Genomic DNA, 72,089 nt, shown 5'->3' with positions numbered 1-72,089 from the left:
ATCTTTTCGGACTTGACTGTCCCTTGAACTATAGCTATGGTGTATATCTTTAACATTTAAAAGATACACATGAGAAATACATATGCCATTGATGTTTTAAGATATGTTTGGATTGTTGTTGAATAACAATAGTTATACATGGATTGATTAAACGTGTCATTTATTCAAGTTTAATTATTGTCAGCCTACCTATAGCCATAAATGGGAGGAGATGTATTTAGTTAACATATTAGTTAACTAATATTCATCATCCACATTATTTGCATTACACACAGAGATTTATTTGGTTACACTTTGACAATAATATAGATTTGAAAATGAAATACAGGTTCTGTCAACATTACAATAAGATTGTTTATTAATAAAATTATATGTCCTTGTTCTTGTAAAAAGGACAAAAACGCTTTACAAATGGAAATACATTCATTAACAATTGTGATCAACATCACTTAAAGGGACATAATTTTGTTTTTAAAAAGAGCATACACATAGTCAATACTATTTAAATAAAATGAACACTTTACAGGGATTATATCATTGTATCAATACTCAGATCATTTGGTAAAGGTGCATCAATTCATGCAGAGTTTATAAATACACACATGGATCAGAACATTTCAATATACATATATACACAAATACAAATATATATACATATATAAAGAAATTACTCTGCTAATCATAATCAGGCAATGATAGAGCTAAGAGAAAATAATATTAACACAAATAATAAGATTACATTGGAGATGTTAATCTTAAAGTCATTTACTATTGTCTTACATATATGATTTCATTATAACAAATATATTTGGTAGGTCCCTTTAAGGATCAACAGCATAAACTAGAGCTTTCAAAAAATAACAGGAAGAATGAGGACAAAGATTTGTGAAATAAAATGTATTTTATTAGTATGTAAGAAAACATACAAAACGTTTATAAATAATCTTGTAAAAATAAGGAATATATGAGCCATATGACAAGGTAACACAGTGCATCACAGTCCATGAAGAGAGTTTCCAAGGGCCATCATAGCCCCATTGGAGACACATGGCAAGGTAACACAGTGCATCACAGTCCATGAAGAGAGTTGCCAAGGGCCAGCATAGCCCCATTGGAGACACATGACAAGGTAACACAGTGCATCACAGTCCATGAAGAGAGTTGCCAAGGGCCAGCATAGCCCCATTGGAGACACATGACAAGGTAACACAGTGCATCACAGTCCATGAAGAGAGTTGCCAAGGGCCAGCATAGCCCCATTGGAGACACATGACAAGGTAACACAGTGCATCACAGTCCATGAAGAGAGTTGCCAAGGGCCAGCATAGCCTCATTGGAGACACATGACAAGGTAACACAGTGCATCACAGTCCATGAAGAGAGTTGCCAAGGGCCAGCATAGCCCCATTGGAGACACATGGCAAGGTAACACAGTGCATCACAGTCCATGAAGAGAGTTGCCAAGGGCCAGCATAGCCCCATTGGAGACACATGACAAGGTAACACAGTGCATCACAGTCCATGAAGAGAGTTGCCAAGGGCCAGCATAGCCCCATTGGAGACACATGACAAGGTAACACAGTGCATCACAGTCCATGAAGAGAGTTGCCAAGGGCCAGCATAGCCCCATTGGAGACACATGACAAGGTAACACAGTGCATCACAGTCCATGAAGAGAGTTGCCAAGGGCCAGCATAGCCCCATTGGAGACACATGGCAAGGTAACACAGTGCATCACAGTCCATGAAGAGAGTTGCCAAGGGCCAGCATAGCCCCATTGGAGACACATGACAAGGTAACACAGTGCATCACAGTCCATGAAGAGAGTTGCCAAGGGCCAGCATAGCCCCATTGGAGACACATGGCAAGGTAACACAGTGCATCACAGTCCATGAAGAGAGTTGCCAAGGGCCAGCATAGCCCCATTGGAGACACATGACAAGGTAACACAGTGCATCACAGTCCATGAAGAGAGTTGCCAAGGGCCAGCATAGCCCCATTGGAGACACATGGCAAGGTAACACAGTGCATCACAGTCCATGAAGAGAGTTGCCAAGGGCCAGCATAGCCCCATTGGAGACACATGACAAGGTAAAAGAGTGCAACAGGCACAACAATAAACTGATAAAAAGGCCAAATGGCAACAATATAAATACAAATTCAACATGTGGACGGAGGATTATTATCTGCCACCATGGAGCATATCCAGATCCTCCACTTACTGGTCATCCTCTTCATTGTCCTGTGCATGTCCAGCTCCAGATTCAGGCCTTGAACGTAATTGCATAATTTCACGCAGAGTCAAGTCCTGAACCCGGAGCTGGGCCTGCATGGTGTCGTTCATCCCTCTCAGGACAGCTGCGTTCCTCAACACGGCCTGCTCTACTCTTGCTATCCCTTCTAGCATGAGCCATGCTGAGTCACAGCCTAAAATAAAATAAAATTAAATATTAAGGATAATTACACAACAGAATAAAAAATATTTATACATACATTGTCATCATAAAGACAAATAATTATTTACCAAAATTAATTTTCATATATTCTTTACACATGAATTAGGTTATTCAGACAGACAGAAATCATTAAAGGCTCATGTTACTCAAACATGTTGTCCCCTTTAATTGGTTTTAGATGATCCACTTATACAGCTTGAGTGTATCAAATGTTGTTAAAGGATTTACATTGTACTTACATCAGCAATTTAAAAAATCAATTTAGACTGTGGTAGGCACACCTATCCTTAAACATTTTGGCATTGAGGACAAGCTGTGTAAACATAGCAACCAGAAGAAATTACATTCCCACTGGGTTAGACAAGAGATAATGTATCCACATTTGTACATAAAATTTTGGATCCAAGTAGTGGTGTTTGGTATATGTAGTGATATCCAATTAAAGGGACACTGAACCTAAATATTTAATGGACTGATTCAGATAGAGCATGACATGACAAATCTTTAGAAATTACACATATTCATTATATGTTTTAATTCTCAAGCTAGATTTTGAATGCAAGAATGTTGCTTTTTATGGAAGCCAATATTTGTTGATGAACTTTGTTTGTGCATGCTGGTTGATGGATACATTCATCCAACAATAAAGAAATGATAGACACATTTATTTTATTGTTTAAACTAATTATAGGAATAAGTTGTTTTCCAAAAAGATATCAAGAGAATGACGAATAATTCATAAGAGTATTCTATTATACATTGGCTTAACATTGCATGCTGGATTTGAATCACAATTTAACCAATTTAACTTCACTGTACCTTTAAGTATCTTATAAAGTGTATTTAGAATGATACTTACAGCTGTGCCTGGGAAGGACAATCTGACACCCAGGACAATGAAGGTTGAAACAGGGGGGAGGGATGGGACTGGCTTGGGGAGGGATGGGAATGGCTTGGGGAGTGGTGAGCTGCCGCTCCAGGGTAGGCCGTACAGCTGGGGAGTGGGGAGTTTGGGTCTGGGCAGCTGTACGGGCCAGAATACGGGGAGAGCGGCGAAGGGGGGTGTATGGGCGTTTTTTTGGAGGGACAGGATATGAAATATGGGAAGGGCTGGCAGTGGTCGGGGCATGGTCATGAGTTTGGTGATGGGAAGGGCTCTGGGTGTGTGCAGGGGTGTGGCCATGGTCAGGGGTGTGTGCATGGGGAGGGGTCTGTGACTGGGCAGGGGCGGAATCCAGATGACCAGAAGTGGTGGATCCATCTGAAAATGTAAAGAAAATATATTAACATCTCATACATCCTGACATCAAATCAACGCATTTCAAATTGATTATGTTTTCAATATACTTCGAAGTGTGTTTGAATCTGTAAACTATTCTGAAATGAGGATATGGTATCTATATAGGCACTCAGATGAATCTCAATGACTGTCTGTACTATTTGAAACTTATTATTGTGTTTTGGCATGGAATATGCATGTGACATAATGATGGCATGAATTATATATTCTTAAAAAAAAATATACAAGCAGATTTTCATGCTGCCTGATATAGAAAGGGGGCAGTAGTGTATTTGAACAGACAAATAATATTCCTTTTTAAAGGGAAAAAGCTGTAGACTTTGAATGTCTTCAATAAAATGATTTCCAAAAAAGAAACATGTTGGAAACATGATAGATATATTTCACATACCATCAGACTCCAAGGCAGCCTCTTCCTCCTCCATCCCACATGTGACATCAATCTCTGTAAAACATAACATGTTGTGTACACCTTAAGATCAGATATTATAACATATGTTACTGTTGCTCAAATACGCACATCAATGTTGCATTAAAGATATACACACACAAAGTTATGATTTACATCATTTTGATGGAGCATACAAATGACAATAGATTTGTTATTGTCAATAAATCAGAATTTTAATGTATTGTTTGTCTTAATGTTAAATTCATAAAAGCATAGTACATAGAACATTTAAGATTTATCATGTGTGTATCACTTGATGACTGTTGTCAAAAAATCAAATTGAAAAAAACATATGTTATACATCTTATGAATAACAAATGTGTAGACTAATAAAGTTGAAATTATTAATCGCTCAATAGAAAAAAAAAATAATATAATCAGAAGATAAATTTTTTGATTTTTTATAATGTTATGCTTCATCGGAATCATGATCATAATATTGATTAGCAATACACCTTCAATTACATATAAATGAGTCAATGGACTTACCAGGAGACCGCAAAGGCGGCTCTATGTCACTGCTGGATTCCTGTGGGCTCCCCACACCAACTCTCTCTATGAATGATATAGATATATATTATTAAACACATTTTGGATATCACTAAATCACATCTGTCTAGAATTTTAACATTAATCAACTTTAAAATGTGAAGAATAGAGCAGTCATTACACCAGAAAATGCTTGATTGAATCAAGGGGATTCTGTAAACATATCTGTATTGAACATATGTTTAATGTCAGACTACATTAGACATCAAATTAATCTCAGATGCTGCTATTGCATATCTAAATATACCCAATGATCAATGTTCTTAACCCTTTAAGGACACAGCTTTCACTTAGCTCAATTGTTTTATGACGGAATAATTCCGTCATATGTCCTTAAGAAGTTACAAGAATACACACAAACCACATATTGCGGAACATCTGTTGACAAATCTAAACAAACATGTGTCACATCGACCCATTTTTTCAATGTACAGTAATCTTGTTTAGGACACAACACATATTTATCACAATACATAACAAAATTGATTATTACAAATATGTAATCATGGTGCTGTTAGAGTATGCAGATATCTATAAAGTAACTCCAACAGATAATTAGATTTATATATCAATAGTTTTTAATAAAAAGAATGTAAAGATGAATGAATCTATTTTGTCTTAAAGGGACACTGACATGATTAATTTAAATAATTGATTTCTATGTTCAAACTGTAAAAAATGATTTAACATTGACTCCTATTATAATTAGAATGTTGCTCGTTATTAATCATAAAGGCAGATAAGGAATATTGGATTCAATAAATATTGTTTGTTGAAGGTATCCACCAATCATCAATAAAAACCCAGGTTGGTCAACAAAAATATAGATGCACATAAACGTACTTTCTTTATTTTAAAATACATTTAGCAATAGAATATGTCACATATGATGATAGTATTATATTTTATGTTTATTAATATTGCATACTGTATGTGAAAGACAATATTAATAATTGTAGCTCAGTATCCCTTTAATCTAAAATTAAATAGATTCCACAATGTTGTTGTTTGTTAATGAATTATCTACTCCATATGTTGATGTCATGAATGGTATTGAGCATGCAATTAAAATATAATATGTTATTTAAGGATATCCGAATAATTATTTAATTTTCATCTATTAAATAGACATTACATATAAATATTGAACAATGTGTATTTAGTATGTAATGTTCAGTCCATGTTTCGAAGACAAATGTCAATTAAAAAGAGACATACCATACTGTGACAAGCCCTGGCTTGAGGATCCAGCAGCCACATCCATATCTGTAATATATTAAATGAGGATTGCATATCATTAATACTAATCATGCCATGTTTAAAATATTTACATTAATAACAAATCAATACAAAGATATTAATCCTTTGGTAGTCCCATGAGTTAATATTTTCCGCAATTAAATTAATGATAAATATATCCTGGACTCTTATTTTCAATCAGTTGTGTTGTTTACTGTATCTTTAAGAATATCTGCTTGTTATTACATAATCATCAATTGATGGCCATATGTTATAATGTATTTGTATTATTCGTTTTTTATTAGCTATAATATTTAAAATAAGAATACTGTATTCTTCACTAATCTAGGAATTTCCATTTAATTTATAACAACATGTATAAAGCAATGCCACTTTCCGCAAACCCATGTTAACGTGGATGAGAAATGCCATTTTCGCGATCATTGCGCAATGATTCCAAGCGGAATTACGCATCCGTCATTTGAACAACATGTATAAAGCAATGCCACTTTCCGCAAACCCATGTTAACGTGGATGCGAAATTACATTTCCGCTCTGTGACGCATATTCTGTAGAGCGCAAGAAACATCATTCCTATTTCATGTGTCAATAATCTAAAATCAGATATCTAAACATCATATGTAGTGTATGTTGTGAGATCTGTATAGGTTTAGTATCTGACTAAATACACATATTTGATTTTTAAAATAAAAAATATTATATGAAGTTGGATAATTACCTGGTTCAGATTCTCTATCGGCTCCTCCCAGGCCACCGGACGGAGAAGCATCTGCCCTGTCCCCCGCGTCAGGACTTTCAGATCCCGCAGCTGGGAGGGAAGAAGAGGAGGCCGAGGATGGCGAGGATCTAAATCTTTTGGGGACCCGGAGATTGAGGAGCTCGCATAAAGTCACCTCATAAGGGAGTAGGTACAGTTTCCGCGGGGCCTTTCTTTGGCCCCCTCTCTTACGGGCTTGTACCCAGTCCCTTATGAGGTTGACTTTTTTCGATAAACGCAACCTCATATCTCCGAATCTCCTCATGATCTGATCCTGGGTCCTCTGGACGTCACACACCAATCTAACCGCATTGGTGATAGACTCCCAGAGGGCCTTCTTAACAGGCGCATCTGTCGAGCTCCTCTTGTTCCCAAACAGCTGGGGATAAAAGTCCTTGACGGCGTGGACCAGTGCAGCGCTCTCCTCCTTGGTGAACCTGGGAACTGACATGCCTGCTGGGTTTTGCAAAAAATATATTATAATATATACTGCCTGCAGGCATTAGAGAACTGACAAAGATGGCAACGTGTAATGGACTTTTATATGGTGAAGTAAACATGAGATGCACCATGGGACAATTTATCTGTACATCTGATTGGATAAAAGTTTGAAATATTGTTATAATGTCTGTGAGACCATCCTGACTCAAGTTGTGTTTGTGTGATGAACTCTGATTGGCCGTTCCTTAATGTTTCATATCTTAGTAACATCCTTACACATACCGCTTGGTGGTGCTGTAACTTCATTTTTCATGTAGACTTATTTGTAACTCATGGGCCTGTCATGCGGATATGTGTGACGCAGATTTAATATCCGTGATCCGTGAAATATTAATGATTAAATACTCTTTAAAATCTAATACTGTCACATTATTAATGTTGTAGACATTTCTCGGTTTAATAACGGTCTGTTTCTTTAATACAAATACACATTTCATATTGTATGTCTTTATTGTTCTTTAAATAAATTTATTGTGAAGTATTGACATTGCTCTATTAAATGTATTTATAATGCACATTGATTAGAGTCTAATGTCACGCAATAGCACACAATGTTTAAATATGCTAATCTGGTGTTTGAAGATGCGTTTCCCACGCAATATTTATTAATGTTAAAATTCCGGTTAGAATGTCAGTAACTTGGATAATCTGTTTATAAATGTTAAACTACAGATTTGTTATTCTCAAATAAACCTCTAGCTTGTATTTGTCTGAAGTGCTCATATATGTTATTGTGCAATGGCGTCTTTAGTTTTAAAGAGACATTACAAACAATTGTATCAAATGATCTGTAGAGATAGAAGATTGTTTAGACTTTAAAATGTAAATCATTTTCTCTTAGTATTTATATATCCTCAACAGAAGAAATTTAAATGCACATGGTTGAGACAATCACATAAGGCATCTCTGTGCATCCACCAATCTTCATCTACTGAGCCTATCTCGATATGCTTTTCAAGCAAAGTATGTCAAGATAGGAAGAGAAGTAAATACACTATTTAAATCTCTTAAAGGGACACTGTCCAAACAAATTTACCATTGGTGATTGAGCATGAAATGTTAATCAACTTTATTATTTAATCCGATTATCAAATGTTAACAGTTATCTTGTTATGTTTCTTTGCAAATCAATAATGAGATTTTATATTACGGACAATTGTTTAATAAAAACCTGGGTTGTCCTTGACGATTGTTGCATCAATTATTCCAAACAATCAAGTTCTGTCCAGAGTACTGAAGCAAATAAATTAGCTATTTACTGCTGTTACAGAAGCATTAGTTATTTTGTTGTGAAGAGCTTATTTCCCAGCAGCAATGCCTGAACCAGCAAGCCAGCGCCTAAGAAGGGCTCCAAGAAAACCGTAACAAGTATCATTTCATAAAGAGTTAACTCTTTTTTTTCAGCTTTTAGAAACTATTGCCTAAATACACATTTTTGCTAGCCTCAGCTCTAAGTTTAGGGATAACCAATCCCATTGTCTAATCACCTCTGGAGCCAGACTGCTAATTGATAAGATGAACTTGTAAACTTGTTATCTTAAGTACTGTAATCCTATTGTGGCCTGTCAAAGGACAGTGCTCTCTATCTAAATGTGTGATGGGGGATTTTGTGCTTCCCCCCCCTCTCCCCCTGGGAGTGCCCTGTGTGCATGTAACCTTAATAAAAAGCAGGCTGGGCATCCCAGTCCTGAGTTCTTGTTTGACCCTCAATCGCAGCGTTGACTCGTTTTTGTGGGCAGAAGGGTATCCTAGCTGTACTACAGCTAAGGGAGATTATTCTATATTTGCGAGACTCATATAGAATACTATGGAAAGCAGCTTCTCCCCTCTTTAGCAATAGGGATCCAGGCTACTAAGCGGTCCATCTCTCAGCGAGACTAAGGGTAACCGTAACATTTGGCGGCAGCGGCGGGATTTTCCTGGATTTCCTAGGAGAGGTACAGAACGGATGGAGAGCGCTTACGAAAAATTGAAGCGTACAACCCTAAAGGATTTACTTGAAAGCAGAGGGGGGTACGCCAGCAACCGGCCGAGGAGAGAGCTGATCGCAGAATTGAACGAACTGGATCAGAGCTTCACAATGGCGGAAACACCGACCACGATTAGTGATGAAAAAACCAGGATTGTTCGGGAAAGGCTCTCATTATACGGGCCGAACCCCTCCATGGAATTGGTACAGCAGTTGATGGCGGAGGCGGACGAGGATATACGAGAGACTCGAGCCCACGAACTCAACCTAGCGAACGCACACCGCAATGCTGTAGCCCCGCAGGTAATCATCCCTGTCGAAAATGCTGGGAGGCCCAAGATACCCTATACGGCATTTCGACCCTTTCTAGAGAGCGAGACAGGGATTGATGAATATTTGGCGGACTTCGAAAGGCAATGTGCCCTGCACCAGATTCCCAACAGAGAGTGGCCCACGATATTGTCTGGGAAACTATCCGGGCGAGCCCTGGAAGCCTTTCGTACTCTGGGTGCTAAGGAAGTGACACAGTATGAGCTAGTTAAGGAGACACTGTTGCGACGGTACGCTGTAACTCCGGACACGTATCGCCGACAGTTTCGGGGCACGGAAAAGAAGCCTAACGATACCCATATGGAATGGGCGCACCGAATGCGGAGAGCGGCAAATCACTGGCTGAGCGGAAGTAAAGCGGTGACTGGGGAGGAAATTTTACAATTGTTTCTCTTAGAACATTTTTATAATGGCATGGAACAGCAAGGGAAGGAATGGCTGCGAGACAGGCGGCCTTCTACCTTAGAAGAAGCAGCCAAATTGGCCGATGAACATTATGACTCCCGTCTTCACAAACCCATGAACTACCGAGCTCCAGCACGGGTCGAACTCAGAGAGGTTTACCGTGCACCCCCTCGTGCTGAATTCCGAGCCCCGGTGCCCACAGGGCCCGTCCGACACTCAGGACCACCCAATAACAGCTCTGAGCGTCACAGACCGACTTGCCACCGATGCAAGCAACCAGGGCATTTCATGGCTAGCTGCCCCCTTAATACGCACCAGACACCCAGGAATTACAATTACCCCTCTGGGTCCTATCGTCCGGCCCGGGCCCTCTGTGTTAACCAAGAGGCCCCTATGGAGGGATATGTGGGGCCGCTTCACGAGGCAGACCCTGTATATGCTGCCTCAGATAACCGCCAGCACCATCGGCAGAGGGTATGGCTCGAGGGGCGATCTACCGAGGGATTGCGAGACACAGGGGCTACTATCACGCTGGTACAGAGTCATTTGGTGCCAGAGCACAAGCGATCCGGACAGACTGTGGCCGTTAGAGTGGCGGGGGGGGATGTGTACAAAATTCCAACAGCTAAAGTGCATCTTGATTGGGGAGCGGGAAAGGGGGCTGTGAACGTGGGCCTAATGGATAATTTACCTGCCGAAGTACTACTGGGCAACGATTTGGGCCCCATGACTTCTGCCTATGCTCCAGTATGCAACAACGAGGCGGACCCAGTGACTACACGGGCCCAAGCCCGGACAGAGCGAGAGCTCTCACCAGTGCGGGAGACACAGGTAAGACCTACCCCGACCTTGCCTGACAGGTTAGGCCCCATACCCTGGGACACCCCAGATGCTTTCGAGGCAGAGTCTAAGACTGACCCGACCTTACAAAAGTACCGGGAACGAGCAGAGACCGGAGGGGGCGGGGCAGATAACGAAACATTCTTATGGGAAAAAGGGAAACTATACCGCTGGACAGAGAAAAGGGGACAGCGTAGGCGACAGCTGGTAGTGCCCCACAAATACCGTCAAGAAATCCTCAAAATAGGCCACGACATCCCCTTAGCAGGCCACCTAGCCGTAACCCGTACCCTACACCGCATTACTCACACGTTCTTTTGGCCAGGGGTGCACGCTGACGTTAGAACTTACTGTAACACCTGCGATGTGTGTCAACGAGTAGGAAGGCGAGGCGATCACCCTAAAGCCCAGCTAGTAAATATGCCCATTGTAGAGGAACCCTTCAGCCGGGTTGCTATTGACCTAGTGGGACCACTGGCTACCCCTAGTCCCTCCGGTAAGCGCTACATTCTTACCGTAGTGGACTACGCTACCAGGTACCCAGAGGCTGTCGCCCTATCCAACATACAAGCGGATACGGTAGCGAATGCACTAGTACAGGTGTTCTCCCGGGTAGGATTTCCAAAAGAAATCCTATCCGACCGAGGCACCCAATTTACGGCTGAATTAACCCAACAACTCTGGCAGGTTTGCAAAATTAAGTCCCTCCTGAGCTCCCCATACCACCCCCAGACGAACGGGCTGTGTGAGAGGTTCAATGGGACCCTCAAGCAAATGCTCAAGACGTTCACTCAGGAATACTGAGACTGGGAACGCTTCCTGCCGCACCTCCTATTTGCTTATCGGGAGGTGCCCCAGGAAACGACAGGGTTCTCTCCCTTCGAGTTGCTCTACGGAAGAAAGGTACGGGGACCCCTAAACCTGATCCGGGAGCACTGGGAGGGAGAGATGGAGGCTGACGGTGTCCCCATTGTGCCATACGTGCTGGAACTCAGGGACCGAATGGAGCAATTAGCCAAATCCGTGCGGGCTAATCTCCAGTTGGCCCAGAGAAGACAGAAAGTATGGTACGATCGGGGGGCCCGAAAGAGAATCTTCACCATAGGACAAAAGGTGTTAGTACTTAAGCCGGTGAAGACAGACAAATTGCAGGCGTCCTGGCAGGGTCCCTACCAGATCGTAGAGAAAAGGGGAGACACCACTTATGTGATAGCTAGCTGCCATGACAACAATCTTAGAAAGACATTCCATGTAAACATGCTCAAGGAATATTTTGAGCGACCAGAGAACGTGACGGCCGTATGTTGTTCCCCTCAGGAAGACCCAGACAGTTTACCCATTCCAGACCTATTAGAAAAGAGTCTCCCCACAGGTATAGTGGCGCAGGTTCAGATAGGGGACCGACTTAGCCCCACTGAAAGGGAGCAGCTCAACCAACTCCTCCAGTCCAAACACCTCACCTTCTCCCCGAAGCCAGGGTACACTACTTTAACCACCCACCAGGTAGATACTCCGGGACAAGCTCCCTTGCGCCAGGCTCCGTACCGAATCCCCGAAGCAGTTAGGACAGGAATGAAGAAGGAGATCGATGAGATGCTCCAGCTCAGGGTAATTGAGCCCTCCGATAGTCCATGGGCCTCCCCAGTTGTCTTGGTGCCCAAGAAAGATGGGACCACCCGGTTCTGTGTAGACTATCGGAGGCTCAATGAAAATACCGTGACGGACGCTTACCCTATGCCCAGGGTAGATGAGCTACTCGATCGTATAGCCAGGGGAAATTACCTGACCACTATTGACCTCTGCAAAGGTTACTGGCAGATTCCCCTGGCCCCGGAGGCTATCCCCAAGTCGGCATTCGTCACCCCATTCGGCTTATATCAGTTTAGGGTAATGCCGTTTGGGATGAAGAATGCCCCAGCTACATTCCAGCGCTTGGTGGATAGGCTCCTGGATGGCTTCCAGAGTTTTGCTTGCGCCTACCTGGACGACATAGCGATCCACAGTGAGTCCTGGGAGGACCACTTAGCTCATGTGGGAATGGTTCTGGATCAGATCCGGGCTGCTGGCCTGACTCTGAAGCCAGAAAAATGCCACTTTGGGATGGCCGAGGTACAGTACCTGGGTCACCGGGTGGGGTGTGGAAAGCAGCGACCAGAGCCGGCCAAAATAGAAGCTGTCACCAATTGGCCCACCCCCATCACTAAGACTCAGGTCCTAGCCTTCCTGGGCACGGCAGGGTACTATAGACGGTTCGTACCAGACTACAGCACACTTGCCAAACCCCTGACTGACTTGACCAAGAAGAACTTACCTCGACAGGTCCTGTGGTCTCCCCACTGTGAAACGGCTTTCCAGGCTCTCAAAAATGCTCTAATTAACGCTCCTGTCTTGGCGGCCCCAGCCCTTAACAAACGTTTTATCGTCCATACAGACGCTTCCATGTTCGGGCTGGGAGCTGTCCTCAGCCAAGTAGGCGAAGATGGAGGGGAGCATCCAGTTGCCTACATCAGCCGGAAGCTCCTGCCCCGCGAAGTCAGCTATGCAGCGGTCGAAAAGGAGTGTTTGGCTTTGGTGTGGGCATTAAAGAAATTGACTCCCTATTTATATGGTCAGGAGTTCACTCTGGTCACCGACCATAACCCGTTGGTGTGGCTGAACCGGGTCTCTGGAGATAACGGCAGGCTATTACGTTGGAGCTTATCGTTGCAACCCTTCAATTTCACCATTACTTACAGACCTGGGAAACAGAATGGCAACGCCGACGGGTTGTCCAGACAAACAGACCTCAGCCCCGCATAACCAGCGGTCTGGACAGCCTTAGTCTGCCCCGAAAAGGGGTCAGACCGTGTCTGCCAGAGTGTTCCACAGAAAGGGAGCACTGTTACAGAAGCATTAGTTATTTTGTTGTGAAGAGCTTATTTCCCAGCAGCAATGCCTGAACCAGCAAGCCAGCGCCTAAGAAGGGCTCCAAGAAAACCGTAACAAGTATCATTTCATAAAGAGTTAACTCTTTTTTTTCAGCTTTTAGAAACTATTGCCTAAATACACATTTTTGCTAGCCTCAGCTCTAAGTTTAGGGATAACCAATCCCATTGTCTAATCACCTCTGGAGCCAGACTGCTAATTGATAAGATGAACTTGTAAACTTGTTATCTTAAGTACTGTAATCCTATTGTGGCCTGTCAAAGGACAGTGCTCTCTATCTAAATGTGTGATGGGGGATTTTGTGCTTCCCCCCCCTCTCCCCCTGGGAGTGCCCTGTGTGCATGTAACCTTAATAAAAAGCAGGCTGGGCATCCCAGTCCTGAGTTCTTGTTTGACCCTCAATCGCAGCGTTGACTCGTTTTTGTGGGCAGAAGGGTATCCTAGCTGTACTACAGCTAAGGGAGATTATTCTATATTTGCGAGACTCATATAGAATACTATGGAAAGCAGCTTCTCCCCTCTTTAGCAATAGGGATCCAGGCTACTAAGCGGTCCATCTCTCAGCGAGACTAAGGGTAACCGTAACAACTGCCTTATTTTTAAAGTAATGATAGCAACATCACAATGAGCATTCATAATATGAGACAAGTTTTAAAGTTGATTAAAATAGAATACTCATTCAGAATGTATAAATCATTCATTTTTTAACTGTCTACCTTTAAGTATATTTTGAGTTCATGTCCCTTTAAATAAACATTTCACAATAATGCTTAATATATCATAAACCTAGGCACCTTCCTTTTGCTAAATGAGTCTAACATATGAGTAAAGCAAATTTAGATTAACTTCTAGATTGTTTTACACACTGACTGAAATATATTTATTAAATGAGGTCTTTTTTAGCCTTCAGCGTAGAGGGACATTAAGCTATATGTTATGTATGCATTTTGTATAATAATCTTATATTTGACCAACTTAATATGTTTTGTTATTCAATCATTATATTGTAATTATATATATTCGTGGATTAAATACATCTCTACATAGGCTATTTTGATGCTGATTGTTGTTTGCATATAGATGCCTTATATCATTGACTAAGATATGTGCATTTATTTTTATTTTAACAAGTATATTTAAAGACTGAATGTAATTCTATAGTACATTCTAAATATGTTTAAATTCTTGTATGATATTTGTAACAATCTATACAAAATATACATTTTGAATGACCCCTTTAAGGACCCAAACATATTGTATTTTGATTTAACATTGACAAAATAAACTAAAGGGGAAATTACATTCTATATAGATATTTGATGTCTAACCCAAGAGGTAAGATTGTAATAAATAAATAATATTACTAAGTATAGTTAAATGACTCCACTAGAAAATTACATAGATTAACCTGGCATCCAATAACTAATTTGTTAAAAATATCAAGTTAAATGACCTACCATTTATAAATGTAATAATTGTAAAATATTTTCTAATAATGTTTTGAGATACCTAAGGAAGATACATGATCTTATACAATTCTTTTTACATTCAACAACACTGTCACTTTCATGTAATTGAACCACTTCACCTTATTAAATGTTAAAACAATCATAATATTACTACATATCCTAAATATTTTTAATATATACTTTTTCTATATAAAAGCATTGAAGAATCTGACTCCCCAATTAATGTTAAAAGATATATTTTAATATTCTCGTAAGATTTTTATTTTCTACTATTAATGCATTATTTTCTCTTATGCATGTGCTTGTCAAATAGCCAACTACCAGTCAAGGGAGTCCAAGTTTTATTTACAGATTATATTGATATATATTAGAATCTGTTAAAAATAAACATATATTTAATAGAAAATAATTAAATATTCCAGGAAGTCATCAGATGCCAATCTGAAATGACAAATAATAAAAATGGAACAAAGTTAATACACACGTTGTAAAATATTCATAAAATACATTTAAAATCATATGGTGTCTATGCTCTAACTTTGATCAACATTTTTTAAAGATAATCATTACATTGATTTTAAATTAATTAAATACATACACCATTATATTGTTGATTAAAAATTATATTTAAATATCAAAAATTAAAATTATACATAATAATGTATATCACATGTAAACAATATATGTATGATGAACCTAAATGTAATATTTCATGTCCATTCAAATACCTCTATATCAACTATAATATGTATTCCTTTTTCTGATTGTGATCCCTAAATATCTCATTAAGAACTAAATATGACTAATGTATGTAAGCTACTAATATTCTACAGTCTTCACTAGCATGCATTGGTACACCAACCTGGACAATGCATGGTCTTTGAAAGTCAATTCAGGGGTAAACAGTTGATCTTCAATAGGTGTCTTATTCATCAGTTCATTAAATAGAGGACTGGGAAATCCCATCTAAAAAAGTACAATCATCTAAGTGTCTGATTGTGATCCCTAAATATCTCATTAAGAACTAAATATGACTAATGTATGTAAGCTACTAATATTCTACAGTCTTCACTAGCATGCATTGGTACACCAACCTGGACAATGCATGGTCTTTGAAAGTCAATTCAGGGGTAAACAGTTGATCTTCAATAGGTGTCTTATTCATCAGTTCATTAAATAGAGGACTGGGAAATCCCATCTAAAAAAGTACAATCATCTAAGTGTCTGATTGTGATCCCTAAATATCTCATTAAGAACTAAATATGACTAATGTATGTAAGCTACTAATATTCTACAGTCTTCACTAGCATGCATTGGTACACCAACCTGGACAATGCATGGTCTTTGAAAGTCAATTCAGGGGTAAACAGTTGATCTTCAATAGGTGTATTATTCATCAGTTCATTAAATAGAGGACTGGGAAATACCATCTACAAAATAGAAAATCATCTAAGTGTCTCCAATAGGATGTCTCCACAGCCTTATTCTATCAAATAGTTTGCACTTACCATGTGAACATGTATTTGTATGGTTTTCAAGGTCAGCAGAATTGAAATATAATGCCAGACATGATCCCATTGGTATACTTCAATTTCAATCTTGGCTTTTTCCCCACTGTCAGTCTTGGAAATCTTCACTGTCAGGCTTCAAATTGTTCCCTTTCAGTCTTTAGATTAAGTCATCTCCCTAATGTAAGAAATTATATATAAAGATTTCATACAAGTGTGTGAATCAGTTCTGTACCCCTCTCCCACCCCCCATTTCATAATAAATATCTATCACTAGCTTACTAAGCCTGTGTATGAACCTGTGTTATTTTCTATCAAGTGTGAAGATGAGTCATATTGAGCAGAACAAACCTCTGTGTGACATTGAACCATAGTCATTCTAGAGTATCCCTTTCTGATTATGTACATTTTAAGTAATGTGTAAACAAAATTATATTTTTTAAAATGTATGCCATATGATGTATTTGTGTACAAATCATGCCAGCAACAGTCCATACATTTCTACTTACCATCTGATGTCCTCTTTAAAAACCAGGTGGCAAAGACTCGCTATAGGACCCAATGCCCAGAGCATCACCTATATTATGAAAAATAAAGATTATTCTAACATTTGATCAATACTAACATGTTTGCACAATTCTCTACTTGTCATTTCCATAGAGTTCACATCTATTGAAAATACTCCAGTGTAACTTCTATTCTTTACCGTCTAAAGTGGCGGTTGATGACTGTTACAGAAGCATTAGTTATTTTGTTGTGAAGAAACTTATTTCCCAGCAGCAATGCCTGAACCAGCCAAGCCAGCGCCTAAGAAGGGCTCCAAGAAAACTGTAACAAGTATCATTTCATAAAGGGTTAACTCTGTTCAGTTTTGAGAAAACTATTTTCTGAGGCAGGTTTCCTAGCATATTGTGTACTGTAATTAAGTTTGTGATAAGCATTCACTGCTAGGTGATAAGAAGGACTCAATTGTTTTCTTGTGTGTACTTGTTATCTGCGGTGGCCTGTCCAAGGGCTTTGTCTAAATGTGTGATGGGGGATTTTATGCTTCCCCCCCTGGGAGTGCCCTGTGTGCATGTAACCTAAATAAAAAGCAGGCTGGGCATCCCAGTCCTCAGTTCTTGGTTGTCCCTCAATCGCAGCGTTGACTCGTTTTTGTGGGCAGAAGGGTATCCTAGCTGTACTACAGCTAAGGGGGATTATTCTACATTTGCGAGACTCATATAGAATACTATGGAAAGCAGTTTCTCCCCTCTTCAGCAATAGGAATCCAGGCTACTAAGCGGTCCATCTCTCAGCGAGACTAAGGGTAACCGTAACATTTGGCGGCAGCGGTGGGATTTTTCCTGGATTTCCTAGGAGAGGTACAGAACGGATGGAGAGCGCTTACGAAAAATTGAAGCGTACAACCCTAAAGGATTTACTTGAAAGCAGAGGGGGGTACGCCAGCAACCGGCCGAGGAGAGAGCTGATCGCAGAATTGACCGAACTGGATCAGAGCTTCACAATGGCGGAAACACCGACCACGATTAGTGACGAAAAAACCAGGATTGTTCGGGAGAGGCTCTCACTGTACGGGCCGAACCCCTCCATGGAATTGGTACAGCAGTTGATGGCGGAAGCGGACAAGGATATACGAGAGACTCGAGCCCACGAACTCAACCTAGCGAACGCACACCGCAATGCTGAAGCCCCGCAGGTAATCATCCCTGTCGAAAATGCTGGGAGGCCCAAGATACCCTATGCGGCATTTCGACCCTTCCTAGAGAGCGAGACAGGGATTGATGAATATTTGGCGGACTTCGAAAGGCAATGTGCCCTGCACCAGATTCCCAACAGGGAGTGGCCCACGATATTGTCTGGGAAACTATCCGGGCAAGCCCTGGAAGCCTTTCGTACTCTGGGTGCTGAGGAAGTGACACAGTATGAGCTAGTTAAGGAGACACTGTTGCGACGGTACGCAGTAACTCCGGACGCGTATCGCCGACAGTTTCGGGGCACGAAAAAGAAGCCTAACGATACCCATATGGAATGGGCGCACCGAATGCGGAGAGCGGCAAATCACTGGATGAGCGGAAGTAAAGCGGTGACTGGTGAGGAAATTTTACAATTGTTTCTCTTAGAACATTTTTATAATGGCATGGAACAGCAAGGGAAGGAATGGCTGCGAGACAGGCGACCTTCTACCTTAGAAGAAGCAGCCAAATTGGCCGATGAACATTATGACTCCCGTCTTCACAAACCCAGAGAGGTTTACCGTGCACCCCCTCGTGCTGAATTCCGAGCCCCGGTGCCCGCAGGGCCCGCCCGACACTCAGGACCACCCAATAACAGCTCTGAGCGTCCCAGACCGACTTGCCACCGATGCAAGCAACCAGGGCATTTCATGGCTAGCTGCCCCCTTAATACGCACCAGACACCCAGGAATTACAATTACCCCTCTGGGGCATATCGTCCGGCCCGGACCCTCTGTGTTAACCAAGAGGCCCCTATGGAGGAATATTTGGGGCCGCTTCACGAGGCGGACCCTGTATATGCTGCCTCAGATAACCGCCAGCACCATCGGCAGAAGGTATGGCTCGAGGGGCGATCTACCGAGGGATTGAGAGACACAGGGGCTACTATCACGCTGGTACAGAGTCATTTGGTGCCGGAGCACAAGCGATCTGGACAGACTGTGGCCGTTAGAGTGGCGGGGGGGGATGTGTACAAAATTCCAACAGCTAAAGTGCATCTTGATTGGGGAGCGGGAAAGGGGGCTGTGAACGTGGGCATAATGGATAATTTACCTGCCGAAGTACTACTGGGCAATGATTTGGGCCCCATGACTTCTGCCTATGCTCCAGTATGCAACAACGAGGCGGACCCAGTGACTACACGGGCCCAAGCCCGGACGGAGCGAGAACTCTCACCAGTGCGGGAGACACAGGTAAGACCTACCCCGACATTGCCTGACATGTTAGGCCCCATACCCTGGGACACCCCAGATGCTTTCGAGACAGAGTCTAAGACTGACCCGACCTTACAAAAGTACCGGGAACGAGCAGAGACCGGAGGGGGCGGGGCAGATAATGAAACATTCTTATGGGAAAAAGGGAAACTATACCGCTGGACAGAGAAAAGGGGACAGCGTAGGCGACAGCTGGTAGTGCCCCACAAATACCGTCAAGAAATCCTCAAGATAGGCCATGACATCCCCTTAGCAGGCCACCTAGCTGTAACCCGTACCCTACACCGCATTACTCACACGTTCTTTTGGCCAGGGGTACACGCCGACGTTAGAACTTACTGTAACACCTGCGATGTGTGTCAACGAGTAGGAAGGCGAGGCGATCACCCTAAAGCCCATCTAGTAAATATGCCCATTGTAGAGGAACCCTTCAGCCGGGTTGCTATTGACCTAGTGGGACCACTGGCTACCCCTAGTCCCTCCGGTAAGCGCTACATTCTTACCGTAGTGGACTACGCTACCAGGTACCCAGAGGCTGTCGCCCTATCCAACATACAAGCGGATACGGTAGCGAATGCACTAGTACAGGTGTTCTCCCGGGTAGGATTTCCAAAAGAAATCCTATCCGACCGAGGCACCCAATTTACGGCTGAATTGACCCAACAACTCTGGCAGGTTTGCAAAATTAAGTCCCTCCTGAGCTCCCCATACCACCCCCAGACGAACGGGCTGTGTGAGAGGTTCAATGGGACCCTCAAGCAAATGCTCAAGACGTTCACTCAGGAATACCGAGACTGGGAACGCTTCCTGCCGCACCTCCTTTTTGCTTATCGGGAGGTGCCCCAGGAAACGACAGGGTTCTCTCCCTTCGAGTTGCTCTACGGAAGAAAGGTACGGGGACCCCTAAACCTGATCCGGGAGCACTGGGAGGGAGAGATGGAGACTGACGGTGTCCCCATTGTGCCATACGTGCTGGAACTCAGGGACCGAATGGAGCAATTAGCCAAATCCGTGCGGGCTAATCTCCAGTCGGCCCAGAGAAGACAGAAAGTATGGTACGATCGGGGGGCCCGAAAGAGAATCTTTACCATAGGACAAAAGGTGTTAGTACTTAAGCCGGTGAAGACAGACAAATTGCAGGCGTCCTGGCAGGGCCCCTACCAGATCGTAGAGAAAAGGGGAGACACCACTTATGTGATAGCTAGCTGCCACGACAACAATCTTAGAAAGACATTCCATGTAAACATGCTCAAGGAATATTTTGAGCGACCAGAGAACGTGACGGCCGTATGTTGTTCCCCTCAGGAAGGCCCCGACAGTCTACCCATTCCAGACCTATTAGAAAAGAGTCTCCCCACAGGTATAGTGGCTCAGGTTCAGATAGGAGACCGACTTAGCCCCACTGAAAGGGAGCAGCTCAACCAACTCCTACAGTCCAAACACCTCACCTTCTCCCCGAAGCCAGGGTACACTACTTTAACCACCCACCAGGTAGATACTCCGGGACAAGCTCCCTTGCGCCAGGCTCCGTACCGAATCCCCGAAGCAGTTAGGATAGGAATGAAGAAGGAGATCGATGAGATGCTCCAACTCGGGGTAATTGAGCCCTCCGATAGTCCCTGGGCCTCCCCAGTTGTCTTGGTGCCCAAGAAAGATGGGACCACCCGGTTCTGCGTAGACTATCGGAGGCTCAATGAAAAGACCGTGACGGACGCTTACCCTATGCCCAGGGTAGACGAGCTACTCGATCGTATAGCCAGGGGAAATTACCTGACCACTATTGACCTCTGCAAAGGTTACTGGCAGATTCCCCTGGCCCCGGAGGCTATCCCCAAGTCGGCATTCATCACCCCATTCGGCTTATATCAGTTTAGGGTAATGCCGTTTGGGATGAAGAATGCCCCAGCTACATTCCAGCGCTTGGTGGATAGGCTCCTGGATGGCTTCCAGAGTTTTGCTTGCGCCTACCTGGACGACATAGCGATCCACAGTGAGTCATGGGAGGACCACTTAGCTCACATAGGAATGGTTCTGGATCAGATCCGGGCTGCTGGCCTGACTCTGAAGCCAGAAAAATGCCACTTTGGGATGGCCGAGGTACAGTACCTGGGTCACCGGGTGGGGTGTGGAAAGCAGCGACCAGAGCCGGCCAAGATAGAAGCTGTCGCCAATTGGCCCACCCCCATCACTAAGACTCAGGTCCTAGCCTTCCTGGGCACGGCAGGGTACTATAGACGGTTCGTACCAGACTACAGCACACTTGCCAAACCCCTGACTGACTTGACCAAGAAGAACTTACCTCGACAGGTCCTGTGGTCTCCCCACTGTGAAACGGCTTTCCAGGCTCTCAAAAATGCTCTAATTAATGCTCCTGTCTTGGCGGCTCCAGCCCTTAACAAACGTTTTATCGTCCACACAGATGCTTCCATGTTCGGGCTGGGAGCCGTCCTCAGCCAAGTAGGCGAAGATGGAGGGGAGCATCCAGTTGCCTACATCAGCCGGAAGCTCCTGCCCCGCGAAGTCAGCTATGCAGCGGTCGAAAAGGAGTGTTTGGCTTTGGTGTGGGCATTAAAGAAATTGACTCCCTATTTATATGGGCAGGAGTTCACTCTGGTCACCGACCATAACCCGTTGGTGTGGCTGAACCGGGTCTCTGGAGATAATGGCAGGCTATTACGTTGGAGTTTATCGTTGCAACCCTTCAATTTCACCATTACTTACAGACCTGGGAAACAGAATGGCAACGCCGACGGGTTGTCCAGACAAACCGACCTCAGCCCCGCATAACCAGCGGTCTGGACAGCCTTAGTCTGCCCCGAAAAGGGGTCAGACCGTGTCTGCCAGAGTGTTCCACAGAAAGGGAGCACTGTTACAGAAGCATTAGTTATTTTGTTGTGAAGAAACTTATTTCCCAGCAGCAATGCCTGAACCAGCCAAGCCAGCGCCTAAGAAGGGCTCCAAGAAAACTGTAACAAGTATCATTTCATAAAGGGTTAACTCTGTTCAGTTTTGAGAAAACTATTTTCTGAGGCAGGTTTCCTAGCATATTGTGTACTGTAATTAAGTTTGTGATAAGCATTCACTGCTAGGTGATAAGAAGGACTCAATTGTTTTCTTGTGTGTACTTGTTATCTGCGGTGGCCTGTCCAAGGGCTTTGTCTAAATGTGTGATGGGGGATTTTATGCTTCCCCCCCTGGGAGTGCCCTGTGTGCATGTAACCTAAATAAAAAGCAGGCTGGGCATCCCAGTCCTCAGTTCTTGGTTGTCCCTCAATCGCAGCGTTGACTCGTTTTTGTGGGCAGAAGGGTATCCTAGCTGTACTACAGCTAAGGGGGATTATTCTACATTTGCGAGACTCATATAGAATACTATGGAAAGCAGTTTCTCCCCTCTTCAGCAATAGGAATCCAGGCTACTAAGCGGTCCATCTCTCAGCGAGACTAAGGGTAACCGTAACAATGACGTCTGCTCTGACATCAAGTCCCTCGTCCTGGAATTCCCCCTCTAGAACAGGATCATCCTCCTCATCTCTGAGGAGGTCTCTGTCCACCGGGACGGCCTGCAGCATCCCAGCCCGCTGTGCAATATTATGCAGGACGCTACAGGCTACAACGATCTTAGCCACCTTCTTTGGGTTGTACTGGAGTGCTCCTCCAGAACGGTCCAGGCACCTGAATCTCATCTTCAGGAGCCCGAACATCCTTTCAACCACCGCCCTGGTTCTCTTATGAGCCCTATTGTAGCGCTCCTCAGACACATCAGTTGGGCTACGCAAGGGGGTAATGAGCCAAGGCCGGCTCATGTACCCAGAATCACCTATAAATTTAGAACAGAACATAATTCAAACAGAATACTTAAACTAGTATATTGTTGTACAAATATATTTTTTTAAAAACATAATCCATATTAAAAGTTGTCAGAAACATAAAAAAAAAAAAAAAATTTATATATAATTCTGTATCTTGCCATTTCATCTAAGACATGCTACATATGCGTATTTCTCCTAAAACAAACCTTGTGTAAAATGCTAACTACATGGTTACATTGCATTCTCTATCTGAACACTTAAGGTAAGACATGCTACATATCTGCTTTTCAATAAAACTAGACATTAGCGGAAAAAGACAATGACAGGGTTAAATTGCATGAGATAATATCTTGCCATTTCATCTAAGACATGCTACATATGCGTATTTCTCCTAAACCAAACCTTGTGTAAAATGCTAACTACATGGTTACATTGCATTCTCTATCTGAACACTTAAGGTAAGACATGCTACATATCTGCTTTTCAATAAAACTAGACATTAGCGGAAAAAGACAATGACAGCGTTAAATTGCATGAGATAATATCTTGCCATTTCATCTAAGACATGCTACATATGCGTATTTCTCCTAAAACAAACCTTGTGTAAAATGCTAACTACATGGTTACATTGCATTCTCTATATGAACACTTAAGGTAAGACATGCTACATATCTGCATTTCAATAAAACTAGACATTAGCGGAAAAAGACAATGACAGGGTTAAATTGCATGAGATAATATCTTGCCATTTCATCTAAGACATGCTACATATGCGTATTTCTCCTAAAACAAACCTTGTGTAAAATGCTAACTACATGGTTACATTGCATTCTCTATATGAACACTTAAGGTAAGACATGCTACATATCTGCATTTCAATAAAACTAGACATTAGCGGAAAAAGACAATGACAGGGTTAAATTGCATGAGATAATATCTTGCCATTTCATCTAAGACATGCTACATATGCGTATTTCTCCTAAAACAAACCTTGTGTAAAATGCTAACTACATGGTTACATTGCATTCTCTATCTGAACACTTAAGGTAAGACATGCTACATATCTGCTTTTCAATAAAACTAGACATTAGCGGAAAAAGCCAATGACAGGGTTAAATTGCATGAGATAATATCTTGCCATTTCATCTAAGACATGCTACATATGCGTATTTCTCCTAAACCAAACCTTGTGTAAAATGCTAACTACATGGTTACATTGCATTCTCTATCTGAACACTTAAGGTAAGACATGCTACATATCTGCTTTTCAATAAAACTAGACATTAGCGGAAAAAGACAATGACAGCGTTAAATTGCATGAGATAATATCTTGCCATTTCATCTAAGACATGCTACATATGCGTATTTCTCCTAAAACAAACCTTGTGTAAAATGCTAACTACATGGTTACATTGCATTCTCTATCTGAACACTTAAGGTAAGACATGCTACATATCTGCTTTTCAATAAAACTAGACATTAGCGTCGGTAAATAAGAAATGGTTACATTTAATCCTATAGCTGAACATGACGCTAACAGTTAAAAAATACAGGGGCAATTGTCAAAATAATTAACCATGTTGAGCACAAATACTCACCAACGAGATAACCAGGGGGCATTTGTCTTTCCTCAAACTGTCTCCACAGGGACGACAGAGAGAGGATGCGGGCATCATGACAAGCCCCTCCAAAATTCGCATACACATGCATAATCCTCATCCGTGCGTCACAAACATACTGCACGTTGAGGCTATGAAAATGTTTGCGATTTCTGAAGGGCAAGTCATCAATTGGAGCACGCAGCGCAATGTGGGTACAATCAATGGCTCCCAAGACATTGGGCAATTGAGCAATATCAAAGAATTCCCGCTTCAGGCGCCTCCAATCACCATCATTCTGTGGGAATCCTATGTATTGCTTACTGATACGTACCATGGCGTCCAGAAAGTTATCAAACACCACAGAGAATGTACCTTGAGCCAGGCCATGCATGTACAGTTCTCCGGATTGAAAACTCCCGGAGGCCAGGACGTATAGACAGCTTAGCATCTTACTCATGGGGGGAACAGCAGTCCTTATTTGTATACGTGGCTCCAAATGAGGTTTAAGAAGATCGTAAAGGCCAATGAGCTGTTCGCGATCGAGCCGATACTTATCAAAAACCTCAAAGTCGCTCATGTTTTCCAAGGTGGGTCTCACCCTGTAGACACGAGGACCTCGAACCAGACGACCCCTTCGTCTCGGTCTGAGCCGCCGAGGCTGCCTGATTCGACCAACAGCTAGTTCGCCAATAGCACCACCAGCAGCGTCTACCATGTCATCGTCATCCATCTTTCAAAACAGCGTAACAAGGTAAGCACTTTATCTGATGTGGATCACAAGTGATGCATTGGCCATGTTGTTTGGGGGATTTATAGTACAATTAGTCCAATGGTAGTGAGTTTGTAATGATTGCTGATTGTATTCACCTGTTGGTATGTGAGCGGCGCGAATGCTTTCACAGTGGGCGTTTTTTTGTTGTTTGCTGAAATGTTGTTTTCCCCCAATGAATCTCAATGTGAAAGTGTCAAATATCACACATACAGTGCATGTTTGTAATGTTTGCTCATATGCGTAATCAATATTTGTTAAACGCGATCTTATAGTAACAAGCACACGTCCACGCTAACATGAATGAAAGTGCATAGTTGTGTATAATGTGCATCGAATGTGATCGATCAATGTTGCTGCAATATTGTTTGTAAACGATAAAGTAACATCTGCCATCTGTAGTATTGTATCTATACGTGATTAGCTAGATGTCAATATTGTACGCGTCCCTTTCAAATCGCAATAAGAATTCAGAACTTCCCGTCTGCCATCTGTAGTATTGTGTATATAAGTGATTGCCGAGCTGTCAATATTGTACGTGTCCCTTTAAAATCGCAATAATAATTCCGAACTTCCGGCTGTCATCTGTAGTATTGTATATATAAGTGATTGCCGAGATGTCAATATTGTATGCGTCCCTTTCAAATCGCAATAAGAATTCAGAACTTCCCGTCTGTCATCTGTAGTATTGTATATATAAGTGATTGCCGAGCTGTCAATATTGTATGCGTCCCTTTCAAATCGCACTAATACTGAATAACTTCCGGCTGTCATCTGTAGTATTGTATATATAAGTGATTGCCGAGCTGTCAATATTGTATGCGTCCCTTTCAAATCGCACTAATACTGAATAACTTCCGGCTGTCATCTGTAGTATTGTATATATAAGTGATTTCCGAGCAGTCAATATTGTATGCGTCCCTTTCAAATCGCACTAATACTGAAGAACTTCCGGCTGTCATCTGTAGTATTATATATATAAGTGATTGCCGAGCAGTCAATATTGTATGCGTCCCTTTCAAATCGCACTAATACTGAATAACTTCCGGCTGTCATCTGTAGTATTGTATATATAATTGATTTGCGATCTGACAATATTTCTTAATTGTCCCATTGAAATCTCCATAATAATGTTGTTCAAAAGTGTGGTTTACGTATATGTTGTATTGTAGTATTGAGTGTTAAAGTTCCTAAAGGGGCGGTACAGTGGTGAATCTGTGATGTGTATGGTTGAATCTTCTAATGACGTCATGATATTATTAACCTGCCTATGTAGTTGTGAAATCCTCATTGTGTTGTTGTATTGTGCTACATTGTTATTGTGTGCTGAATAAAATCTAAATGTGTGCTTTGTGGTTGCGTGATGGGTGATGCGTGTTATGTACATGTACGTATATATTGTGATTGTGTCCCACATATGCTGACTTCTATATAGCGGTGTGGCATTGTTGTTCCTTCCCATAAAGTGACATCTGTAATCTGGTGTAATGATGTTCGTGTTGTACGTAATTCCTAATGGTTTCTGGTGATGGAATCATGATGTTACAAGTACAGTCAAATCCATATGTTGTGTTTTGTGATTCCTGTAGAGAATGTAATGTGTTTGTCCCCCATCATTTGAATGCACATGTATGAGTGAATGTTAAAAGTAATATATGTGCATCCATGAGTGATTATGTGTTAAGCCTATGTAGATATGCAGTTGCTGCAAGCATATGAGTTGAATAACTGAAATGCAATAATAAAGGTAAATGAGAGATGTTTCCCATTGTGTAGTGTTTGGGAATCCGGAAATGTGTATTGAATTTTTTTTTAATTGTAAATGTAATTTTATTGAAATAATAATGTGTTACTAGTGATGTGGATTTGTAGTTGATGTAATCTAAAAGTGTGAAAAATATTTATGGTGTGGTGAATATTTAATAATTAAAAACCATAAGTCCACCATAGGGAAATAGTCATTTCTTTATCTATTTATCATAGCTGGGTCTAACGCATGAAATCATGTCTTTTCTAGCGCTGGTATTTGGAGTTTTTCAGTCTACGCTATTTGCGTGCGTTAGGGAAATGAGGGTTTCGCGTGCACGAGCACGTCTTCCCAATAGAAGTCAATGGAGGCTCAAAAGATTTCTAATTTTTTTTTCTAAGACTGGTTTTCCTCGTAAAGTGAGTGACGTCATGATCTTGTGTGAAAAAGTCGCTAAATCGTGTTCTTTTTGTAATAAATAAATATTTTGTGTATGTCATGTGGTGTATATTGTTTGTATGCATCGATGAGTGTATGTTTGTGATAATGTTATTCGTTAGATGTAGGTATATGAGGGTCTTTTCCCGTATGTCCATGTAAGTCAATGGGAAAATGGATTTGTGTGGATTTTTTTCAAACACCAGAGATCTCGCAACTTTAATCCTTTGTATTTTAATGAAAAAAAATAAAATATGAAAAATAAAGATAGTGTCGTGTTTGTATGAGTGTAAGTGTACTTTGTGTAATATTTGTTTTGTGATTCGTGGATGTTTTTTTTGTCGGTATATGTTTACTACTGGGTCTGAGGTGGCGGTAGAAAGGTGAGCGTTAGGTGTATTTTGAGTGGCGGTAAATAAACTCTAAATACCGGAGTGCGTAAGAAACCCGCGTTGGGAGCCTCTAACGCTGGTTTTGACGGCTACCGCCGAACTCTAAATCTAGGCCATAGTTTACACTGAAAACAATGAGTTGTGACAACAGTAATAAACGGTTAGGCTTTCCAACATATATGGTAATAAGAAAACAGACAGTACCTTTAGTTCCTTTTAGGTAGCTAGAGTCCCAGGGAAGGATTATGGGCTATTAGGTGGATAGCAGACAGCGGAATAGGAGAGAGCGGTTCCGGCGTTGATCCGATAGTGCTGCAGGGGGAGAGAGACAAGCTTACTGCACTGTGGCCGTAGCTGATGACGTAGCCGGCGGTTTCACAGAGTTCTGTAACACTTCCAAATAACAGATGCCGGCAATAGCGTAGCGGTTGCAGAGTGGATGCTGTAATCTCTTGATTCGAAACTTTATGGATAAACAGGAACCTGATAGCTGCAAGTAGAAAAGTCACAAAGTAAGTGTAAACCACTTAGGGCTGACAGAGAATGGAAATCGTATAGAGACTTCAATTAACCAGCAATGGACTGCTGGGAGGAAGTTCCTTATAAAGGAGGAAGGTGATGATCCTTAAAGGTACAGTAAAATAGATTCAGAGCGAGGAACCTTACACAACCAAACATACGTTCTGGGACCCATGGTAACTATGTTGTGTTAAGTAGTACTATTCTTAGCATTTTCATCCCTGTAACTCCCCCTATCGGGGGAGGTCTATATGGCCTACATGATTACCCTGACAAAGTATAACAACAAAACATGCAGTCTGGGACCCATGGTGGTACTGGTATAACTATTTTTTCTTAAGTATTACTATTCTTCACAGTTTAATCCCTGTGATTGGTCTGTCCTCCTACTTCAAATTTGTCAAAAACACAAGTGGCTGTCTCAAAACAGTCCGGACAGAAGATAGATAGATAGGATAGATAGATAGATAGATATACATAGATTGATAGTTAGATAGAATTGATAGAAGATAAATAGATACATTTGTTAGATATATAACTACCCTGACAAAGTATAATAATTAAACATGCGGTCTGGGACCCATGGTAACTAGGTTGTGTAAAGTAGTACTATTCTTAGCACTTTCATCCCTGTAACTCCTCCTATTGGGGGAGGTCTATATGGCCTGCATGATTACCATGACAAAGTATAACAACAAGACACGCGGTCTGGGACCCATGGTAACTAGGTTGTGTTAAGTAGTACTTTTCTAAGCACTTTAATCCCTGTTACTCCCCCTACCGGGGGAGGTCTACATGGCCTGCATGATTACCTTACCAAAATATAACAATAAGACATGCGGTCTGGGAACTAGTGTTAACTAGGTTGTGTTAAGTAGTACTATTCTTAGCACTTTAATCCCTGTTACTCCCCCTATCAAGGGAGGTCTATATGGCCTGCATGATTACCCTGACAAAGTATAACAACCAAACATGCGGTCTGGGACCCATGGTGGTTCTGGTATAACTAGTTTTTCTTAAGTATTACTATTCTTAGCAGTTTAATCCCTGTGATTGGTCTGTCCTCCTACTTCAAATTTGTCAAAAACTCAATTGGCTGTCTCAAAACAGTCCGGACACAAGATAGATAGATAGATAGATAGATAGATAGATAGATAGATAGGATAGATAGATATACATAGATTGATAGTTAGATAGAATCGATAGAAGATAAATAGATAGATTTGTTAGATATATAATTACCCTGACAACGTATAATAATTAAACATGCGGTCTGGGACCCATGGTAACTAGGTTGTGTTTTAAGTAGTACTATTCTGAGCACTTTAATCCCTGTAACTCCCCCTATCGGGGGAGGTCTATACGGCCTGCATGACTACCCTTACAAAATATAATAATAAGACATATGCTCTGGGACCCATGGTAAGGTTGTGTTAAGTAGTACTGTTCTTAGCACTTTAATCCCTGTAACTCCCCCTACCGGGGGAGATCTATATGAGTAAAAATGTTACAGAGCGTGGGATAAGTATAGAAGTGTGATCACATGAACTCCCCACATACACCGTGTGAACACTTTTCACTAATCCGGTAAAGGTTAAAAGTACACAAGTGAGAGTCATTTACTGGGAGGACACCCTCCAGACGTTCCCCACAGAAACAATGGCGGTAAGGGTCTGGAACTGGAGACAAGTTATGCACCACTGGCCTTTCATGTGCAAAAAGTGTAATGTGTATAATAGGACTCGTACCTGTAAACCTCCGGAACGTACCAGGCAGAAGTAGGGGCTGACTGCAGATCCGTCGTATCGCTTCAATACATAGTGCCTCTTTTTCCTTCGGGGTATTTCAGCTGAGTCCTATACCCGCCCTTGCTGGCGGCTGCTTCAATTTCCAATCCTCCTCTCGTTTAAGAAACCTGGGCTGTGTGTGCAATACGGTGACCACCTCCGGTCCGTGCTCACTCAGTAGGCCTTAGACATAAGCGAGAACAAAAACAGAAATAGAGGAGCATAGACCAGGTGGTATGCAGGTAAACGATTTATTTCAAGTTAGCGCCGTAGCGCGGCATGAGTGAAGTCAAATATAACAAATACACAAAAAATAAGAATGCTAGCAACTAGTGCGATTTCTGTCTAGTGATAATTAAATAATTATATGCGTGCATCTGTACTGTGTTTACTAAAAATGTTACTAAAAATGTTGTTCAATGCTCCTTTTTGATTGGTAATATGGAGCTGACGTAATTTATAGCATTCCATTGGTCAGGAGAAGAAAAAGGGTGTGTACCCACTGACCAATGGGAGCCAGGGCTGGTGGTTTTATAGTGCACAATGTACTATTTTAAAACAGGTAATGAGTAAGGCTACACGCTGAAACGCGTTTACCTGATATTTTCCAGCCCCTCTGTGTATATAGATTTTTGCCGTGTTTAACCCGGGGTGTTTATCCCCTCCACATTTTTTGTGTATTTGTTATATTCGACTTCACTCATGCCGCGCTACGGCGCTAACTTGAAATAAATCGTTTACCTGCATACCACCTGGTCTATGCTCCTCTATTTCTGTTTTTGTTCTCGGAGATCTATATGGCCTGCATGACTACCCTTACAAAATATAATAATAAGACATATGCTCTGGGACCCATGGTAAGGTTGTGTTAAGTAGTACTGTTCTTAGCATTTTAATACCTGTTACTCACCCTATCGGCAGGGCCGGATTGGGCAGCCGGGATACCGGGAAAAATCCCGGTGGGCCGCCGGCCAGAAGCTCAGCTGGGCTGGTGGCATGGCTGCTGTATTATTGCAGCTTATTGCTATTGCTCAGCTCTAATTTCTTGTTGCGAACTTGCGATTAGCATCTGATCCGTGTAAGTTATTATTTTTATTATACTACTTGTGTTACTTGTGTTACGTGTACTGTTAACCTCTGCCCAGCTGCCCGCTACCAGCACCATATGATGATGTGACATTATGTGTGGAGGGAGCCTCAGAGCGGCTGCGTGTGTTGCGTCATCATCAGTCACTGCTGTCAGTCACTCAGTGTATCAGTTAGCACGTGGGGTCATGTGTAAGTTCAGACGACATCGACTACTGACACTGTGGGAGCAGTCTGAGTCTGAAGAGACAGAGTGAGTCAAGACTTGAGACCTCACCTCACCTGACCGTAGTGTCTAGAGACGCTGAGTGACTGGTGACTGCTGTGAGCAAACTTCAGGATGGCGGGCGGGCGGCCGGCAACACTAGAGTCTGAGACTTCACTGAAGTACTGTAAGTAAGTTACTAAGTTGTAACTTGGTAATTTTATTTTTTTATTTGCCAAAATGAATGGGCACTGGCAGTGGGCACTGGGGGCAGGCAGCCAGCAGTTACGCCGCACGCAGACACAGCAGGCCAGCAATGGGTGGCTATGGCAGCAAAAAAGCAAGCAGAGCAGGCTGAGCAGCAGTGCAACACTGGTCTGACTGACTGTCCTGATTGAGCAGTGCACTGCAGAGAGGCAAATCACAATCGTGATGTGTGCTGCGTGCATGGGTGAACACTCAGCCTTATCCCCAGCCTCAGACTGAGGACTCTTCCTGCTCAGAGCAAGTCTGCTTGCTTGTATACTGCTTCAGTTGTTTTACATTCTTCCCTGAGAAGAGACTTTAATTGTTTGTGTTTTCCAAATGAGCAGCCAGACAGTCTTTTTTTTTGTGACAAAAAATAAATCAATTTTATATATATATATATATAGGCAACATTAGAGAGCATGTTGAGTTATTGTTCTCTGTTGTTTTTTAAAACATGTGTGTATGTATGTCATGTCATGTGTCTGTATGTATATATGTATGTATATGTGTTTGTGTATATGTATGCTATGTGTCTGTATGCATATATGTATGTATGTATTTGTGTATATGTATGCTGTGTCTGTATGTATATATGTATGTATATGTGTTTGTGTATATGTATGCTATGTGTCTGTATGTATATATGTATGTATATGTGTATATGTATGCTATGTGTCTGTATGTATATATGTATGTATATGTGTTTGTGTATATGTATGCTATGTGTCTGTATGTATATATGTATGTATGTATTTGTGTATATGTATGCTATGTGTCTGTATGTATATATGTATGTATATGTGTTTGTGTATATGTATGCTATGTGTCTGTATGTCTATATGTATGTATATGTGTTTGTGTATATGTATGCTATGTGTCTGTATGTCTATATGTATGTATATGTGTTTGTGTAATGTATGCTATGTGTCTGTATGCATATATGTATGTATGTATTTGTGTATATGTATGCTATGTGTCTGTATGTATATATGTATGTATATGTGTTTGTGTATATGTATGCTATGTGTCTGTATGTATATATGTATGTATATGTGTATATGTATGCTATGTGTCTGTATGTATATATGTATGTATGTATTTGTGTTTGTGTATATGTATGCTATGTGTCTGTATGTATATATGTATGCATATGTGTGTGTAAATGTATGCTATGTGTCTGTATGTATATATGTATGTATATGTGTTTGTGTATATGTATGCTATGTGTCTGTATGTCTATATGTATGTATATGTGTTTGTGTATATGTATGCTATGTGTCTGTATGTCTATATGTATGTATATGTGTTTGTGTGTATGTATGCTATGTGTCTGTATGTCTATATGTATATGTTTGTGTGTAGTATGCTATGTGTCTGTGTGTCTATATGTATGTATATGTGTCTGTGTGTCTATATGTATGTATATGTGTGTATGTATGCTATGTGTCTGTGTGTCTATATGTATGTATATGTGTGTATGTATGCTATGTGTCTGTGTGTCTATATGTATGTGTTTGTGTGTATGTATGCTATGTGTCTGTGTGTCTATATGTATGTATATGTGTGTATGTATGCTATGTGTCTGTGTGTCTATATGTGTGTGTGATATGTATTTGCTAAATTATGATGAGGCAAAAAAGTATTAAAAGCTTATGATACTTATTTGTGGTGATTTCACATATGCCATACAAAATGTTGCTAGATTACCAAAAAGATGTCAGTGCAACTTCTCGGATTTGTAAAAACAATTATATAATAACAAGCAAAGCTAAACATTGCTGAATGGTATAAGTGTTTTCTTTGTGTAAATGAGCAATTGGTATAAACTGTTTTTCCTTTTGGTTTAAGATGTTTGTTCAAAGGTTAACATTCTGGGTCTGTTTATATTCTGCAGCCAAATTGTGGCATAGGCTGTAATTTTCACCCATCAAGCAAAACATACACAGCCTTACTCATCCTGTGTACAGAATGGTATAAGCCATTGCAGACGTAAATATTAAAGGGATATTTTGCACTATTGCTTGCCTATACTTGTCTGTTTAACCTTTAAAAAAAGCCAAAAAAAAAAATTAAAATCATGTTCAGATTGGCAAATCATGAGCTGAACACAGCTATGCAAATATGCCGCCCCTTATTGGCTCAGTAGCTGTGTTCGGCTCTGGACCAATATTCCACTGCTGCACCAGAGCTCACTGAACATATGTGTTTAACTCCTTTGCAAGGTTGAACATCTAGATAAAATCAAGCAATATAGCAATAAATAAGTACTGTGTAAATAAATGCCACTAAAATAAGGTACATTCTATGCACTCGACGAATTATAGGGCTGGTCTTCAATTTTTCCAGGGCTGCTTTTTATTCCCAGTCCGGCCCTGCCTATCGGGGGAGGTCTATATGGCCTGCCTGATTACCCTTACAAAATATAATAACAAGACATGCAGTCTGGGACCCATGGTAACTAGGTTGTGTTAAGTAGTACTGTTCTTAGCATTTTAATACCTGTTACTCACCCTATCGGGGGAGGTCTATATGGCCTGCCTGATTACCCTGACAAAATATAATAATAAGACATATTCTCTGGGACCCATGGTAAGGTTGTGTTAAGTAGTACTGTTCTTAGCATTTTAATACCTGTTACTCACCCTATCGGGGGAGGTCTATATGGCCTGCCTGATTACCCTGACAAAATATAATAATAAGACATGCGGTCTGGGACCCATGGTAACTAGCTTGTGTTTTAAGTAGTACTATTCTTAGCACTTTAATCCCTGTAACTACCCCTACTGGGGGAGGTCTATACGGCCTGCATGACTACCCTTACAAAATATAATAATAAGACATATGCTCTGGGACCCATGGTAAGGTTGTGTTAAGTAGTACTGTTCTTAGCACTTTAATCCCTGTAACTCCTCCTACAGGGGGAGGTCTATACGGCCTGCATGACTACCCTTACAAAATATAATAATAAGACATATGCTCTGGGACCCATGGTAAGGTTGTGTTAAGTAGTACTGTTCTTAGCATTTTGATACCTGTTACTCACCCTATCGGGGGAGGTCTATATGGCCTGCCTGATTACCCTTACAAAATATAATAACAAGACATGCGGTCTGGGACCCATTATAAGGTTGTGTTAAGTAGTACTGTTCTTATTCCTTTAATACCTGTTACAACACCTAATGGTGGGAGGTCTATATGGCCTCCATGATTAGCCGCACCAAACAAAAAAACAAGACATGCGGTCTTAGACTAAGACCCACGGCTAACTCGGTTGTGTAAAGTAGTACTATTCTTAGCACTTTCATCCCTGTTACTTCCAGGCCTCTCGGGGGAGGTCTACATGGCCATCATGATTATCCTAAAAAAGTACAACAATAAAACCTGGGCTCTTGAAACCCTGTTAATTAGGTTTATTTTGGTAGTACTGTTCTTATTAGTTTAATACCTGTTACAACACCTAATGGTGGGAGGTCTATATGGCCTGCATGATTAGCCGCACCAAACAAAAAAGACATGCGGTCTTGGACTAAGACCTATTCTTAGCACTTTCATCCCTGTTACTTCCACACCTCTCGGGGGCAGTCTACATGGCCATCATGATTATCCTAACAAAGTACAACAATGAAACCTGGGCTCTTGAAACCCTGTTAATTAGGTTTATTTCGGTAGTACTGTTCTTATTAGTTTAATACCTGTTACAACACCTAATGTGGGAGGTCTATATGGCCTGCATGATTAGCCGCACCAAACAAAAAAACAAGACATGCGGTCTTGGACTAAGACCCATGGCTAACTCGGTTGTGTAAAGTAGTACTATTCTTAGCACTTTCATCCCTGTTACTTCCAGGCCTCTCGGGGGAGGTCTACATGGCCATCATGATTAGCCTAACAAAGTACAACAATGAAACCTGGGCTCTTGAAACCCTGTTAATTAGGTTTATTTCAGTAGTACCAGTGACGTGCATTCATTAGAGGCAGGTGAGGCAGTGCCTCCCCTGACCAATGTGGGAATTACATCTAGTTTTTAATAATAAAAAAAAATAAAAAAAAATGTTTTTTTTTTTCTTATTTTTTTTTTTTAACATATGAAAGGTGACCCCCCCTACCCCCCCACCCCTCCACCAAATTATGCTTCTTACAATTTTATTTTTTCCGTTTCCTCCGTAATTACTATTGCATTCATATTGCGCAAGAAGGTAAGAGGCCAGCTGTCCTTCCATTGCGCAATATGAATCTAATAGTCTGTTATGTTATGGGCTGCTTTAGAGACTGCCACCCAGTGGGGAATAATAACTAATGCAGCAGTCTCTAATGCAGCCCATAACTGCTCCCACCGGAGGCTAGCCTCGGGAGCCCTGCCTGCCCGGCCGCTCAGCCAATCAGGCATCAGTATGTCTGAGTCTCTAGGCTGAGTTGCCGGGCGGGAAATTGTTGCGCAGCCGCATTGGTGGTCAGGTTGATGCGCAGTCAGTGTCACGTGCGACCGGCGTCAGAGCAGAGATTGAAGACGACGGACCGGACGTGCTGCTGCAGTTCTCCCAGTCTCTGTCTCAGAGCGTGACCTAGGCCAGCCCAGTTGTTTGGAGGAGTCTCAGGAGTGAGTCGGTCGGTGACGGTCAGGAGCGGAGCAGGAGTGTTCTGTGTTGGAGTCAGGAGGTGTCACTGTCAGCCGGAGGACTGGAGCCTGGAGGTGGAGGACTAGGAGCCCAGCCGGAGCGTAGCTACTAGCCAGGAGGTAGGTGAGGGCTGTCGGCTGAGCTCAATGCAGCAGTCAGTGAAATTGCTATTGCTCTTGTGGCTGGCTGGTCAGGAGGACTCAGGAGGTGTGAGGGTGACAGTTCAGACGACCGTCGGTCAGTGCCAGTGAGTGGTGGGTTGGGTGGCTAATAACAGGAGTGTACTACTCCTCCTGTTATTAGCCACCCGACCCACCACTCACTGGCACTGACCGACGGTCGTCTGAGTGACCTGTCACCCTCACCTCCTCCTGAGTCCTGACCAGCCACAGTAACTGTAACAGAGAGGCAGAGTCCTCCAGTCCAGACCCAGTGAGACTGTGTGTTTTACTGTTGTTGTCTCACTCACCGCTCACGAGGACTGGACTGGAGTGTTAAGAGCTTTTTAAGCTGCTTAGTTTTTTCAGTTAACTTTTACTAAGTGCGCAACGCTGCCATGACTGTCACAGTGACAGTCATGGCGGCGTTGCGCACTTAGTCTCTGATGATTCCGATGATCACAGGCTCGCCTCACACAGCTTCCTTTGAAGTTTATTTACTTGAGTCTCGAGAACACTTAAAGAATTTCTCTCCTCCAATACCTCCATAATATCATAATTCAGGCTCTTCCACTCCCTTCCTTTTCCTCATCAAACTTGGAAGACAAGTGATGAGGAAAAGGAATGGAGTGGAAGAGCCTTGAAGTAGGTGATATTATGGAGGTATTGGAGGAGAGAAGTTCTTGAATTTCAAGTAAATAAACTTCCAAGGAAGCTGGAATGGAAAGAAGCTGAGTCAGAGTCCACAATTGCGGTAATTGACCAGGCAGCACAGCCGCAGTTTCCGGCTTCCAGGCCAGCAGGCTGCTGCAGGATTCCCTATCATTCTCCTTTTGTGTTGTTTTTCCCTTTTCCTCCCCCATTTATATATGCTCTCTGTGTATCTAACTATCTCTCCTTTTATCCCCCTCCTAACCCAAACGTCCAATGTCATGTTTCATCTGCTCCCACCTTCCACACTTCACTGCTTTTGCACTTTTTAATCTTTGCAGGTCCACACAGTAGCTTGTTATCTTTTACTCTGAAATGTCTGTATTCTTTCAGTTACCCCTCTGCTCAGACCAATCCCTCCCCTCTCTAGTCAATCATATTTCCACCACTAACTCCTATAATATGCTTGTTAGTTTTGCTATTATCTTATTGACCCTTATTGCTTAACTTGTTCTCTTTGGGCATACCATTTTCTATACTTCCCATTTCCCTTTACTTTAAGATACTGTTACCTTTACTGTTAAAATTTATTGTAAATTTCTACAACTCCTTTTCACTATCCCTTTCCCACTTCCCACTCTCTCTTTGAATATTGCCCTCTTACCTTTCAAACACACTTATCTCCAAGCCACTCTTACTCCTCTCCCTGCTTTTACACGTCCTACATACTACTTTATTATTCCTTCTAGTCACCTTCATTCCAAGTTTCTCAGCCCCTTTCCACAACTACTCCCTCCAGGCTAACCCCAAGAGAATATATATATATACACACACATTAATTAGCCAATTGACTCAAAGGGATTTAAACATACCATTGAAATAACTGGGTGCAATTGTGTCTCCTCCACCAAACAGAAGAGAATCACTTTTAAAGCTCAGTGGGTCTATCTGACTGTCCCAAGAGTGGACCCCTGAACTTAAGGTATCCCAAGTAATCCCAGAGTCCTGTAGACAGAGGTAAGAGATTGAAGGATGGTAACAGTAGAGAGTAATACAGGCAACCTAAGTATAAATAACATACACTTAAGTTGTGTTTCTATACAACATCACTCCAGTCACTTGTGTAGAATTAACAGCTTTTAAAGGTTCATTCAAAGGCTAATTAATAGATATGGACACAAGCTCTAAACAGGCTGTCTGCTACTTGAAACTGCTTAGCCCTTCAACAAAAGACCATGCAACGATAAGCAGCATCAGCGTGGAGCCTCAACACTGAAAGGGGTAGTAGGAATGTGCTAAAAAAAAAAGATTGGAGAAAAGGGCTGAAACACAGGGAACAAATATGAGAAGGGAGATGAGATAATGAGAGAAATCCAATCAGCAGTGCTAGTCACATGACTCAGATGTGTAACTAGCACTACTTATCGTATCAGCAACGCTGCTCAGGACCAGCAATGGTCTGCGGGTCCTGAGTTGTACTTCTACTGGGCGGGGGTTAAGTACACAGTAGTGCCGGGTTGATAGTCTTAAAATGACATGCTCTAATGAATAAGAGAATGTCATTTTTCCACTATTATGGTTTTTTTAACATTTCTCACCTTGCTGGTCTTTGGTTCCATACTGTTCTCACTCAGACAGTGTAACATGTGTTCCTGATCCTCCAGTGAATATGGGTGGGAAAGGCTCTCCATAAACAAATCTGCAAGTAACAGCAGTGGTTTATTGTGAGTATAAACTGGCCTAACTGAATTGTTGCTCTACAGTCAGACAGGAACTGAGTGACATCCCAGCCCAGGCGCACTCGTAATTAGCCATTGTCATATATCACCCCCCCATGGTCTGCCGCTGCCGCTCTACTGTGACTGAGTGTCAAGTCTAGAGGAGATTAGAAGAATTGAGAGACTGTGAGACAGACAGTCACAGCGCACACACAGTCACAGTGTCAGTGAAAGAGAGACTAAGGGAATAAGCTTTAGTTTAGACTCTGGACACAGAGACAGGTAGGTTATGGTATTATTGTATTATTGAAAAATAATAGTTTATACTGACACAGACAGGCAGCAGCCTCATCCTCTAATACATTCCTCACTCATAGGAATACTTTACTAGGAGGTTCTTTATTATAAAAGTAATTTTATAAAATGATGCATCATTTCACACAAAAAGTGACAGTCCACTTCCATGATGTTCCAACAGTTCCATCCATCATTAGGTAATGATTCCTTCCTTCTATTCAATATATTTAGTCTGTTGCACAATTTTTTTATTCTCCTTTAAAAAATTGGCATAAAAATACCTTTTTTATTTTTATGCCAAGTTTTTAAAGGAGAATAAAAAAATTGTGCAACAGACTAAATATATTGAATAGAAGGAAGGAATCATTACCTAATGATGGATGGAACTGTTGGAACATCATGGAAGTGGACTGTCACTTTTTGTGTGAAATGATGCATCATTTTATAAAATTACTTTTATAATAAAGAACCTCCTAGTAAAGTATTCCTATGAGTGAGTGAGTCATGTATTAGAGGATGAGGCTGCTGCCTGTCTGTGTCAGTATAAACTATTATTTTTAAATAATACAATAATACCATAACCTACCTGTCTCTGTGTCCAGAGTCTAAACTAAAGCTTATTCCCTTAGTCTCTCTTTCACTGACACTGTGACTGTGTGTGCGCTGTCTGTCTCACAGTCTCTCAATTCTTCTAATCTCCTCTAGACACAGTGTGATCCTGACGCTAACTAATGGTAAGGGCATGAGCTTTAAAATGACTAAGTAAGTTGAACATCAATAGTTTGCCAGGGCTGTACTGCTGTAAAGCAAAAAAAGCTTTATTGGTCAATGCATAGACAAAGCCTGTGTACACAGTGCGCAGAGAATACTTACTCTGTGTGTTTGTACTTAGATCTGCTCCTCTGATGCCCTGCATGTAGATCTAAACAGCCTTGTCTGGCATGCTATCAACCTTGTTATGTCCCTTTAATGAATGGTCTCCATGCAATAACATGGAAGATGATGAGACTGGGAACTTTGGATAGGCTGTTAGTGAATCAAATCTGTCTCTCTTGAAGAAGTGCAGAATTGGGTAGTAGGAGTTATATTAAAAGAGGTCTCATAGGCTGAAGTTGGACATTCTGGATATAACGGCATACATATCAGTGAGTTCAATTTAAATCATCTGTTTTTAATTTTGGGCTTTACATTGCATTAAGACACATATGCTCAGCCTGTGATCGGAATCATCAGAGACTCATGTCATCAAAATTGCAAAATATACCTGCTTGAATGTGTGTGTGGGAACAACAAGGTGACCTTATTAACACTATGAAATGGGGGAAAATAAATTAAAACATAACTTTTAATAATATGCAGATAATATCTGCATATGAAAAGTAATGTTTTAATTTTTTTTTTCCTCTTTCATATAGTGTTAATAATGTCACCTTGTTCCCACATACATATTCTTAATATGGCTTGAATATGTGTGTGGGAACAAGGTGACCTTATTAACACTGTATGAAAGTGGGGAAAAATAATGTAAAACATAACTTTTAATATGCAGTTCTCCCTCTCAGCGTGACCTAGGCCAGCCCAGTTGTGTGAGGAGTGAGTCGGTGACGGTCAGGAGGAGTCGGAGTGGACTGTCTGTGTTCTGTTGTGGAGTCGTGTGGAGCAGGAGTCAGTCGTGTCAGGTGTCAGCCGGAGTTGGACGTCAGGAGGACTAGGAGCCCAGCCGGAGCATAGCTACTAGCCAGGTAGGTGAGCTGAGGGCTGAGCTGAATCAATTCAAATCAATGCAGCAGTGAAATTGCTAGCTTGCTTGACTGTTGACTCTAGTGGCTGGTCAGGACTCAGGAGGTGGTGACAGGTCAGACCGTCGGTCAGTGCCAGTGAGTGGTGGGTGGGGTGGCTAACAGTACAGTAACAGAGAGGCAGAGTCCTCCAGACCCAGTGAGAGTAGTGTTACTGTGTGTTGTTGTTTAGTCAGTGTTAGAGATCATGACTCACTCACGAGGACTGGAGTGCTAAGAGCTTTAAGCTGCTTAGCTGCCGCTGCCTTAGTTTTTTAAGTTAGTTTACTAAGTGCGCAACGCCGCCATGACTGTCACAGTGACAGTCATGGCGGCGTTGCGCACTTAGTGTCTCTGATGATTCCGATCACAGGCTCGCCTCACACAGCTTCCTTGGAAGTTTATTTACTTGAGAACTTCAAGAACTTCTCTCCTCCAATACCTCCATAATATCACCTACTTCAAGGCTCTTCCACTCCCTTCCTTTTCCTCATTACTTGTCTTCCAAGTTCTATGGAACTTGGAAGACAAGTGATGAGGAAAAGGAAGGACGTAGCAAAATTGCAAAATATACCTGCTTGAATGTGTGTGTGGGAACAACAAGGTGACCTTATTAACACTATGAAATGGGGGAAAATAAATTAAAACATAACTTTTAATAATATGCAGATAATATCTGCATATGAAAAGTAATGTTTTAATGTTTTTTTTCCTCTTTCATATAGTGTTAATAATGTCACCTTGTTCCCACATACATATTCTTAATATGGCTTGAATATGTGTGTGGGAACAAGGTGACCTTATTAACACTGTATGAAAGTGGGGAAAAATAATGTAAAACATAACTTTTAATATGCAGATAAAGATTAAAACTGGAATCACTTTATTAAAAACACACTTAGGATTTCTCATTAGGTATGTACTGTTGCATAGTAAAGGTAATAGTGTGCTTTAGGTGCTTGGTTAAATCACATAAAACTGACGTATTGCCATTTGGGTATAGCAAGTTAAGGTAAATAACCTGTACAAATAACCTAAGAATGTCTAAATAGCAGAATTGACATTGACATTTCTGCTATTTAGACATTCTCATGTTATTTACATAAAATTGCTATACCCAAATGGCAATACGTCAGTTTTATGTTATTTAACCAAGCACCTAAAGCACACTATTACCTTTACTATGCAACAGTACTTACCTAATGAGAAATCCAAAGTGTGTTTTTAATAAAGTGATTCCAGTTTTAATCTTTATCTGCATATTAAGTTATGTTTTAATTTATTCCCCCCCCCCCCCTTTCATATAGTGTTAATAAGGTCACCTTGTTCCCACACATATTCAAGGTATATTTGAAATTTTGAGACCTCCTCATTTTTTACTTAAAGGGACATTAAGCCACAAAATTTACTTTCATGATTCAGATAGAAAATACGATTTTAAACAACATTCCTATTTACTTCTATTATCTAATTTGCTTCATTCTTTTGTTAAAGAAATAGCAATACACATGGGTGAGCCAATCACATGAGGCAGCTAAGTGCAGATACCAATCAGAAGCTACTGAGCCTATCTAGATATACTTTTCAGGAAAGAATATCAAGAGAATGAAGCAAATTAGATAATAGAAGTAAATTAGAAAGTTATTAAAATGGTATTCTCCATCTGAGTCCTGAAAGAAAAAAAATGGGTTCAATGTACCTTTAATCCCATGAGTGCTGTTAATGTAGTCCTTCCAATGTGTGTTTTATCTGACTGTTCTGTTCTGCTCTTTTCATGCTACGGAGAATAATGATACACGCATGAGGCCATAAGCATACAAAACAGCAAAGTCATTTTCAGAAGAGCTTGAGCTAAAAAAAATAAATAAATAAAAATCAATTTGTGCCAGTTTAGCATGTTTATATATAGACCCTCCCCATAGTGTTAATCAGTCACTTTAACAATGATTACCAATACAGCTCTGCAACTTCTGCAAGTACATTATGGCCCTGCAAAAAATACGCATGCAGCCCCCATCTGCTCTACCTACAGAAGATCATGCAATGCATGATAAACATGGCTATTATTTACAATGTGACACTCCCATTGAGGTGAAGCAAACGTACAGTTGTTAAAAACAAAAAACTATACAATTGAGACATTATCTGTAAAAGATCCACCCTGTACATCAGTCTTTTGCTTAACTTGCAGTGTGAAGTGAAACTGCACTTTATTTAAATGTTTATGTGTTGTTCAAAAAATTAATGTTGAAAAATATGTGCTAGAATTCTGTTTGATATATGGTACCATGACCCATAAGGGGGTTTGTTTTTTCAACTACAAGATTCCAAATTTGTAAAAAATCACCCTGTAACTCTGTATATTTATAAAATGTTATAAAATGCACCCTAGCCCTGTGGTTTGTCAATCGTATAGTGACACTTGTGTATGTATCTGTCACACGACACTCCATTTGCATAGTCCAGGTACTTGGCACTCTAGGAGTTACATTAAAGGAGAACTGCTCAACTCCACCTACCCAAATATTTAATAAAATAACTCATATTCTAGTCTTTAGAACAGCACAAAAGACAGAACTCACACATTTTTATAATAATGTGTGAGTTCTGTGCTGTTCTAAAGACTAGAATATGAGTTATTAAATATTTGGGTAGGTGGACTTGAGCAGTTCTCCTTCAATGTAACTCCTAGAGTGCCAAGTAAGGTACCTGGACTATGCAAATGGAGTGTCATGTGACAGATACATAACTCACAATAGTCTAGATCGAATCCATAGATGCCCATATGGTTACCAAGCAGCTTTGATGTAAAAATGACATAATCACAAGTGTAGCATCACTTCAGACTCCAGCTAGGTAGAAACTTAGGTAAAGGGACAGTCTAGTCAAAATTAAACTTTCATGATTCAGATAGGGCATGCAATTTTAAACAACTTTCCAATTTACTTCTATTATCTAATTTGCTCAATTCTTTAGATATCCTTTGTTGAAGAAATAGCAATGTACATGTGTGAGCCAATCACACAAGGCCTTGATGTGCAGCAACTAATCAGCAGCTACTGAGCAAATCTAGATATGCTTTTCAGCAAGTGATATCAAGAGAATGAAGCAAATTAGATAATAGAAGTAAATTAGAAAGTTGTTTAAAATGACATGCTCTTTCTAAATCATGAAAGAAAAAAATTGGGTATCATGACCCTTTAAGGCATTAAATTCTCTGTTCTGTTCCATCACGTGTTTACTGAGCCCAACCGGTTGCATTCAATTCTGAAGAGCTTCATGTTTGTATTATTTTGCTAATGGGAATATTAACTAAATTAGCATTGCAAAGTAAACCAACAAACCATTGCTTTGTGTTTGGCCTAATGCCTTGTATTCTAACTTTCTTCCTAATCATTGACATTTTCAAAAGAAATGTGTTTTGGTTTTATTTTTTGTTTTTTTATTTTTTGTTTTTCTTGCTTACAAGAGAATGAGATACCATGAAATCAATCACATATAAATGCTGCAACAGGTGACAGTTATATGGTTTATGTGTCAGTGTCTATCTACTCTACAGTATTTATAGAATTCTAAAAACCCTGTGTGGTTAGCTATCACTATGAGATTTTCTGGTTTGTTGGTTTTTCTGTCACGCCTGGCAATTTAGAGTTTGATTGGAATTCTGTAATGTGAATATAAAAATGACATGCTGTAACAGTTTTTTAAAAGGTCAGATTCATGTCATACTGTTGTTTATTACTGATATGGAATGGATATGACTGCTAGATTATGCTTTTCTGTAAATAATATTCTTTGTAAAACTGTAAATAGTGCATTGTTTTGCCTAATCTGTATCACGTTTTAGTAATATGCACAGTTGCCCGCTGTAATTCTATGTCACCATATGTGTATTCCGACAGTGACCAGTTCATTTCAACAGTACGTTTAGAAGTTCAGGTTAGTGACTGTACTCAGAATCAGATTATGTGCATTGTTGATATCATATCATATAATATGTATACTATTTTCTGCTAAGTACCTTTTATTCACCTGATGATACAGCAGCAGCTACACGAGTGTATCATCAGGTGAATAAATAAAAGGTACTCAGCAGAAAATAGTCTACATATCACCAGTGCACATAATCTGATTCTGAGTACAGTCACTAACCTGAACTTCAAAATGTACTGTTGAAGTGAACTGGTAGTGGTAGGTCAGGTCTGAGAGTGCAATGGCAAAGATGAAAGATGAACTGGTCTGGTAGATCAGGTCTAATGAGAGTGCAATGGCAAAGATGAAAGATGTAGCAAATAAAAATAGGACTGATAAGTTTGCACAATTCAGATTCAGAAACATGCTATAATTATGCAAACTGATCATCAGTTGGATACAATATTGGGATGAAATGTCCCTTTAAACTTAATACCAGACTGTATGTGAGTCATGTATTGTCTTGTCTGTATATAATTATACTGTGTAAAAAATGTTTTCTTTTATCTTGGCTGCTGCTGTCATTTTTGGAGAATTGGTGTAGATTGTATTCTTTTTGATGTTTGTTTTTGTACTTGAGGTACAAATCTTTTAAAAAATTGTATTTGTTTTGCGGATTTGCTATTAAACCGCGCAGAGAGGTTAAACACATAATCAAAACTTTACTCTTAAGTCGGTTACCTCTTGGCTCACCTGATGTGTTCTGCTTGCTCCTAGTAGTGCATTTCTGTTCCTTCAACAAAGGATATTAACAGAATGAAGCAAATGTTATCAAATAAATTGTGAAGTAAGCATTGCTGCTCAGTCTGAATCATGAGCATACATGACTGTGTTTTGTGTCTTTTTAAGACTAGACTGATGTTATTGTTTAGCAACAAAACAGAAATGTCTTGTAATAACAAGTTGTTTACTGTTCCCTTTAAAGGCAGATACCTTCTTCGGTATTAATAAAGTTTAGAGGATAGAAAGCTAGATTTGTGTGCTTTTCTTTACCCCATAATAAGGTTATTTTAAAAAAATAAAAAAAATAAAAAATTGGGCGATTTTGACGTTAGTGAAAATATATCTACTGAAACCTGTAAGTTCCCACTAAGCAATGTCATCTGCTATCTTATGTGACAGTCTACATATGTTTATCCATCTTAGTGTTTTTTACTGTGGTGTATTCAAATTCCTTTTGACCTTGACCTCGTGTTGTTGCGCATGCGTAGATAGCTATTCAGAATCTGACTGCCGTTTAAAAGATATCAGCTCCCATATCGCAATAAGGACAGGGCTACACTACACAGAGCATTTCTAGATGTTCTTTATCCAAAAAACCAAGTAAGTTGTTTGTTGTTTTTTACACAATATGTTTATTTTTAGATTTACTTTTATTAACTCTAGTTCTCTCCTTCTGATTTCTCTTTTTTTTTTTTTTTTTTCTCTGTTGCCAGGTGTTCTGTTCAGTATTCAAATTTTTGCAGAATGGAAAACACTATATCCAGCCTTAGAAATTTCTCAAGATTGGACTTTCCCGCAAAAAAAGAAGTAATAAATAAAGGAAGACCAATGCCTGAGCTGAAGGACTTACTTCAAAAAGACAAAACGATGACACGTACATTCCAAATTGAATGGTATCAAAGGAAAGAATGGCTGTGTGGCTGTGCTACAAAGAATCGCCTATACTGCTTTCCGTGTATTTTATTCTCCACTACAGATAATGTTTGGACAAATGCTGGATTTGGAGATTTAAAAAATCTATCAAGGGGCACTAACAAACATGAGAAATCGACCAGTCACATTCAAAACCAATTTGCTTGGAAAACCTTTGGATTAGCGAGAAGGATAGATACTGCTTTAAATGAACAGCGGAGATTAGATATCATCAACCACAATGCAAAAGTGACTGAAAACCGTGAGATTTTAAAAAACCTTATTCAAGCAACCTTCTATCTAGGCAAACAGGAAATAGCATTCCGTGGTAACGAGGAGGGTGCAAAGTCCTCTAATCGTGGCAACTATGTGGAGCTATTGCATATGTTTGCATGGAAAGATGCAACTTTTGCAAGACATTTGCAAACATCCACTGTGTTTTCTGGATGTTCAAATAGAATCCAGAATGACTTAATCGAAGCAGTAGCTGATATAGTGAGAGATGATATAAGAAAGGAGATTAATGCAGCCCCCTTTGTTGCTGTGGAAGTAGACGAGACAACCGATGTTACAAACATAACACAAATCTCTGTAATTTTGCGTTATGTGGCTAAAAGTGAGCTGAACAGTGAGATAATTGTGAAGGAGGCGTTCTTAGGATTTGATGAAGTGGTTGACAGACGAGCACCAGCTATTGCCGACTATGTATTGGGAGTGTTGGAGAAATATAATTGTCTTGAAAAGCTGGTAGCTCAGACTTACGACGGAGCCTCTGTGATGGCATCAGCTATTAATGGGGTGCAAGCAAAGATTAAAGAAAAAGTACCTGAAGCAACTTTTATTCATTGTTATGCACACAAGTTAAACCTGGTGCTCTCTAATTCTGCAAAATCTATAGAAGAGTGTAAAGTATTTTTTTCTACACTTGAGGGAATGGCTACGTTTTTCAGTAAATCGACAAAGCGCACCCACCTACTGGACGATATGGTGAAGAGACGTTTACCGAGAGCAGCACCCACCAGATGGAGTTCAAATTCCAGACTAGTGCAGACGGTCAACATGTATCAAAGTGATATACGTGCTATGTTCCTGTTTCTCAGAGAAAATCCAGATGGTTGGGATCATGAGACCTTGATGATGTCTGAAGGATATTACTTCTTTCTGAATAAAGCATCAACCTGCTTCTTGCTTATGACATATGAGGCCATTTTCATACAAACTGACGCACTCTTTCGATTGCTGCAGAGTAAAGTGATGGATGTTGGATTCTGCTGTCGGAGAATTTCTGATACCATGAAATTTCTTGAAAATCACAGACAAGAGTTTGACAATTTGTATGGTACATTTGAGGCGGATTGCATCAGAATGGGGCTGACAGACAATGTAAGGAGTAAACAGCCAATAAAAGATGTGAGGAGAAGGTTGTTTTACAACATTATGGACAATGTAAACGTTCAAATGAAAGCTCGGTTTGACCATTTTGCTGAGCTAGAATTCCTTTGTTTGGTCGATTGCACTAAATTGCTTGAGATGTCCAAACATATTGATGACCAAAAACTGCAGAGCCTAGCAAGATATGGCAAATACTTTGACTTAGTTCGATTAAAATCTGATCTAATTGGATGTTATAGTTCAGAAATGGTGAGAAATGATTGCAAATCACCTACAGATCTACTAAACTTTTTTGCCAACAACGATCTCATGAAGACTGTTCCAGAGGCAGTGAAATTACTGAAGCTGGTTCTCACAATACCAGCTACAACGGCCTCTGTTGAGAGGTCCTTCTCTGCTTTAAAGCGCATAAAAACTCATAGCAGGAATCGGACCAGTCAAGGACGACTTTCCTCTTTGGCTGTTTTAGCTATTGAGAGAGAAAGACTGGTACAGTTGCATGAAAAGAACTGTGAAGATTTTCTTAATAAAGTGATTGAAAACTTTGTTAAAAAAGATAGAAGGATTGACCTTGTCTACAAATGAGGGAAATGAACAAGACCAGTCACAGTAAAAAAGTTTTGATTGTTAATATGTTAATATTTGTTAGATGTTTTATAATATAAGTTATTAAAGACCTATTTTAAACATAACAAAATGTTTTTTTCTTTTCTTTAAAGTTAATTTGCAATACCATATTCTGGTATTGCAATATATGATCAAACTTTAAAAAAATGCTTTATTCTCAAGGTCAACAGATTGCAGTTGAACTGGGGCTTTAGTGCAACGTTTCTTAACCGTGGCCCTCAAGTAGCCTCAACAGACCAGGTTTTCATTATAGATGAACCAGTGCACAATTGAAGTGCTCAGCTTAGCAGCAGTAATATCATGGATGGATTGTTTTCTAACCTGCTATCAACCATCAGCTGATTATTTCATCAATGCAGCACTGGTTCGGCTATAATGAAAGCCTGGTCTTTTGGGGCACTTGAGGACTTCAGTTGAGAAACAATGCTTTAGTTTAAATGCCTAATTTTACATTTTAATTTCAAAGGGACTTGCAGAAAAATTTCATTATCATCATAGAAAGTGGAGAAATTGCTGTCTCTGAGAAGGTAAGACCATGCACTCTTATTTTTTCATTTGTATAAATAGTGACCTTGTTGTCCTTCACTACGGTCTTTACTTTGTAAAATGTCCACCACAGCCTTTGTCTGTGCCTATACCTGTTCACCAGCTGCCACTGGTTCACAACATTTTTATATTTACTGAATAATGAAGGAATCTATAAGCATAATTTGCAGCATTGAAGTAAAAAAGTATGTTTGAAACATATTTTAATGGGCCTGGATTTCTAGATCTCATAATCAGAGCAAGCATTTTGTTATCTGGCAAGAGTTTCTGTTACAATCCTTTAGACTAAAAACAGATGTTTACTAAGTTGACCAGTTTTCAAAGACACCATTGAAAGGGAGATGAAACCCATATGTTTTCTTTCATGATTTAGAAAGAGCATGCAATTTTAAATAACTTTCACATTTACATCTAATATCTGTTTTTTTTCATTCTTTTGATATCCTTTGATGAAAAGCATATCTAAATATGCTTAGAAGCTACTGAGCTTATTTAGATATGAATTTCAACAAAGGATATCTGTTTTTCTTCATTCTTTTAATATCCTTTGTTGAAAAGCATATCTAAATATGCTCAGTAGCTAGTGAGCATATTTAGATATGATTTTCAACAAAGGATATCTGGTTTTCTTCATTCTTTTGATATCCTTTGTTGAAAAGCATATCTAAATATGCTCAGTAGGTACTGAGCATATTTAGATATGATTTTCAACAAAGGATATCTGGTTTTCTTCATTCTTTTGATATCCTTTGTTGTAATTCATATCTAAATATGCTCAATAGCTTCTAAGCATATTTAGATATGCTTTTCAACAAAGGATATCAAAAGAATGAAGAAAACCAGATATCCTTTGTTGAAAATCATATCTAAATATGCTCAGTAGATACTGAATGGTGGCTGCATATAGATATTGGCTCGCCCATGTGCAATTGCTATTTCTTCAACAAAGGATATCTAAAGAATGAAGGCGTATCCGATTCCTAGACACTGCCTCACCAGCCTCTGAAGTCACCGCACATCACTGAGTAGTACTGTTCTTATTAGTTTAATACCTGTTACAACACCGAATGGTGGGAGGTCTATATGGCCTGCATGATTAGCCGCACCAAACAAAAAAACAAGACATGCGGTCTTGGACTAAGACCCATGGCTAACTCGGTTGTGTAAAGTAGTACTATTCTTAGCACTTTCATCCCTGTTACTTCCAGGCCTCTCAGGGGAGGTCTACATGGCCATCATGATTAGCCTAACAAAGTACAACAATAAAACCTGGGCTCTTGAAACCCTGTTAATTAGGTTTATTTCGGTAGTACTGTTCTTATTAATTTAATACCTGTTACAACACCTAATGGTGGGAGGTCTATATGGCCTGCATGATTAGCCGCTCCAAACAAAAAAACAAGACATGCGGTCTTGTACTAAGACCCACGGCTAACTCGGTTGTGTAAAGTAGTACTATTCTTAGCACTTTCATCCCTGTTACTTCCAGACCTCTTGGGGGAGGTCTACATGGCCATCATGATTAGCCTAACAAAGTACAACAATAAAACCTGGGCTCTTGAAACCCTGTTAATTAGGTTTATTTCGGTAGTACTGTTCTTATTAGTTTAATACCTGTTACAACACCAGATGGTGGGAGGTCTATATGGCCTGCTTGATAAGTCGCACCAAATAAAACAACAAGACATGCGTTCTTGGACTGGGACCCATGGCTAACTCGGTTGTGTAAAGTAGTACTATTCTTAGCACTTTCATCCCTGTTACTTCCACACCTCTCGGGGGTGGTCTACATGGCCATCATGATTATCCTAACAAAGTACAACAATGAAACCTGGGCTCTTGAAACCCTGTTAATTAGGTTTATTTTGGTAGTACTGTTCTTATTAGTTTAATACCTGTTACAACACCTAATGTGGGAGGTCTATATGGCCTGCATGATTAGCCGCACCAAACAAAAAAACAAGACATGCGGTCTTGGACTAAGACCCATGGCTAACTCGGTTGTGTAAAGTAGTACTATTCTTAGCACTTTCATCCCTGTTACTTCCAGGCCTCTCGGGGGAGGTCTACATGGCCATCATGATTAGCCTAACAAAGTACAACAATAAAACCTGGGCTCTTGAAACCCTGTTAATTAGGTTTATTTCAGTAGTACTGTTCTTATTACTTTAATACCTGTTACAACACCGAATGGTGGGAGGTCTATATGGCCTGCATGATTAGCCGCACCAAACAAAAAAACAAGACATGCGGTCTTCGACTAAGACCCATGGCTAACTCGGTTGTGTAAAGTAGTACTATTCTTAGCACTTTCATCCCTGTTACTTCCAGGCCTCTCAGGGGAGGTCTACATGGCCATCATGATTAGCCTAACAAAGTACAACAAAAAAACCTGGGCTCTTGAAACCCTGTTAATTAGGTTTATTTCGGTAGTACTGTTCTTATTAATTTAATACCTGTTACAACACCTAATGGTGGGAGGTCTATATGGCCTGCATGATTAGCCGCTCCAAACAAAAAAACAAGACATGCGGTCTTGGACTAAGACCCACGGCTAACTCGGTTGTGTAAAGTAGTACTATTCTTAGCACTTTCATCCCTGTTACTTCCAGACCTCTTGGGGGAGGTCTACATGGCCATCATGATTAGCCTAACAAAGTACAACAATAAAACCTGGGCTCTTGAAACCCTGTTAATTAGGTTTATTTCGGTAGTACTGTTCTTATTAGTTTAATACCTGTTACAACACCAGATGGTGGGAGGTCTATATGGCCTGCTTGATAAGTCGCACCAAATAAAACAACAAGACATAGTACTGTTCTTATTAATTTAATACCTGTTACAACACCTAATGGTGGGAGGTCTATATGGCCTGCATGATTAGCCGCTCCAAACAAAAAAACAAGACATGCGGTCTTGGACTAAGACCCACGGCTAACTCGGTTGTGTAAAGTAGTTCTATTCTTAGCACTTTCATCCCTGTTACTTCCAGACCTCTCGGGGAGGTCTACATGGCCATCATGATTAGCCTAACAAAGTACAACAATAAAACCTGGGCTCTTGAAACTAGTGATGTCGCGAACTTAAAAATTTCGGTTCGCGAACGGCGGACTCGAACTTCCGCTATTGTTTGCGAACCGGCGAACCGTGCAAACCGCCATTGACTTCAATAGGCAGGCGAACTTTAAAACCCACAAGGACTCTCTCTGGCCCCAATAGTGATGGAAAAGTTGTTTCAAGGGGACTAACACCTGGACTGTGGCATGCTGGAGGGGGATCCATGTCCAAACTCCCATGGAAAATTACATACTTGATGCAGAGTCTGCTTTTAACCCATAAAGGGCCTAAATCACCTAACATTCCTAAATTGTTTGCAATAACGTGCTTTAAAACATCAGTTATGATGTCGTATCGATCAGGTAGTGTAAGGGTTATGCCCGCTTCACAGTGACAGACCAAATTCCAAGTGTAACGCACCGCAAACAACCGCAAACAGTCCATTTGCACAACCACAATATAGATCGATTTGATAGATAGATAGATTACATAGCTCAATCGATGCAATATACATATGATCGATACAAATTACATAGATCAATAGATGCAATATACATTTGATAGATACGAATTACATAGATCAATAGATGCAATATACATTTGATAGATACGAATGTTATCGATCCAAAGATGCAATATACATTTGATAGATACGAATTACATCAATCAAAAGATGCAATATACATTCTATAGATACGAATTACATCGATCATTAGATGCAATATACATTTGATAGATACGTTTGATAGTTAGATAGATTTGATAGATAAATAGATAGATTTGAAAGATATATAATTTCCCTGACAGAGTATAACAATAAGGCATGCGGTCTGGGTCCTGTGGTGTGTTAAGTAGTACTATTCTTATCACTTTACTACTACCTGTTAGTCCCCCTATCGGGTGAGGTCTATATGGCCTGCATTTTTGGAACAGGGAGATGGAAGAAGATGATTGGTCTGTCCTCCTACTTCAAATTTGTCAAAAACACAAGTGGCACTGGCTGTCTCAAAACAGTCCGGACACGAGATAGATAGGATAGATAGATATACATAGATTGATAGTTAGATAGAATCGATAGAAGATAAATAGATAGATTTGTTAGATATATAATTACCCTGACAAAGTATAATAATTAAACATGCGGTCTGGGACCCATGGTAACTAGGTTGTGTAAACTAGTACTATTCTTAGCACTTTCATCCCTGTAACTCCTCCTATCGGGGGAGGTCTATATGGCCTGCATGATTACCCTGACTAAGTATAACAACAAGACACACGGTCTGGGACCCATGGTAACTAGCTTGTGTTAAGTAAAACTTTTCTTAGCAGTTTAATCCCTCTTACTCCCCCTTTCGGTGGAGGTCTATATGGCCTGCATGATTACCCTGACAAAGTCTAACAACAAAACATGCGGTGTGGGACCCATGGTAACTAGGTTGTGTTAAGTAGTACTATTCTTAGAACTTTAATCCCTGTTACTCCCCCTATCAAGGGAGGTCTATATGGCATGCATGATTACCCTGACAAAGTATAACAACAAAACATGCGGTCTGGGACCCATGGTGATACTGGTATAACTAGGTTTTCTTAAGTATTTTTATTCTTCGCAGTTTAATCCCTGTGATTGGTCTGTCCTCCTACTTCAAATTTTTCAAAAACACAAGTGGCTGTCTCAAAACAGTCCGGACACAAGATAGATAGATAGGATAGATATACATAGAATGATAGTTAGATAGAATCGATAGAAGATAAATAGATAGATTTGTTAGATATATAACTACCCTGACAAGTATAATAATTAAACATGCGGTCTGGGACCCATGGTAACTAGGTTGTGTAAAGTAGTACTATTCTTAGTACTTTCATCCCTGTAACTCCTCCTATCGGGGGAGGTCTATATGGCCTGCATGATTACCATGACAAAGTATAACAACAAGACATGCGGCCTGGGACCCATGGTAACTAGATTGTGTTAAGTAGTACTTTTCTTAGCACTTTAATCCCTGTTACTCCCCCTATTGGGGGAGGTCTATATGGCCTGCATGATTATTTTACCAAAATATAACAATAAGACATGCGGTGTGGGAACCAGTGTTTACTAGGTTGTGTTAAGTTGTACTATTCTTAGCACTTTAATCCCTGTTACTCCCCCTATCAAGGGAGGTCTATATGGCCTGCATGATTACCCTGACAAAGTATAACAACCAAACATGTGGTCTGGGACCCATGGTGGTACTGGTATAACTAGGTTTTCTTAAGTATTACTATTCTTAGCAGTTTAATCCCTGTGATTGGTCTGTCCTCCTACTTAAAATTTGTCAAAAACACAAGTGGCTGTCTCAAAACAGTCCGGACACAAGATAGGTAGATAGGATAGATAGATATACATAGATTGATAGATAGATAAAATCGATAGAAGATAAATAGATAGATTTGTTAGATATATAATTACCCTGACAAAGTATAATAATTAAACATGCAGTCTGGGACCCATGGTAACTAGGTTGTGTTAAGTAGTACTATTCTTAGCACTTTCATCCCTGTAACTCCTCCTATCGGGGGAGGTCTATATGGCCTGCATTATTACCCTGACTAAGTAGAACAACAAGACACGCGGTCTGGGACCCATGGTAACTAGGTTGTGTTAAGTAGTACATTTCTTAGCAGTTTAATCCCTCTTACTCCCCCTTTCGGTGGAGGTCTATATGGCCTGCATGATTACCTTACCAAAATATAACAATAAGACATGCGGTCTGGGAACCAGTGTTAACTAGGTTGTGTTAAGTTGTACAGTTCTTAGCACTTTAATCCCTGTTACTCCCCCTATCGGATGAGGTCTATATGGCCTGCATGATTACCCTTACAAAATATAATAATAAAACATATGCCCTGGGACCCATGGTAAAGTTGTGTTAAGTAGTACTGTTCTTAGCATTTTAATACCTGTTACTCACCCTATCGGGGGAGATCTATATGGCCTGCATGATTATCCTTACAAAATAAAATAATAAAACATATGCTCTGGGACCCATGGTAAGGTTGAGTTAAGTAGTACTGTCTTAGCATTTTAATACCTGTAACTCACCCTATCGGGGAAGGTCTATATGGCCTGCATGATTACCCTGACAAAATATAACAATAAGACATGAGGCTGGGACCCATGGTAAGGTTGTGTTAAGTACTACTATTCTGAGCACTTTAATCCCTTTTACTCCCCCTATCGGGGGGAGGTCTATATGGCCTGCCTGATTACCCTGACAAAATATAACAATAAGAGATGCGGTCTGGTACCCATGGTATCTAGGTTGTGTTAAGTACTACTATTCTGAGCACTTTAATCCCTTTTACTCCCCCTATCGGGGGAGGTCTATATGGCATGCCTGATTACCCTGACAAAATATAACAATAAGACATGCGGTCTGGCACCCATGGTAACTAGGTTGTGTTAAGTACTACTATTCTGAGCACTTTCAGCCCTGTAACTCCTCCTATCGGGGGAGGTCTATATGGCCTGCATGATTACCCTGACAAAATACAACAATAAGACATGCGGTCTGGGACCCATGGTAACTAGGTTGTGTTAAGTACTACTATTCTGAGCACTTTAATCCCTTTTACTCCCCCTATCGGGGGAGGTCTATATGGCCTGCCTGATTACCCTGACAAAATATAACAATAAGACATGCGGTCTGGGACCCATGGTAACTAGAAAATTTTCAATACTGTTACAACAAATATGATTGGTGGCAGTAGTTGGCTAGTGGGCCTGGCACACACGCTGGCAGGCAGGCAACTGCAATTAGATTACACTAGCAGACTAATCTTTCAGAGTCAAAAAATTATTATTTTTAATATTTAAACTACTGTTATAACAAATATGATTGGTGGCACTAGTTGGCAAGTGGGTCTGGCACACATGCTGGCAGGCAGGCAACTGCAATTCAATGGCACTAGCAGGATGATGATTCACAGTCAAAAAAGATTTTATTTTAAATATTTAAACTACTGTTATAATAACAAATATGATTCGTGGCACTAGTTGGAAAGTGGGCCTGGCACACACGCTGGCAGACAGGCAAATGCAATTAAATAACAAAAGCAGACTGATGTAACAGTTTGTTTTTAAAAAAGTTAAAAAAATGTTACAACAGATATGAATAATCGCACTCAGGATAGAACTAGGCACAGTATGTGCTGGCAGCCTGACACACAGGCTGGCACTAGTGGTGGCAGACTGGCCTGTAAACTAAAATTAAATAACACTAGAAGACTGATGTAAAAAAATTTTTTTACAAAAATTAATATAATGTTACACCAGATAGGAGTCGTGGACTGGCACTGAGGATGGAAGTAGGCACAGTATATGCTGGCAGCCTGACACACAGGCTGGCACTAATGGCAGCCTGGCTGGCTTGTCAACTAAAATTAAATAACACTAGAAGAGGACTGATGTAAAAAAAAAAAAAAAAATTAATTTACACTGATGTTGTTACAACAGATATAAGTGGTGGAAAAAAGAGATATTTATCTGTGTCACACTATATGATGTGGGCCAGAAACACACAGGCCTGATGAAAAAAGAAATTAGATTACACTAGCTAAATGATTTAAATATTTTTTTTTAACTTTAAAATAATGTAAAGCAGATATGAGTCGTGGCTGGTAGGTAGGGCAGCAATTAACCACACCACAGTATGCTCTGTAAGTCAGAAACACATAGGCCTGATAGAAAATAAAATTAGATTACACTAGCAAAATTATTTAAAGTTTTTTTTTTTAATTAAAAAAAAAGGTTAAGCACATATGAGTCGTGGCTGCTAGCCTAGGTAGGGCAGCAATTAAACACAGTATGCTCTGTAAGTCAGAAACACACAGGCCTGATAGAAAATAAAATTAGATTACACTAGCAAAATGATTTAAAGGTTTTTTTTTTAATTGAAAAAAAGGTTAAGCACATATGAGTCGTGGCTGCTAGCCTAGGTAGGGCAGCAATTAAACACAGTATGCTCTGTAAGTCAGAAACACACAGGCCTGATAGAAAATAAAATTAGATTACACTAGCAAAATGATTTAAAGGTTTTTTTTTTAATTAAAAAAAAGGTTAAGCACATATGAGTCGTGGCTGCTAGCCTAGGTAGGGCAGCAATTAAACACAGTATGCTCTGTAAGTCAGAAACACACAGGCCTGATAGAAAATAAAATTAGATTACACTAGCAAAATGATTTAAAGGTTTTTTTTTTTAATTGAAAAAAAGGTTAAGCACATATGAGTCGTGGCTGCTAGCCTAGGTAGGGCAGCAATTAAACACAGTATGCTCTGTAAGTCAGAAACACACAGGCCTGATAGAAAATGCAATTAGATTACACTAGCAAAATGATTTAAAGGGTTTTTTTTAAATTGAAAAAAAGGTTAAGCACATATGAGTCGTGGCTGCTAGCCTAGGTAGGGCAGCAATTAACCACAGTATGCTCTGTAAGTCAGAAACACACAGGCCTGATAGAAAATAAAATTAGATTACACTAGCAATATGATTTAAAGGTTTTTTTTTTAACTGAAAAAAGGTTAAGCACATATGAGTTGTGGCTGCTAGCCTAGGTAGGGCAGCAATTAAACACAGTATGCTCTGTAAGTCAGAAACACACAGGCCTATTTGAAAATAAAATTAGATTACACTAGCAAAATGATTTAAAGGTTTTTTTTTTTAATTGAAAAAAAGGTTAAGCACATATGAGTCGTGGCTGCTAGCCTAGGTAGGGCAGCAATTAAACACAGTATGCTCTGTAAGTCAGAAACACACAGGCCTGATAGAAAATTAAATTGGATTACACTAGCAAAATGATTTAAAGTTTTTTTTTTTAATTTAACAAAATGTTAAGACATATGAGTCGTGGCTGCTAGCCTTAGGTAGGGCAGCAATTAAACACAGTATGCTGCTGAGTAAGTCAGAAACACACAGGCCTGATAGAAAATGAAATAAGATTACACTAGCAAAATGATTTAAAAGTTTTTTTTTAAATTTAAAATAAGGTTAAGCAGATATGAGTGGTGGCTGGCACAGAGCAATTAACCAAAAGACTGAAAAAAACTGAAGTATATGCTGTGTGAGCCTGAGAGACACAGCCCTGATAGAAAATGAAAATAAATTACACTAGCAAAATAATTTCAAATTTTTGTTGGTTAAATTTAAACTAATGTTAAGCAGATATCAGTGGTGGCAGTAATCACAGTATTTGCTGTGAGCCTCACACACAGGCTGAGAGCCAGGCAAATGCAAATAAAAATACAAAGAAAAAAAAAAAACGACTGAAGTTATAGCCCTAAAAAGGGCTTTATGGGGTGCTGTCCTTGTGGCAGAGATGAGATGAGTCCTTCAGGACTGTAGTGGAGACTAAATACACTATCCTAGCTATCTATTTCCCTATTATGTCAGCAGCAGCAGCACTAAAGCTCCTCTCACTTAGAAAGCAAGATCGTAATGAGTCTAAAATGGCTGCTGCCAAGGAGCTGGGAGGGTCTGTGAGGGAGTGTCTGCTGCTGATTGGCTCTAATGTGTCAGAAGGCTGTGACATACAGGGTCAAAGTTTCCTCAATGATGACACATAGGGGGCGGATCGAACATCGCATATGTTCGCCCGCAGCGGCGAACGCGAACAAGCTATATTCACAGGGAACCGTTCGCGGGCGAACAGTTTGGGCATCACTACTTGAAACCCTGTTAATTAGGTTTCTTTCTGTAGTACTGTTCTTATTAGTTTAATACCTGTTACAACACCTAATGGTGGGAGGTCTATATGGCCTGCTTGATTAGTCGCACCAAATTAAACAACAAGACATGCGTTCTTAGACTGGGACCCATGGCTAACTCGGTTGTGTAAAGTAGTACTATTCTTAGCACTTTCATTCCTTTTTTTTTTAACTTTTATTTATAGCAAAGAAGACACATTACAATAATCAGATATAAAATAGTGCGTCGCAGTAAATAAATTATTCCATACAAAATTTAAGTAATAACACTCAGTGTCAAGGTAAGGGTTGAAAGTCCCCCTTACATTAGTACATGACATAATAAAATACAAAAAATAGAAAAACAAGCCAAGATTGGCCATGTATATACCGGTTCCAAATAACAAACTACACTTGTGCCGTATTTATGATCGTTCTTCTCCTTTACTTATATTTTACAATTAATACCCCCCCCAAACACACAAACAAACCAAAAAAAAAAAAAAGGGTACTAATGTACCCAACTCTCTCATCTCCCCACCCCCCCCAATCACCTCACCCGGCGTCCATCCCCCACTCTCCAGGGAAGTGGCCTGCTAGAATGTTTACCATGACATACTCGAGTCAGCATCTCTGAAAGGTTTAATCAGTTTCTTTTGATGTACAAGGGGAAGAGATCTCACAAATGTTTCCCATTTTTTGAAAAATGCAGGCAGATATTTATCTTGTGGATAGGGAATATTAAATTGCTCAGTGATTGATCATAGCACTTTTAAATTGTGTCATTGTGGGTGCGGAAGAAGCTTTCCAAGATTTAAAAATAAGATTACGAGCCGTTAAGATTATAGTGTTTATCAAACTGTAGTTCTTGGTAATTCCCTGAAATTTCACCAAAAAGAAAATCTCCATTGGAGATAGTTTATGATCCAATTTCAGGACTACAGTCATCCAATAGGATATTTTCCTCCAGTATTGACGTATTTTGGGGCAACTCCATAAGCAGTGAAATAGATCTGCACCTGATGACGAACATCTAGAGCAAAGAAGCCTTGTCTTGTACCACTTGGAGAGAGCAGCAGGAGTCAGATATCTCTTAAGACCAATTTTTATCTGTGACTCTTTTCAAGAAGTCGGAACTCAGCTTTGTTGTATTATTTTGAAGCTCCCAGTAATAGTCTGTTTGTTTATATCCGGAAGTATGTGCCCCACATTGTAACCATGTCACTCACCTGCGTCCTCGACGCTTTCTGATTTATGAGAAGATATAATGGGGAGATTATATAGATTCCTGCCGCGTACAAGGAAATCTTGGCCTGTAGCTCACCCCGGGACCAGTTATTCCCGTATTTTGAGCGCAGCTCTTGAAGAAAGTGCCTAACTTGGAGATAAGCGTAAAATTCGCGTGAATGTAAGTCAAATTGCGTTGCAATATCTTCAAACAATAATGGAAATCCATCTGGGTCCTGTAGTTGGCTCATATTTTGAAGACCTTTAAACGCCCAAACTTTAAATATCTGATTAGTAAGACCTGGCCCAAACTCGGGATTACCACATATAGGTAAATATTGCGAGATGTAAGGGGAGCAATCATTTTCCACGCATAGCCTCTGCCAGGCCACTATGACGTTCTTAAAGGTGGTCAGATAGAATATATTAGAAGGAAGAGAGGTAAGAGGGCAATGTAAAATCACCCTCAAACTAAACGGGGCCACAATTTGATTTTCCCAAGTAACTGAGGAAATTTGGTCTTTCCCAGTTAACCAGTCTAAAGCAAATCTGGCTATAGTGACCAAATTATACGTTTGAATGTTAGGGAGAGCAAGGCCTGCTGACAACTTGGAATTCATGAGTCTGTGGGGCGCAATGCGTGGTCTCTTTCCGTTCCATAAAAAATTGGAACATGCCCTGTTGTACATGATAATATCTTTTTTATGTAAAAACATGGGATATTCTGAAAAATGTAAAGAAGTTTTGGAAAAATCAAAGTCACGCGAGCCACATTAATTCTGATTTTGAGATGTTTATCTTAAATCCGGAGATTTCCCCAAATTCTTAAATAATCGCTTGAAAAATAGGTAAAGTAACCTTAAAGGGACACTGTATCCAAAAAATTTCTTTTGTGATTCAGATTGAGCATGAAATTTTAAGCAACTTTCTAATTTACTGCTATTATCAATTTTTCTTCATTCTCTTGCTATCATTATTTGAAAAAGAAGGCATCTAAGCTTTTTTTTGGTTTCAGTACTCTGGACAGCACTTTTTTATTGGTGGATGAATTTATCCACCAATCAGCAAGGACAACCCAGGTTGTTCACCAAAAATGGGCCGGCATCTAAACTTACATTCTTGCATTTCAAATAAAGATACCAAGAGAATGAAGAAAATTTGAAAATAGGAGTAAATTAGAAAGTTGCTTAAAATGTCATGATCAATCTGAATCACAAAAGAAAAATTTTGGGTACAGTGTCCCTTTAAGATTGGCGAGGAATAATAAAAGATCATCCGCATATAGAAGCAACACTAGCTTTTCATCTGCCAATAAGATCCCATCCAATTATTGTCTTAATCGGATGGCGAGAGGTTCTACACTCAGATTAAATAGGAAAGGGGAAAGAGGGCATCCTTGTCTGGTCCCTCTAAATAGATAGAACCGTTGGGTAGATGCGTTATTTATGATGACCGCCGAGGAAGGGGTACTATAAATTAGCCGAATATAATTAATAAAGTATCCAGGGAATCATAACCGATCTAGAGCAGAAAACAGATGGTCCCAGCCAATGCGGTCAAACGCTTTCTCCGCGTCGACCGTTAGAATAGCCTTATCTTCAGTCTCAAGTGCCCTAAAGGACTTATACCTATTCCAAAAAGATTCAATCAGGATTAATAATTTCCTCGTGTTTCTCACGGGGTTCCGGCCCGACATAAAACCAGATTGATTCTCATGAATTAAATCACCCATGTATGGTTTCAGTCGAGAAGCTATTATAGCTGCGAGCAGCTTATAATCGATGTTGAGGACAGAGATCGGTCTATAGGAGCTAGGCAATTCGGGATCTTTACCCTTTTTTAAAATTAACGAAATATTCGCAGTTGTAAAGGAGGGAGAACAGCTAGTGTTCTCTGAAAAGTAAAAGTTAAATAACTTAGTCAATATCGGGGTCACCTGTGTCTGTAGAATTCTATAATACTCAATAGGGAGGGCATCAGGTCCGGCGGCTTTATTGGCTTTTGCATTCTTAATTGCCAATGTGATTTCCTCCTCAGTGATGGTAGCATTAATCACATCTCTGGCCTCAGAGGATAATCTTGGCATCTAAATCTTATCCCAAAATACCGCTAACGTGGTTGTGTAAAGTAGTACTATTCTTAGCACTTTCATTCCTGTTACTCCCAGACCTCTCGGGGGAGGTCTACATGGCCATCATGATTAGCCTAACAAAGTAAAACCTGGACTCTTGAAACCCTGTTAATTAGGTTTATTTTGGTAGTACTGTTCTTATTAGTTTAATACCTGTTACAACACCTTATGATGGGAGGTCTATATGGCCTGCTTGATTAGTCGCACCAAATAAAACAACAAGACATGCGTTCTTGGACTGGGACCCATGGCTAATTTGGTTGTGTAAAGTAGTACTATTCTTAGCACTTCCATCCCTGTTACTTCCAGACGTCTCGGGGGAGGTCTACATGGCCATCATGATTACCCTCAGCAAAATATAACAACAAGACGTGCGGTCAGGGAACCATGGAAAGGTTACTTCCTTTTGCACAATATGGCTGCACCTCTCCCTAAAAGAGGCATCCGTTACAGAGTCTGTGGGCATGTATGCAAAGAGCTGTCCTGCCTAAAAGGAGCAGCACGGCAGTACAGGTCGTTCTCCTTCAGCCATTTTATACGATGGCCCACGACCCTCAACAGCCACAACAGCATGAAACACCACATATGCCATCCTTTTGCACAATAGAGTACAGGTATGGCATTTATTTTAGGAACACGGAGATAATTTTTAGGAACCGTGAAATTGAACAAAAAACCATGCTTGCACACCCAGTACAGTACAGGTCATTCTCCTTCTGCCTTTTTATAAGAGGGTCCACCAGAACCATCAACAGAAACAACAGCAGGAAAGAGGACATATGGCATCGTTTAGAACAATAGAGCACAGGTACGGCATTGATTTTAGAAACCCGGAGATAATTTTTATGAACCGGGAAATTGAACCAAAAAAATGATTGGACACCCAGTACAATTCGTTCTCCTTCAGCCTTTTTAGAAGAGGGTCCGGGACCCTCAACAGAAACAACAGCAGGAAAGAGAAGATATGGCATCCTTTTGAACAATAGAGTACAGGTACGGCATTGATTTTAGAAACCCGGAGATAATTTTTAGGAACCGGGAAATTGAACAAAAAAATGATTGGACACCCAGTACAATTTGTTCTCCTTCAGCCTTTTTATAAGAGGGTCCGGGACCCTCAACAGAAACAAAAGCAGGAAAGAGAAAATATGGCATCCTTTTGAACAATAGAGTACAGGTATGGCATTGATTTTACAAACCCGGAGATAATTTTTAGGAACCGGGAAATTGAAAAAAAAAATGATTGGACACCCAGTACAATTTTTTCTCCTTCACCCATTTTAGAAGAGGGTCCAGGCCCCTCAACAGAAACAACAGCAGGAAAGATGACATATGGTATCCTTTTGAACAATAGAGTACAGGTACGGCATTGATTTTAGAAACCCTGAGATAATTTTTAGGAACCGGGAAATTGAACAAAAAAAATGATTGGACATCTAGTACAATTTGTTCTCCTTCACCCTTTTTATAAGAGGGTCCAGGCCCCTCAACAGAAACAACAGCAGGAAAGAGCACATATGGCATCCTTTTGAACAATAGAGTACAGGTACGGCATTGATTTTAGAAACCCGGAGATAATTTTTAGGAACTGGGAAACTGAACAAAAGAAATGATTGGACACCCAGTACAATTTGTTCTCCTTCACCCTTTTTATAAGAGGGTCCAGGCCCCTCAACAGAGACAACAGCAGGAAAGAGGACATATGGCATCCTTTTGAACAATAGAGTACAGGTACGGCATTGATTTTACAAACCCGGAGATAATTTTTAGGAGCAGGGAAATTGAACAAAAAAAATGATTGGACACCTAGTACAATTTGTTCTCCTTCACCCTTTTTAAAAGAGGGTCCAGGCCCATCAACAGAAACAACAGCAGGAAAGAGGACACATGGCATCCTTTAGAACAATAGAGTACAGGTACGGCATTGATTTTAGAAACCCGGAGATAATTTTTAGGAACCGGGAAATTGAACAATAAAAATGATTGGTCACCCAGTACAATTTGTTCTCCTTCACCCTTTTTATAAGAGGGTCCAGGCCCCTCAACAGAGAAAACAGCAGGAAAGAGGACATATGGCATCCTTTTGAACAATAGAGTACAGGTACGGCATTGATTTTAGAAACCCGGAGATAATTTTTAGGAACCGGGAAATTGAACCAAAAAAATGATTGGACACCCAGTACAATTCGTTCTCCTTCAGCCTTTTTATAAGAGGTTCCAGGACCCTCAACAGAAACAACAGCAGGAAAGAGAAGATATGGCATCCTTTTGAACAATAGAGTACAGGTACGGCATTGATTTTAGAAACCCGGAGATAATTTTTAGGAACCGGGAAATTGAACAAAAAAAATTATTGGACACACAGTGCAATTTGTTCTCCTTCACCCTTTTTATAAGAGGGTCCAGGCCCCTCAACAGAAACAACAGCAGGAAAGAGCACATATGGCATCCTTTTGAACAATAGAGTACAGGTACGGCATTGATTTTAGAAACCCGGAGATAATTTTTAGGAACCGAGAAATTGAACAAAAAAAATGATTGGACACCCAGTACAATTTGTTCTCCTTCAGCCTTTTTAGAAAAGGGTCCAGGCCCCTCAACAGAAACAACAGCAGGAAAGAGGACATATGGCATCCTTTTGAACAATAGAGTACAGGTACGGCATTGACTTTAGAAACCCGGAGCTAATTTTTAGGAACCAGGAAATTGAATAAAAAAAATGATTGGACACCCAGTACAATTCGTTCTCCTTCATCCTTTTTATAAAGGGTCCAGGACCCTCAACAGAAACAACAGCAGGAAAGAGGACATATGGCATCCTTTAGAACAATAGAGTACAGGTACGGCATTGATTTTAGAAACACAGAGTTAATTTTTAAGACCGGGAAATTGAACAAAAAAAATGATTGGACAGCCAGTATAATTCGTTCTCCTTCAGCCTTTTTATAAGAGGGTCCGGGACCCTCAACAGAAACAACAGCAGGAAAGAGAAGATATGGCATCCTTTTGAACAATAGAGTACAGGTACGGCATTGATTTTAGAAACCAATTGAACAAAAAAATTATTGGACACCCAGTACAATTTGTTCTCCTTCAGCCTTTTTAGAAGAGGGTCCAGGCCCCTCAACAGAAACAAAAGCAGGAAAGAGGACATATGGCATCCTTTTGAACAATAGAGTACAGGTACGGCATTGATTTTAGAAACCCGGAGATAATTTTTAGGAACCGAGAAATTGAACAAAAAAAATGATTGGACACCCAGTACAATTCGTTCTCCTTCAGCCTTTTTATAAGAGGGTCCAGGCCCCTCAACAGAAACAACAGCAGGAAAGAGCACATATGGCATCCTTTTGAACAATAGAGTACAGGTACGGCATTGATTTTAGAAACCCGGAGATAATTTTTAGGAACTGGGAAACTGAACAAAAGAAATGATTGGACACCCAGTACAATTCGTTCTCCTTCACCCTTTTTATAAGAGGGTCCAGGCCCCTCAACAGAGACAACAGCAGGAAAGAGGACATATGGCATCCTTTTGAACAATAGAGTACAGGTACGGCATTGATTTTACAAACCCGGAGATAATTTTTAGGAGCAGGGAAATTGAACAAAAAAAATGATTGGACACCTAGTACAATTTGTTCTCCTTCACCCTTTTTAAAAGAGGGTCCAGGCCCATCAACAGAAACAACAGCAGGAAAGAGGACACATGGCATCCTTTAGAACAATAGAGTACAGGTACGGCATTGATTTTAGAAACCCGGAGATAATTTTTAGGAACCGGGAAATTGAACAATAAAAATGATTGGACACCCAGTACAATTTGTTCTCCTTCACCCTTTTTATAAGAGGGTCCAGGCCCCTCAACAGAGAAAACAGCAGGAAAGAGGACATATGGCATCCTTTTGAACAATAGAGTACAGGTACGGCATTGATTTTAGAAACCCGGAGATAATTTTTAGGAACCGGGAAATTGAACCAAAAAAATGATTGGACACCCAGTACAATTCGTTCTCCTTCAGCCTTTTTATAAGAGGTTCCAGGACCCTCAACAGAAACAACAGCAGGAAAGAGAAGATATGGCATCCTTTTGAACAATAGAGTACAGGTACGGCATTGATTTTAGAAACCCGGAGATAATTTTTAGGAACCGGGAAATTGAACAAAAAAATTATTGGACACCCAGTGCAATTTGTTCTCCTTCACCCTTTTTATAAGAGGGTCCAGGCCCCTCAACAGAAACAACAGCAGGAAAGAGCACATATGGCATCCTTTTGAACAATAGAGTACAGGTACGGCATTGATTTTAGAAACCCGGAGATAATTTTTAGGAACCGAGAAATTGAACAAAAAAAATGATTGGACACCCAGTACAATTTGTTCTCCTTCAGCCTTTTTAGAAGAGGGTCCAGGCCCCTCAACAGAAACAACAGCAGGAAAGAGGACATATGGCATCCTTTTGAACAATAGAGTACAGGTACGGCATTGACTTTAGAAACCCGGAGCTAATTTTTAGGAACCAGGAAATTGAATAAAAAAAATGATTGGACACCCAGTACAATTCGTTCTCCTTCATCCTTTTTATAAAGGGTCCAGGACCCTCAACAGAAACAACAGCAGGAAAGAGGACATATGGCATCCTTTAGAACAATAGAGTACAGGTACGGCATTGATTTTAGAAACACAGAGTTAATTTTTAAGACCGGGAAATTGAACAAAAAAAATGATTGGACAGCCAGTATAATTCGTTCTCCTTCAGCCTTTTTATAAGAGGGTCCGGGACCCTCAACAGAAACAACAGCAGGAAAGAGAAGATATGGCATCCTTTTGAACAATAGAGTACAGGTACGGCATTGATTTTAGAAACCAATTGAACAAAAAAATGATTGGACACCCAGTACAATTTGTTTTCCTTCAGCCTTTTTAGAAGAGGGTCCAGGCCCCTCAACAGAAACAAAAGCAGGAAAGAGGACATATGGCATCCTTTTGAACAATAGAGTACAGGTACGGCATTGATTTTAGAAACCCGGAGATAATTTTTAGGAACCGAGAAATTGAACAAAAAAAATGATTGGACACCCAGTACAATTCGTTCTCCTTCAGCCTTTTTATAAGAGGGTCCAGGCCCCTCAACAGAAACAACAGCAGGAAAGAGGACATATAGCATCCTTTTGAACAATAGAGTACAGGTACGGCATTGATTTTAGAAACCCGGAGATAATTTTTAGGAACCGGGAAATTGAATAAAAAAAAATGATTGGACACCCAGTACAATTCGTTCTCCTTCCGCCTTTTTAGAAGAGGGTCCAGGACCCTCAACAGAAACAACAGCAGGAAAGAGGACATATGGCATCCTTTAGAACAATAGAGTACAGGTACGGCATTGATTTTAGAAACACAGAGTTAATTTTTAGGAATCGGGAAATTGAACAAAAATAAATGATTGGACAGCCAGTATAATTCGTTCTCCTTCAGCCTTTTTAATAAGAGGGTCCAGGACCCTCAACAGAAACAACAGCAGGAAACAGAACATATGCCATCCTTTAGAAAAATAGAGTATAGGTACGGCATTGATTTTAGAAACCCGGAGATAATTTTTAGGAACCAGTACAGTACAGGTCGTTCTCCTTCAGCCTTTTTATAAGAGGGTCCAGGACCCTCAACAGAAACAACAGCAGGACATGCCACATATGCCATCCTTTTGCACAATAGAGTACAGGTATGGCATCCATTTTAGAAACCCAGAGATAATTTGTAGGAACCGGGAGATGGAAAAAGATGCTTGGACAACCAGTACACTTTGTTCTCCTTCAGCCTTTTTAGACAAGGGTCCCGGACCCTCAACAGAAACAACAGCAGGAAAAACCACATATGCCATCCTTTTGCACAATCGAGTACAGGTATGGCATCCATTTTAGAAACCCGGAGATCATTTTTAGGAACCGGGAGATGGAAAAAGAAGCTTGGACAACCAGTACACTTTGTTCTCCTTCAGCCTTTTTAGACGAGGGTCCCGGACCCTCAACAGAAACAACAGCAGGAAACACCACATATGCCATCCTTTTGCACAATCGAGTACAGGTATGGCATCCATTTTAGAAACCCGGAGATAATTTTTAGGAACCGGGAGATGGAAAAAGATGCTTGGACAACCAGTACACTTTGTTCTCCTTTAGCCTTTTTAGACGAGGGTCCCGGACCCTCAACAGAAACAACAGCATGAAACACCACATATGCCATCCTTTTGCACAATCGAGTACAGGTATGGCATTGATTTGAGGAACCCAGAGATAATTTAGAGGAACCAGGAATATTGGACAAAAAACGTGCTTGGACACCTAGTAAAGGTCGTTCTCCTTCAGCCTTTTTATACGATGGCCCACAACCCAAAACAGGCACAACAGCATGAAACACCACATATGCCATCCTTTTACACAATCGAGTACAGATATGGCATTGATTTGAGGAACTCGGAGATAATTTACAGGAACCGGGAATATTGAACAAAAAACGTGCTTGGACACCCAGTACAGGTCGTTCTCCTTCAGCCTTTTTATAAGATGGCCCACGTCCCTCAACAGGCACAACAGCATGAAACACCACATATGCCATCCTTTTGCACAATAGACTACAGGTATGGCATAGATGGAACCCGGAGATAATTTAGCGGAACCAAGAGACGGATAAAGATGCATGGTCAGTCCTCCTCCTTCAAATTTGGGGCACTGCGCATGCAATCTACTGTGCCACCAGATATGAGTGGTGTGTTAAGTAGTACTATTCTTAACAGTTTAATCACTGTTATGTGCTTTTTTTTTTTGCTTGGAGTTTTGTAGCCACAGTGCAGCAGCAGAGGCCAGAAAAATTAGGCATGTACAAATGCATGAAAAATTTGGTATTGTTGCAGCCACTGCTGTAGCAGTGGCCAGAAAAATTGATGTTTGTAAAGCAGTTAGAAAGTGCCCTTAAACCTTGCGGCTTGAACACTAGTTGTTGGCGGATAAGTCATGCAAGTCATCCTGCATTTTAAGAAAAAAAAAAGCCTGCGTGTGTACCATTTGTAGCCCAAGGCAGCTCATCTCATCATCAGACCTTTTTTTACTCAAATGTATCGCCCAATGTCAGTCCCTTCGGGATCCATCCCTCATTCATTTTAATAAAGGTGAGATAGTCAAGACTTTTTTGACCTAGGTGACTTCTCTTTTCAGTGACAAAACCTCCTGCTGCACTGAAGGTCCTTTCGGACAGGACACTTGAAGCGGGGCAGGTCAGAAATTCGGATAGCTCAGGCCACAGGTCAAGCCTGCACACCCAGTAGTCAAGGGGTCCATCGCTCCTCAGAGTGTCGAGATCCACAGTTAATGTGAGGTAGTCTGCTACCTGTCGGTTGAGTCTTTCTCTGAGGCTGGATCCCGAAAGGCTCTGGCGATGCATAGGAGTTAAAAAGGTCTGCATGTCCTCCATCAACAAGACGTCAGGAAAGCGTCCTGTCCTTGCTGTCGTGGTCGTGGGAGGAGGAGGAGGAGGATTACTTTCATCTCTTCCCCTGTTAGATTCCCGTTGTGCTGTGACATCACCCTTATACGCTGTGTAAAGCATATTTTTTAATTTATTTTGGAAATGCTCCATCCTTTCCGATTTGCGGTAATTTGGTAACATTTCAGGCACTTTATGCTTATACCAGTGGTCTAGTAGCGTGGACACCCAGTACAGGTCGTTCTCCTTCAGCTTTTTTATACGAAGGTCCCTCAACAGGCACAACAGCGTTAAATACCCCATTTGCATAAGGTTGGATGCCGAGCTAATCATGTCCCGTTTCTCGTCCTCACTGATGTCACTGAGGGTATCTTCTTCCCCCCAGCCACGTACAACACCACGGGTACCAGAGAGGTGACAACAACGAGCACCCTGGGATGCCTGTTGTGCTTGGTCTTCCTCCTCCTCCTCCTCAAAGACACATTCCTCCTCTGACTCCTCTTCCTCACAATCCTCTTCCTGCGTTGCCGCAGGTCCAGCAAGCGATGCTGATAAGGCTGTTTCTGGTGGTGATGGACACCACAACTCTTCCTCTTCACGCTCATCTACGGCCTGATCCAGCACTCTTCGCAGGGCACGCTCCAGGAAGAAAACAAATGGTATGATGTCGCTGATGGTGCCTTCGGTGCGACTGACAAGGTTTGTCACCTCCTCAAAAGGACGCATGAGCCTACAGGCATTGTGCATGAGCGTCCATTAATTTGGCAAAAAAATCCCCAGCTCCCCAGAGGCTGTCCTAGCACCCCGGTCATACAAATACTCATTAACAGCTTTTTCTTGTTTGAGCAGGCAGTCAAACATTAGGAGTGTTGAATTCAACCGTGTCGGGCTGTCGCAAATTAAGCGCCTCACTGGCAGGTTGTTTCGACGCTGGATATCGGACAAGTGCACCATGGCCATGTAGGAATGCCTGAAATGGCCACACACCTTCCTGGCCTGCTTCAGGACGTCCTGTAAGCCTGTGTATTTATGCACAAAGCGTTGTACAATCAGATTACACACATGTGCCATGCACGGCACATGTGTCAACTTGCCCAATTTCAATGCCGCCACCAAATTACTTCCATTGTCAGAAACAACCTTGCCAATCTCCAGTTGGTGCGGAGTCAGCCACTGATCCACCTGTGCGTTCAGGGCAGTCAGGAGTGCTGGTGCGGTGTGACTCTCTGCTTTCAGGCAAGTCAACCCCAAGATGGCATGACACTGCCATATCCGGGATGTGGAATAGTACCTGGGGAGCTGGGGGGATGCCATTGATGTGGAGCAAGACACAGAAGCAGAAGAGGACTCAGCCAAGGAAGAGGTTATGGAAGACTTTATGGAAGAGGATGGAGTAGGAGGAGTAGAGGAGGTAGAAGCAGTCCTGCCTGCAAGTCGTGGCAGTGTCACCAACTCTTCTGCAGAGCCACGCATTCCATGCTTGTCAGATGTCAGCAGTGTAGGTGATATAACTGCCCTGACCATGATTTGCAGACCAGCTATCCGTGGTCATATGGACCCTTGCCCCAACGCTGTGTGCCAGACATGCAATTACTTCCTTTCGAACAACAGAGTACAGGCTTGGGATTGCCTTTTGTGAAAAGAAATTTCTGCCAGGTACCTTCCACTGCGGTGTCCCAATAGATACAAATTTTTTGAAAGCATCAGATTCCACCAGCTTGTATGGTAAAAGCTGGCGGGCTAAGAGTTCAGACAAGCCAGCTGTCAGACGCCGGGCAAGGGGGTGACTTTGAGAAATTGGCTTCTTACGCT

At 40.7% G+C, this 72,089-nt stretch overlaps 1 long non-coding RNA gene across 1 annotated transcript; it reads right to left on the bottom strand.

The window, feature by feature from the left end:
- Nucleotides 1–38,574: 38,574 nt before the first annotated feature.
- On the bottom strand, nucleotides 38,575–43,302 carry LOC128635981 (uncharacterized). Its single transcript, XR_008398639.1, has 3 exons — nucleotides 43,190–43,302; nucleotides 39,296–39,396; nucleotides 38,575–38,702 (listed from the first exon to the last, which is right to left on the bottom strand). It is a non-coding gene; the product is annotated as an uncharacterized LOC128635981 (long non-coding RNA).
- Nucleotides 43,303–72,089: the final 28,787 nt, after the last annotated feature.

Source organism: Bombina bombina, chromosome 7 (assembly GCF_027579735.1).
Source record: "Bombina bombina isolate aBomBom1 chromosome 7, aBomBom1.pri, whole genome shotgun sequence".
Taxonomy (NCBI): Eukaryota; Metazoa; Chordata; class Amphibia; order Anura; family Bombinatoridae; genus Bombina; species Bombina bombina.
The sequence above is the reverse complement of the archived record's forward strand: the minus strand, read 5'-3'. Positions and strand labels throughout refer to the sequence as shown.